At 42.8% G+C, this 61,549-nt stretch overlaps 4 protein-coding genes across 6 annotated transcripts in view; all 4 read right to left on the reverse strand.

Moving 5' to 3' along the window:
* Positions 1-7,174: 7,174 nt before the first annotated feature.
* Positions 7,175-30,759, reverse strand: LOC116374612 (neurotrophin receptor-interacting factor homolog). 2 transcript variants are annotated; one of them, XM_031828167.1, is made up of 7 exons: positions 30,241-30,745; positions 26,586-26,716; positions 26,214-26,399; positions 19,485-19,625; positions 18,997-19,108; positions 11,215-12,178; positions 7,175-7,488 (listed from the first exon to the last, which is right to left on the reverse strand). In XM_031828167.1, the coding sequence occupies exons 1-6, from the start codon at positions 30,533-30,535 to the stop codon at positions 11,223-11,225; spliced, it is 1,821 nt and encodes a 606-aa protein (XP_031684027.1). In that variant the 5' UTR covers positions 30,536-30,745; the 3' UTR covers positions 7,175-7,488; positions 11,215-11,222. The 2 variants fall into 2 exon arrangements, with proteins under 2 accessions (XP_031684027.1, XP_031684028.1); XM_031828168.1 differs by lacking the exon at positions 7,175-7,488 and having other exon boundaries at positions 9,726-12,178; positions 30,241-30,759.
* Positions 30,760-34,634: 3,875 nt separating this feature from the next.
* Positions 34,635-42,649, reverse strand: LOC116374613 (transcriptional regulator CRZ1-like). 2 transcript variants are annotated; one of them, XM_031828174.1, is made up of 4 exons: positions 42,159-42,633; positions 41,274-41,398; positions 40,904-41,086; positions 34,635-35,044 (listed from the first exon to the last, which is right to left on the reverse strand). In XM_031828174.1, exons 1-4 carry the CDS (start codon positions 42,415-42,417, stop codon positions 34,997-34,999), a joined length of 615 nt encoding a protein of 204 aa, XP_031684034.1. In that variant the 5' UTR covers positions 42,418-42,633; the 3' UTR covers positions 34,635-34,996. The 2 variants fall into 2 exon arrangements, with proteins under 2 accessions (XP_031684034.1, XP_031684033.1); XM_031828173.1 differs by lacking the exon at positions 34,635-35,044 and having other exon boundaries at positions 39,468-41,086; positions 42,159-42,649.
* Positions 42,650-47,138: 4,489 nt separating this feature from the next.
* Positions 47,139-50,173, reverse strand: LOC109894040 (oocyte zinc finger protein XlCOF29-like). Its single transcript, XM_020487257.2, has 3 exons — positions 49,653-50,173; positions 49,361-49,491; positions 47,139-49,169 (listed from the first exon to the last, which is right to left on the reverse strand). Exons 1-3 carry the CDS (start codon positions 49,927-49,929, stop codon positions 47,994-47,996), a joined length of 1,584 nt encoding a protein of 527 aa, XP_020342846.2. The 5' UTR covers positions 49,930-50,173; the 3' UTR covers positions 47,139-47,993.
* A 3,784-nt stretch (positions 50,174-53,957) lies between these two features.
* Positions 53,958-61,549, reverse strand: part of LOC109894750 (uncharacterized) — a 10,915-nt gene continuing 3,323 nt past the window's right edge. The window contains exons 4-7 of the mRNA XM_031828116.1: positions 61,057-61,206; positions 60,525-60,636; positions 60,026-60,153; positions 53,958-55,903 (exon numbers count right to left, since the gene is read on the reverse strand). Coding sequence (XP_031683976.1) covers positions 54,905-55,903; positions 60,026-60,153; positions 60,525-60,636; positions 61,057-61,206 — 1,389 coding nt within the window. The 3' untranslated portion in view covers positions 53,958-54,904. The remainder of the gene's footprint in view (positions 55,904-60,025; positions 60,154-60,524; positions 60,637-61,056; positions 61,207-61,549) is intronic.

The raw sequence follows: 61,549 nt of genomic DNA on the forward strand, positions 1-61,549 counted from the left end.
ATGCTTCAGCATGATAATGCACGGCCCTATGTCACAAGGAACTGTGGACAATTCCTGGAAGCTGAAAATGTCCCAGATCTTCCATGGCCTGCATACTCACCATACATGTCACCTATTGAGCATATTTGGGATGCTCTGGGTCAACGTGTAGGACAGCGTGTTCCAGTTCCCGCCAATATCCAGCAACTTCACACAGCCATTGAAGAGGAGTGAGACAATATTGCGCAGGCCACAATCAACAGCCTGAACAACTCTATGCGAAGGAGATGTCGCACTGCATGAGGCAATGGTGGTTATACCAGATAGTAACTGGTTTTCTGATCCATGCCCCTAATTTTTTTTAGAGGTATATGTGACCATCTCTATTTCCATTAATGTGAAAGCCTAATTGATTTATTTAAATTGACTGATTTCCTTATAATGAACTGTAACTATATTTTTGTTCAGTGTAGATAACCTATCTTGGTAAATATTTTGTCTACATACTCAAATTTAGCCGAGCAAAACCTGGACACTTCCTTAATATTAGATTGCCTACCAGCTGTTGTTAATAAAGCACAATGATGCCGAAACCCAAAAAATCACCCACTGTGCAATTCTCTTTATTTATAAAAAGAGACAATCTCCACCCCCAATCTTACCGGAAGCTGCTGTTCTGTCTTGCCAATGCACGGAAAATCCAGTTAACTGTATATTATCCATGTCCTTGTTCAGCTATGACTTTGTGATACATAGGATATTATAGTTTTTAATGTCCTGTTGATAGTAGTCTCAAACGGAGATCATCCAGTTTATTCTCCAGTGATTTAACGTTCTCCAGTATAACAGAGGGTAAAGGCGGATTATCCACTCATCGACGCAGTCTCACCAGACATCCGGCTCGCCAACCCCTGGAACCCCTCCTCTTCTTACGAATTATGTGGATTTTGGCCTGGTCCAGGAAGAACAGCATTTGTGAACCACATACAGCGCCTTCATACAGTATTCAGACCCCTTGACTTTTTCCACATTTTGGTACATTACAGCCTTATTCTAAAATTGCTTAAATTGTATTTTTCCCTCATCAATCTACGCACAATACCCCATAATGACAAAGCAAAAATCGTGTTTTATACATTTTTGCTAAGAACCTGTGGCAGCGATTACATTGTCGAGTCTTCTTGGGTATGATGCTACAAGCTTAGAACACCTGTATTTGGGGATTTTCTCCCATTCTTCTCTGCAGACCCTCTCAAGCTCTGTCAGGTTGGATGGGGAGCGTTGCTGCACAGCTATTTTCAGGTCTCTGCAGAGATGTTTGATCGGGTTTAAGTCCGGGCTCTGGCTGGACCACTCAAGGACATTCAGAGACTTGTCCCAAAGCCAATCCTGCATTGTTGTTTGTTGTTCGGTTGGAAGATGAACCTTCGCCCCAGTCTGAGGTTCTGAGCACTCTGGAGCAGGTTTTCATCAAGGATCTCTCTGTACTTTGCTCCGTTCATCTTTCCCTCGATCCAGACTAGACTCCCAGACTCTAGGAAGAGTCTTGGTGGTTCCAAACTTTTTCTATTTAAGAATGATGGAGGCCGCTGTGTTCTTGAGGATCTTCAACACTGCAGACTTTTTTTGATACCCTTCCACAGATCTGTACCTCGACACAATCTTGGCTTGGTTTTCAACCTCAAGACTTGGTTTTTGCTCTGACATGCACTGTCAACTGTGGGACCTTATATAGAAAGGTGTGTCCCTTTCCAAATCATGTCCAACCAATTGAATTTTCCACTGGTAGACTCCAATCAAGTTGTAGAAACAGTATACACCTGAGCTCAATTTCAAGTCTCACAGCAAAGGGTCTGAATACTTATGTAAATAAGGTATTTCTGTTTTTTATTTGTAATACATTTGCAAAAATGTCTAAACACCTGTTGTCATTATGGGGTATTGTGTGTAGATTGCTGAGGATTTGTTTTATTGTTTTATCCATATTAGAATAAGGCAGTAATGCAACTAAATGTGGGAAAAGTAAAGGGGTCTGAGTACTTTCCGAAGGCACCGTAGCCTACATTGTACAAACACAGTATGTAACAGACATCTTAGGCCTTATATATCACAGAATGCCTGGATGCAATATTCTACCCAGGAATATTTAACACGGAAATGTGTTACTCTCGTTATTCCAAATGAATCTGTGGATCCATTCTGCTGACAACAATGAAAATGAATCATTGTCTTTAATGCAGGGTTTGCTCTAAATGTCAGAAGTTATCGAATGGAATAGTTACTTTCTACACTATGGAGTAGAATGTTTTTTCTGCTGGTGTATTCTGAGGTAGCTCCTCTCTGAGAACCTCTTCCCGCAGTGCGTGCAGGCGAATGGCCTCTCTCCCGTATGGACCTTCAAGTGCCTCTTCAGATGGTGCTGGTGGGAGAACCTCTTCTCACACTGGGGGCAGCTGAAGGGTTTCTCCCCTGTGTGGACCCATTGGTGCCTCTTTAGGGTGCCAGCCTCTGCAAAGCGCATGTGACACTGTGTGGCAGCTGAAGCCTTTGTTATAGAACATGCAGAGGAACCGTTTCTCTGTACTACTGTCTGATGTGGCTCCCCCTCCCTGAGCCTGGGCTCTAGCCCTGTCGTTTGAGTTCAATACCTGATCAAAAAGGATGTGGCCATGTGGTTTGGAAGGCCCCATCGACGTGGACAATGAGTTGCGATCCCTGAACATGTGTAAAGGGGAGTGGGTCGCAACATTTGGATATGTCTCCAAGCTTTCCCTGTAGTCTAAGAAATCTCTGCCCTGTGAGTGTCCGTCTCCCAGGTGATTATCTGCATTCCATGTGGGAGGAACGTCGCCCTCTACTTTCACAGTCATTTAATCGACGACCAGACCCTCCCCTTTCTTATCTAGGCACCCTTCAAAGTATACACTATTACTATACCGGTTCCAGTCCCCTCTAGACAGATCAGTCTGTCTCTCTAAACCCAAGGGCATGTTGACAGGGTCCATCTCTGTAGCGTAAGAACAAGACAGATCATCAACACCAGTGTCTAACGTATCCCCATCCCCATCCCCATGGGAATGAACAGGCCTCTGGCTCTGGTGAAATTCTGTGCGTAAAAGCCTTTGTTACAGTTAAAGTCTCGGTGTCTGTCTCTGACTTGAGGACGGACGTTCCACTGACCTCTGTAATGCTGCGTCTGGTCCTGGCCTGGGGCGCTGTGGTGAGGAGAAATAAATGGATTTCATTTCAAAACAGAGTTTTCTAAATTCCAAATAACCACCTTTAACTAGACCTGGATGTTTAGAAGACATGGGTTGTCTTCCAAGTCGGGAATCAAGGAAGTATCGCCAAGTAAAGGTTTGTCGCAAATTCCCCTGCTATGCTTTACACTTGGATACATGTCTTCTCAGCAGACCTGACTTGTTATAAAGGTGTTATTAAAAAAAAGGAGGGTCTATTTTATGAATAGGCTGTAGGCAAAACTACATTCAGAGGGGAAATATAGTGTTACAATTCAATAAAATTAGTGCCAGCACACCAAACATGTATATCATGTGAGAATGTGAGCATATCCAGATGCTCAACTGAGGGACGTAGTAATAATGAAAAAAAACTCTTACCCCCAGGACACTTCAAAGAATGTTATCGCAGGTGCAGCGAAATGCAAGCCACGCTACTACAATTTTCCCCTTTTGTGGACACCCCTGTGTCTGATAAGTTTACTCAGGAAGGAGAAGCTCTTGTAACACAGCTTACAGCTTACTTTGACTAAACCCTTCCAAAAAATAATTTTCATGTAGACCTGATTGTGTGTTTTGGATCATTATCTCACAGACGAATGGCCTGACATTATCCTTATTCTGTAGAATTCTATGATACAGAGCAGAATTCATGGTTCCTTCTAATTAAGGCAAGTTGTCCAGGTCCTGAAGCAGCAAAGCATCCCCAAACCATCACACTAGAATGCATGACCTTTGGTTTAAGGTTCTTAATGTGGAATGCAGTGTTGTTGTTTTAAAAAAATCATCTGTCCAGAGAATATTCTTCCAAGAGTCTTAATGATCATCCATGTTAACCCATGTTGGCCCATGTTAACTCCAATGCTTCCCACAGTTGTGTCAAGTTGGCTGGATGTCCTTTTGGTGGTGGACCATTCTTGATACACACGGAAAACTGTTGAGCATGAAAAACCCAATAGCATTGTAGTTATTGACACAAACCGGTGCGCCTGGCACCCACTATCTCAATTGTCTCAAGGCTTAAAAATTCTTAGGTTTTGTACACTCAATGTATATAGATAATGGTGTGTGTACAATGCATTCAGAAAGTATTCAGACCCCTTCCATTTTCCACATTTTGTTACGTTACAGCCTTACTCTAAAATTGATTAAATACCATTTTTACCTCAATCTACACACAATACATAATGACAAAGTAAAAACAGGTTTTTAGAAATGTTTGTCAATTTATTACAAATAAAAAACAGATACCTAATAAGTATTCAGACTCTTTGCTATAAGACTCAAAAATGGAGCTTAGTTGCATACTGTTTCCCTTGATCATCCTTGAGATGTTTCTACAACTTGGAGTCCACCTGTGGTAAATTCAGTTGATTGGACATGATTTGGAAAGGCACACACGTCTATACAGTTGAAGTCGGAAGTTTACATACACCTTAGCCAAATACATTTAAACTCAGTTTTTCACAATTCCTGACATTTAATCCAAATAAAGTTTCCCTGTCTAAGTCAGTTAGGATCACCACTTTATTTTAAGAATGTGAAATGTCAGAATAATAGTAGAGAATTATTTCTTTCAGCTTTTATTTCTTTCATCACATTCCCAGTGGAAAGCTTCCCAGTCAGAAGTTTACATACACTCACTTAGTATTTGGTAGCATTGCCTTTAAATTGTTTAACTTGAGTCAAATGTTTTTGGGTAGCCTTCCACAAGCTTCCCACAATATGTTGGGTGAATTTTGGCCCATTCCTCCTGACAGAGCTGGTGTAATTGAGTCAGGTTTGTAGGCATCGTTGCTCGCACACGCCGTTTCAGTTCTGCCCACAAATGTTCTATAGGATTGAGGGGTCAGGGCTTTGATGGCTACTCCAATACCTTGACTTTGTTGTCCTTAAGCCATTTTGCCACAACTTTGGAAGTATGCTTGGGGTCATTGTCCATTTGGAAGACCCATTTGCGACCATGCTTTAAGTTCCTGACTGATGTCTTGAGATGTTGCTTCAATATATCCACATAATTTTTCTGCCTCATGATGCTATCTATTTTGTGAAGTGCAGTAGTCCCTCCTGCAGCAAAACACCCCCACAACATGATGCTGCCACCCCCGTGCTTCACTGTTGAGATGGTGTTCTTCAGCTTGCAAGCCTCCCCCTTTTTCCTCCAAACATAATGATGGTCATTATGGCCAAACAGTTCTATTTTTGTTTCATCAGACCAGAGGACATTTCTACAAAAAGTATGATCTTTGTCCCCATGTGCAGTTGCAAACTAGTCTGCCTTTTTTATAGCGGTTTTGGAGCAGTGGCTTCTTCCTTGCTGAGCGGCCTTTCAGGTTATGTCGACATAGGACTCGTTTTACTATGGATATAGATACTTTTGTACCGGTTTCCACCAGCATCTTCACAAGGTCCTTGCTGTTGTTCTGGGATTGATTTGCACTTTTCACACCAAAGTACATTCATCTCTAGGAGACAGAACGTGTCTCCTTCCTGAGCGGTATGACAGCTGAGTGGTCCCATGGTGTTTATACTTGCATACTATTGTTTGTACAGGTGAATGTGGTACCTTCAGCCATTTGGAAATTGCTCCCAGAGATAAACCAGACTTGTAGAGGTCTACAATTTCTTTCTGCGGTCTTGGGTTATTTCTTTTGATTTTCCCATGATGTCAAGCAAAGAGGCACTGTGTTTGAAGGTAGGCCTTGAAATACATCCACAGGTACACCTCCAATTGACTCAAATGATGTCAATTAGCCTATCAGAAGCTTCTAAAGCCATGACATCATTTTCTGGAATTTGCCAAGCTGTTTAAAGGCACAGTCAACTTAGTGTATGTAAACCTCTGACCCACTGGAATTGTGATACAGCGAATTATAAGTGAAATAATCTGTCTGTAAACAATTGTTGGAAAAATTACTTGTGTCATGCACAAAGTAGATGTCCTAACCGACTTGCCAAAACTATAGTTTGTTAACAAGAAATTTGTGGAATGGTTGAAAAATGAGTTTTAATGACTCCAACCTAAGTGTAAACTTCCGACTTAAACTGTATAAAGGTCCAACATTTGACAATGCATGTCAGAGCAAAAACCAAGCCATGAGGTCGAAGGAATTGTCCATACAGCCCCGAGGAATGTGTCGAGGCACAGATCTGGGGAAGGGTACAAAAACATTTCTTGAAGCTTTGAAGATCCCCAAGAACACTGTGACCTCCATCATTCATAAATAGAAGAAGTTTGGAATCACCAAGACTCTTTATAGAGCTGGCCGCCCGGCCTACTGAGCAATCGGAGGAGAAGGCCTTGGGTCAGAGAGGTAACCAAAAACCCGATTGTCACTCTGACAGAGCTCCAGAATTCCTCTGTAGAGATGGGAGAACCTTCCAGAAGGACAACCATCTCTACACCACTCCACCAATCAGGCCTTTATGGTAAAGTGGCCAGATGGAAGCCACTCCTTAGTGAAAGGAAAATGACAGCTAGGGATGTTGCGGTGACAGTTTTACCGCCACACCGGTCAAGTTATGAAGGCCATCAAATTATATCGTGACTGTTGAGTCACGGTAATTAAGCTTCTCCATGTTCTGATGCTGCTGCTGGTTAGTAGCCTACCAAACTTGCTAATTGCCTGGTACTCCGCACTCTATGGTCCCTCTAATCCCTCTGACATCAATACAAATGTAATCAATCAATCAAATTTATTTATGAAGCACATTTTATATCAGCGGATGTCACAAACTGCTAATCAGAAACCCAGCCTAAAACCATAAACAGCAAGCAATGCAGATGTAGAAGCACGGTGGCTAGGAAAACCCCCCTAGAAAGGCAGAAAACTAGGGAGAAACCTAGAGAGGAACCAGGCTCTGAGGGTTGACTAGTCCTCTTCTGGCTGTGCCAGGTGGAGATTATAAGAGAACATGGCCATTAAGGCCAGAGTGTTCTTCAAGATGTTCAAATGTTCAAGATGACCAGCAGGGTCAAATAATAATCACAGTGGTTGTAGAGGGTGCAACAACAACAGGTCAGGAGTAGATGTCAGTTATGTTTTCATATCGGCGCGTTCTGAGGTTGAGACAGCAGGTGCGGTAAAGAGAGGGAGAGAGTCGAAAATAGCAGGTCCGGGACAAGGTAGCACGTCCGGTGAACAGGTCAGGGTTCCCTAGCCACGGGCAGAACAGTTGAAACAGGAGCAGCAGCACGACCAGGTGGACTGGGGACAGTCAGGAGTCATCAGGCCAAGTATTCCTAAGGCATGATCATAGGGCTCAGGACCTTCGGGAGGGGAGAGAAAGAGGGAGAGAGAGAATTAGAGGGAGCATACTTAAATTCATACAGGACACAAGATAAGTTAGGAGAATTACGGCAGATATAAAAGACTGACCCTAGCCCCCCGGCACAAAGACTATTGCAGAATAGATACTGGAGACTGAGACAAGGGTGGGTCGGAGGACACTGTGGCCCGGTCCGACAATACCCTTGGACAGGGCCAATCAGGCAGGACATAACCCCACCCACTTTGCCAAAGCACTTCCCCCACACCACTAGAGGGATATCAACAGACCACCAACTTACTACCCTGAGACTTGGCTGAGTATAACCCATGAAGATCTCCTCCACTGCACGAGCCCGAGGGTGCGCAATCAAACACTTCATGATTCATATATTATCACTGGTGAATGATGCCCAGCATAAGAAACAATGCCTTTTTTCCCGACTTTTTAAAAATCCTATTCACACACCTCATCTAGCCTAGCCCATAGGCCTACAGTATATGTTTTTTATTTTACTTAACCAGGTAGGCCAGTTGAGAACAAGTTCTCAACTGCGACCTGGCCAAGATAAAGCAAAGCAGTGCGACAAAAACAACAACACAGAGTTACACATGGGATAAACAAACGTACAGTCAATAACACAATAGAAAAATATATGTGCAAATGAGGTAAGATTAGGAAGGTAAGGCAATAAATAGGCCATAGTGGCGAAATAATTACAATTTAGCATTAACACTGGAGGGATAGATGTGCAGATGATGATGTGCCAGTAGAGATACTGGGGTGCAAAAGAGCAAAAAAACTAAAAACAATATGGGGATGAGGTAGTTGCATGGGCTATTTTCAGATGGACTGTGTACAGGTGCAGTGATCAGTAAGCTGCTCTGACAGCTGATGCTTAAAGTTAGTGAGGGAGATATAAGTCTCTAGCTTCAGTGATTTTTGCAATTTGTTCCAGTCATTGGCAGCAGAGAAATGGAAGGAAAGGCAGCCAAAGGAGGTGTTGGCTTTGGGGGTGACCAGTGAAATATAACTGTTGGAGCATATGCTACGGGTGACCAGTGACCGGGGCTTTACCTAGAAAATACTTATAGATGACCTGGAGCCAGTGGGTTTGGCGACGAATATGTAGCAAGGGCCAGCCAACGAAAGCATACAGGTCGCAGGCCGAGCATACAGGTCGCCCAGCTTTTCAAGGACATCCCTGACAGCCAAACCTTCCCCTAACCCAGACAACACTGGGCCAAATGTGTGCCACCCCATAGGTCTCCCGGTCACGGCCGGCTGCGACAGAGCCCGGACTCAAACCAGGATCTCTAGTGGCACATCTAGCACTGTGATGCAGTGCCTTAGACCACTGCACGGGAGGCCCTAGGCCTTTATGTTTTGATAAGGTTTGTATTACAACTGAAGCGGCCAAATAACTTCTTAAAATTAAGCACATTAATTCACTTTACAAGGGGTGTAGCGCCTAACTGGCATACATAAGCAGCGTGTGAGTTTCAAGTTTGGGAAAGAATTTTCACCATAAAAATGCACCTTTATAATAAAAGCATTACATACATAATTGCATTATGGTCACTTTTGATAATGGTGTTTTCCGCTAATGGAACATTTGCGCTTGTAGCCTCCTACCATGTGCGCATTGCTGCACGTATAATGTGAAGAAATAACCTAACCTAGTTTATCAACATTTTAAGCTAAATGTTCTGATCTGTTGCGTAAGCCACATCGTGTTGATAGTGGTTGTATTATTTTGGAATCTATCGCATTCCACAACTGTCCCAGACTGTTAGGAATATTTATTTCCCACAGAGTAGAATAGGTCGACTTTTGTACTATGGGGGATAGTAGACTGACATACGCAAGAGCTTTTGCTGTTTGTTAGGGCTACTCATCTTGCTGGCGAAAAGTAAATGTGGGCAGCTCTTCCAATATATTCAATATGCACCTCGCAGTTGCATCCCTGATGTGTCGATCTTCACTTGTAGCCTGTGAGAAAGATCTGATCATGTGATGGTGAAACATGAGAGTGGTGATTCGGAGCACACAGCACTCAGGGAGAAGGGCATAATGGCCAAAGGATGCAAAAGGCATGGAATTTTTTAGGTGCATTACGGCCACACAAAGGGGAAGCCGCCCTTAAAATTCTATGCATTATCAAGTGCTTATCAAAAAACAAAGCAGAGCTCATGCCTTTCAAGTTACTTTTTTAAAATCATCATTAGAGTCACATCATGCAGCCTTACAATTTATTACAAATCAAAACATATAGCCCAACATTTGCAGGACGACTAAAGTTACATTAATAACTCAAAATTAAGCATATAGGACTACCTATTTCTTTGTTAAGTGCTCAACACAGAATAACTGCATGTGCGCACCCCCTCAAATCATTGAGAAAATATCCTTAATTTTTTTCAGCTTTGTTCAATTGTATTCTTAATACTATAAAATAATGCCACGGTATTCTAAGCAAATCTTGTCTGATAAATGAAATAGTGTAGCCCACACCCAATTGGCATAGCCAGATCAGGACCTAACATAAGGACAACTCCGTGTATGCTATTCTGTTCTTGTGAAATAGACTACATTTTCTTCATATCATGCTTCTTTAGACCTGTCTAAAATAAATATATTTATTGTGAAGGTGTAGGCTTTATTACATGGATTTATTATGCTTTTTAAAATGTAGATGTTCCTAAGGTCTGCATCATTGGCTTGTAGGCTATGTGTGGAAGCCAGGAGATGCTAAACGTGTCTATGTTAATTAACGGTCAATTACCGTGAGACAGAGAGTTATTTGCTTGACAATCACCAGCTGACGAAAATTGGTGACCGCCACAGCCCTAATGACAGCCTACTTGGAGTTTGCCAAAAGGCACCTGAAGGACTCTCAGACCACGAGAAATAAGATTCTCTGGTCTGATGAAACCAAGATGTAACTATTTAGCCTGAATGCCAAGCATCATGTCTGGAGGAAACCTGCCACCATCCCTACAGTGAAGCATGGTGGTGGCAGCATCATGCTGTGAGGATGTTTTTCAGCGAGCAGGGACTGGGAGACTAATCAGAATTGAGGGAAAGATGTACGGAGCAAAGTACAGAGAGAACCTTGATGAAAACCTGCTCCAGAGCGCTCAGGACCTCCAACTGAGGCAAATGTTCAACTTCCAACAAATACTTTTGTAAATGTGATATTTCAGTTAAGAAATATTTTATGAAATGTGCTAAAATTTCAAAAAACCTGTTTTTGCATTGTGTGTAGATTGATGAGGGGAAAAAAACAATTGAATCCATTTTTAGAATAAGATTATAATTTAACAAAATGTGGAAAAAGTCAAGGGGTTTGAATACTTTCCGAATGCACTGTATGAATACTAATCAGGATACAGTATATTAGTGTTTTATGTTTCATAAATGTTTTACAAATGTTAGAATTCTTCTTACACTTTGACATTAAAGAGTATTTTGTGTAGATTGTTAACATAAAAAGTACAATTAAATCCATTTTAATCCCACTTTGTAACATAACACAATGTGAAAAAAGTAAATGGGTGTGAATACTTTCTGAAGGCACTGTACAAGTCTAGATGAAAATCTGAAATCTATTACTCTTGTTATTCCAAATGCATTTGTGGATCTTTTCTGCTGACAACAAAACATGCATTTGTCTTTAATGCATGGTCTGATCTAAACATCAGAAGCTATCGAGTGGAATAGTTACTTTCTATGTTATAGATGGGAATGGTTTTTCTGCTGGTGTATCCTGAGGTAGCTCCTGTCTGAGAACCTCTTCCCACAGTTAGTGCAGGCGAACGGCCTCTCTCCCGTATGGACCTTCAAATGCCTCTTCAGATGGTGCTGGTGGGAGAACCTCTTCTCACAGTGGGGGCAGGTGTAGGGTTTCTCCCCTGTGTGGACCCTCTGGTGCCTCTTCAGGGTGAACGAGTGTGAGAAACTTGCTCGGCATAGGTGACAACCGAAAGGTTTCTCCCCTGTGTGCATCCTCTGGTGGATCTCCAGCTGTTTGCGGAAATTGAAGGCTTTCCCACAAAATGAACATGGGAAGCGCTTCTCTTTGCCACCGGATCTGATGATAGTGTCACCACTACTGTCATTTGTCAATGGGCATATGTAGCCATTTAGTGTTGAGGCACTGGCATTGTCTGAGGTCTGGTTTAACATAAGGAGAGTGTGAGGAGGATGAAGGCCAGGGAGTGTCTGTGTTTTTGCAGGGTCCATGTTCCAGTTGATAGATCCTATAGAAGGCAGGCTGAAGGCTGCACCTTTTAGGGGGTTAACCTGAGGCGCCATCAGTCTCTCTGAATCACAACTATAGGAGCAGGACGGAGCATCGCTAGCCGAGTCTGTGTCTGTTCTCTCCCGCTGCATACGGACACGCCCCCGTCCTTGCAGACCAAATCTACCCCTCTCCCTGGTCTCAGACAGTCTGTCGTCATAGAGACTAAGTTCAGCTGTTGCTTTGTGTTCGAATGTCTGTTTCTGGTTAACAGTGTTGTTCCCAAGTCCAGAGTTGAAGACGCTGTCCCATCCACTGACCTCCACCATGTCGCCTCTGGTTCTGCCCTGCTCAATGATGTTGTCCCCTGGGCCCTTGGCTACACCAGTCTGGGTCTGGGAATTCAAAAGGGCTGCCCAGTCCCCTCTGTTAGCCTCCAGCCAATCACCTGCAGGGAGAGGTTAGAAAATAGACTTTTACAAACATGGTTGTTTTATTTCTCAATTACCTGGTTAAATTCATACATTATTAGGGATTCATAACCCTTTCCTTATTACACATTTTGTTGTTACAGCCTGAATTCAAAATGGTTTAAAAATAAATAAAAAATCTCACCCATCCACACACAATATCGCATAATGACAAAGTGAAAACATGTTTAAAAAATGTTTTAGCAGATTTATTGAAAATGAAATACAGAAACAGCTCATTTATATAATTATTAACCCCCGAGTCAATACTTTGTAGAAGCACCTTTGGCAGCGATTACGGCTGTGAGTCTTTCTGGGTAAGTCTCTTGTTAAGAGTTTTCCACACCTTGGATTGTGCAACATATTTGCAAAATTCCTCAAGCTCTATCAAATTGGTTGTTGATCATTGCTAGACAACCATTTTCAAGTATTGCCATCGATTTTAAAGTACGCTGAAGTCAAAACTAACTCGGCCACTTAGGAACATTCACTGTCTTCTTGGTAAGAAAATCCAGTGTAGATTTAGCCTGTTTTAGGTCATTGTCCTGCTGAAAGGCAAATTAATCTCCCATTGTCTGATGGAAAGCAGACTAAACCAGGTTTCCTCTAGGGTTTTGCCTGGGCTAAGCTCCATTATGTTTATTTTTTATCCCGAAACACTACAGTCCTTAACGATAACCCATGCCCATAACATGATGCAGCCATCATTATGCTTAAAAATATGGAGAATGGTACTCAGTAATGTGTTGTATTGGATTTGCCCCAAACATAACACTTTGTATACAGGACAAAAAGTTAATTGCCTTGCCAATTGTTTTGCAGTATTACTTCAGTAACTTGTTGCACATAGGATGCATGTTTTGGAATATTTTATTCTGTACAGACTTCCTTCTTTTCACTCAGGTTAGTATTGTGGAGTAACTACAATGTTGTTGATCCATCCTCAGGTTTCTTTCCTCTCCGCAACTTTGTAGTGACTGGTGTAATTAATAACTTCCGCATGCTCAAAGGAATATTCAATGACTACTTCTTTGCGAGGCATTGGAAAACCTCCCTGGTTGAATCTGTGTTTGAAATTCACTTCTCGACGGAGGGTTACAGATAATTCTGTGTGTGGGGTACATAGATGAGGTAGTCAGTAAAAAAATCATGTTAAACACTATTGTTGCACACAGAGTTAGTCAATGCAACTTATGTGACATGTTAAGCAAATGTTTACTCCTGAACTTATTTAGGCTTGGCATAACAAAGGGGTTGAATACTTATTGACTCAAGACATTTCAGCTTTTCATTTTTTATTCATTTGTAAACATTTTGAAAAACAATCTCACTATGACATTATGGGGTATTGTGTGTAGGCCAGTGACACAAAAAAAGAAATTCAGGCAACAAAACGTGGAAAAGGTCAAGGGGTGTGAATCAAGGGAGGCTCCTCAGAGGAGGAAGGGGAGGACCGACCTCCTCAGTGAATTTCATAAAAATAAAGTTCCTTATTAGATGAAACTATACTAAATATATTAATAAAATAAAATGTTATTTGTCACATGTGCTGTATACAACAGGTAGACCTTACAGTGAAATGCTTACTTACAAGCCCTTAGCCAACAATGCAGTTTTAAGAAAATACTCCAAAAAAGTAAGATCAAAATAACAAATAATTCAAGAGCAGCAGTAAAATAACAATAGTGGGGCTATATACAGGGTGTACTGGTACAGAGTCAATGTGCGGGGGGGGCCCCTCCGATGTCGAGGTAATTGAGGTAATATGTACATGTAGGTAGAGTTAAAGTGACTATGCATAGATAATAACAGAGAGAGTAGCAGCAGCGGGGGGGCCCCCCCCCGCACATGGAGTCTTATGGCTTAGGGGTAGAAGCTGTTTAGAACCCTATTGGACATAGACTTGGCGCTCTGGTACCGCTTGCTATGCGGTAGCAGAGAGAACAGTCTATGACTAGGGTGACTAGAGTCTTTGACAATTTGTGGGGCCTTCCTCTGACACCGCCTGGTATAAAAGTCCTGGATGGCAGGAAGCTTGACCCCGGTGATGTACTGGGCCGTACGCACTACCCTCTGTAGTGCCTTGTGGTCGGAGGCCGAGCAGTTGCCATACCAGGCTGTGATGCAACCCGTCAGGATGCTCTCGATGGTGCAGCTGTAAAACATTTTGAGGATCTGAGGACACATGCCAAATCTTTCCAGTCTCCTGATTGTCTTGGTGTGCTTGGACAATGTTAGTTTGTTGGTGATGTGGACGCCAAGGAACTTGAAGCTCTCAACCTGCGCCACTACGGCCCCGTCGATGAGAATGGGGGCGTGCTTGGTCCTCGTTTTTCCTGTAGTCCACAATCATCTCCTTTGTCTTGATCACATTGAGGGAGAGGTTGTTGTCCTGGCACCACGCGGTCAGGTCTCTGACCTCCTCCCTATAGGCTGTCTCATCGCTGTCGGTGATCAGGCCTACCACTGTTGTGTCATCGGCAAACTTAATGATGGTGTTGGAGTCGTGCCTGGCCGTGCAGTCATGAGTGAACAGGGAGTTTTTTTAATTTACATTTTTTATTTTACTAGGCAAGTCAGTTAAGAACAAATTCCTATTTTCAATGACGGCCTAGGAACAGTGGGTTAACTGCCTGTTCAGGGGCAGAACGACAGATTTTGTACCTTGTCAGCTCGGGGATTTTAACTTGCAACCTTTCGGTTACTAGTCCAATGCTCTAACCACTAGGCTACCCTACCGCAGGGGGGGACTGAGCTCGCACCCCTGAGGGGCCCCAGTGTTGAGGATCAGTGTGGCGGATGTGTTTTTACCTACCCTTACCACCTGGGGGTGGCCCATCAGGAAGTCCAGGATTCAAGTACAGAGGGAGGTGTTTAGTCCTAGGGTCTATAGCTTAGTGGTGAGCTTTGTGGGCACTATGGTGTTGAATTCTGAGCTGTAGTCAATGAATAGCATTCTCACATAGGTGTTCCTTTTGTCCAGGTGGGAAAGGGCAGCATGGAGTGCAATAGAGATTGCATCATCTATGGATCTGTTGGGGCGGTATGCAAATTGGAGTGGGTCTAGGGTTTCTGGGATAATGGTGTTGATGTAAGTCATGACCAGAATTTCAAAGCATTTCATGGCTACAGACGTAAGTACTAAGGGTCGGTAGTCATTTAAACAGGTTACCTTAGTGTTCTCGGGCACAGGGACTATGGTGGTCTGCTTGAAACATGTTGGTAATACAGACTCAGACAGGGAGAGGTTGAAAATGTCAGTGAAGACACTTGCCAGTGGGTCAGCACATGCTCGGAGTAAGGTCCTGGTAATCCGTCTGGCCCCGCAGCCTTGTGTATATTGACCTGTTTAAAGGTATTACTCACATCGGCTGCGGAGAGCGTGATCACACAGTCGTCTGGAACATCTGATGCTCTCGTGCATGTTTCAGTGTTACTTGCCTCGAAGCGAGCATAGAAGTTACTTAGCTAGTCTGGCAGGCTCGTGTAACTGGGCAGCTCTCGTCTGTTCCCTTTGTAGGCTGTAGGCTGTAATAGTTTGCAAGACCTGCCACATCCGACCAGTGTCAGAGCCGGTGTAGTACGATTCGATCTTAGTCCTGTATTGACGGTTCGTCGGAAGGCATAGCGGGATTTCTTATAAGCTTCCGGGTTAGTCCGCAGCTCTACCCTGTAGCTCAGTGCAAATGTTGTCTGTAATCCATGGCTTCTGGTTGGGGTATGTACACTAACCTTCAAAAATGTGTTGTTTTTGAAAGAAAAGCACATTTTATGTCCATTAAAATAACATTGTATTGATAAGAAATAGTGTTAAACACTTTTCAGCTGTGCTAACATAATTACAAAAGGGTTTTCTAATGATCAATTAGCCTTTTATATTGATAAACTTGGATTAGCTAACACAACGTGCCATTGGAACACAGGACTGATGGTTGCTGATAATGGGCCTCTGTACGCCTATGTACAGTTGAAGTCGGAACTCCGTTTTTCACAATTCCTGACATTTAATCCAAGTAACAATTCCCTGTCTTAGGTCAGTTAGGATCACCACTTTATTTTAAAAATGTGAAATGTCAGAATAATAGTAGAGAGAATGATTTATTTCAGATTTGATTTCTTTCATCACATTCCCAGTGGGTCAGAAGTTTATATACACTCAATTAGTATTTGGTAGCATTGCCTTTAAATTGTTTAATTTGGGTCAAATGTTTTGGGTAGCCTTCTACAATCTTCCCACAATAAGTTGGGTGAATTTTGGCCCATTCCTCCTGACAGAGCTGGTGTAACTGAGTCAGGTTTTGTAGGCCTCCTTGCGCGCACACACTTTCAGTTCTGCCCACACATTTTCTATAGGATTGAGGTCAGGGCTTTGTGATGGACACTCCAATACCTTGACTTTGTTGTCCTTAAGCCATTTTGTCACAACTTTGGAAGTATGCTTGGGGTCATTGTCCATTTGGAAGACCCATTTGGGGCCAAGCTTTAACTTCCTGACTGATGTCTTGAGATGTTGCTTCAATATATCCTCATGATACCATCTATTTTGTGAAGTGCACCAAGCCCTCCTGCAGCAAAGCACCCCCACAACATCATGCTGCCATCCCCGTGCTTCATGGTTGGGATGGTGTTCTTTGGCTTGCAAGGCTCCCCCTTTTTCCTCCAAACATAACAATGGTCATTATGGCCAAACAGTTCTATTTTTGTTTTATCAGACCAGAGGACATTTCTCCAAAAAGTACGATCTTTGTCCCCATGTGCAGTTTCAAACCATAGTCTGGCTTTTTTATGGCGGTTTTGGAGCAGTGGCTTCTTCCTTGCTGAGCGGCCTTTCAGGTTATGTCGATATAGGACTCGTTTTACTGTGGATATAGATACTTTTGTACCTGTTTCCTCCAACATCTTCACAAGGTCCTTTGCTGTTGTTCTGGGATTTGCACTTTTCGCAAATCTCTCGGAGACAAAACCCGTCTCCTTCCTGAGCGGTATGACGGCTCTCCTTCCTGAGTGGTATGACGGCTGCGTGGTCCCATAATGTTTATACTTGCGTACTATTGTTTGTACAGATGAACGTGGTACCTTCAGGCATTTGGAAATTGGCCTTGAAATACATCGACAGGTACACCTCCAATTGACTCAAATTATGTCAATTAGCTTGTCAGAAGCTTCTAAAGCCATGACATCATTTTCTGGAATTTCCCAAGCTGTTTAAAGGCACAGTCAACTTAGTGTATGTAAACATCTGACCCACTGGAATTGTGATACAGTGAACTATAAGTGAAATAATCTGTCTGTAAACAGTTGTTGAAAAAAGTACTTGTGTCATGCACAAAGGAGATGTACTAACCAACTTGCCAAAACTATAGTTTGTTAACAAGACATTTGTGGAGTGGTTGAAAAACTAGTTTTAATGACTCCAACCTAAGTGTATGTAAACTTCCCTTTAACTGTAGATATTCCATTTAAAAAAATCTGCCGTTTCCAGCAACAATAGTAATTTACAACATTAACAATGTCTACACTGTATTTCTGATAAAAATGTATGTCATTTTAATGGACAAAAAAAATTGCTCTTCTTTCAAAAACAAGGACATTTCTAAGTGACCCCAAACTTTTGAACGGTGTATATATTTATTGTAACATAGCACATCTAACACTGGAGCACTTCCAAGTCAAGGTTTTATGAATTTATTACCACCGGTGTAAATACTAAACCGCTTGCTGAAAACGAATGTTTGTTGCTGATTTATTAATGCTAGTAGCTATATATGTTGACTATGACGTTAGGTGACAACGATGTAGGCTGTGTGTAGCGGTTAACAGTTATGGAATGAAGGTTTGGCCTGGAATTTTTTTTGTTGCCTGTATTGTGCACTGACGTCCAGGAGGAGAGCGCATAGATGCGAGAACGAATTATACAATGAGCAAATTATCATTATTTTTGTATGTGGCTGCTATGAAAGTCAACTGTGTTTGTGGTGATCAGGAGTGTATTCATTCAGCTGATTCTGTTGAAAAATATTTCTTAAAACGGAAGCAAACGGAACAAAACAGGGATAAACATACCTACATTTGTCCAATAGAAACTCTCATTTGCAACTGTTGGACTAATGACTACACCCTAGATCAGCTAGATGCAGGCAAGACTGTGCAAGGCGGTATTGAATGTGTTAACTGTCTGGATTACTCTCATTTTTCTCTTGACCTTTTGTAGCAACCTCATGATGAGTATAGGGAAAATTTGTGTATCGTGTAGTATCCTAAACCTGTCGATTGTTACATTGAGCTGGACAAATAAAATACGAATGACAGTCATTCAATATGCTGTAATAGAAAAGGCCATGCTCATAAAAAAAAAAATCCTCCCTCATCTTAAATGGCACCGACCGCCACTGGTGTGAATACCTACCGAAGGCACTGTATCTACCTCAACACTCCAGTATCGGTGCACATGGTACATTTGGTACTGGCACTGACCCTGTATATAGCTTCCTCTCTTATTTCTCCTTTTCAATAGATTTTTTATTAGTTATACTATTTGATATTGAATACTGTACTTCTGGGTTGGGCTTTCAAGTTAAGAATTTCACTGTATTTGTTGTGCATGCGACAAATAAAACTTGAAACTTCTGAAGGTAAACATAACTTATTTTGATTAGATTTTTAGAATGAAGCAAAAACAAGAGCCAGGAGTATCACTCTTCCCATTGAAGATATATTACTGTATGGAGGCTATATGTATTACTTTTCCCATTGAAGATCTATTACTGTATGTAGACTATATGTATTTCTCCCTTACCTTGCTCCCCCATCTTTATTCCACTCAGCAGGTCAATGCTCTCTGGTTCATCTTCTATTGTCTCCTCTTTGACCAGCAGCAGATCAGGCTTCCCATCCTCCATGTCTACTGACTGTAAGAGATACAGAGTGAGAGGGTGTTGGATCAAGACATCTGATATCAGCACCCTGCTATGGAGCATCTTCTGATTGGCCAATGAGGGATTGCTATGTAGTGTAAATGTAATGCTATTACACTCTTTAATTGGTTGATAATTGAAAGGAATGGCCCCACACTTAAGATAAAATTAATCAAGACCTGGGCCCGTATCCACAGAGTCTCAGAATAGAATTGCTGACCGAGGATCAGGTCCCCCACCTGTCTATGAAGTCTTATTCAGTATGATCGAAAAGGCTAATCTGATCCTAGATCAGCACTCATACTCTGAGGCTTTGAGGATATGGGCCCTGACCTAATACCATACAGACAGTAGTTCACAGTGGGCTCACCTCAGTGAGACTGTGTGTGGTCCTGTGCTGCTCAGCTGGTTCCTCTGTGGGTTCAGGAGGAGGTGTAGTCTGGTTGTCCTCCCCCTCAGGGTTCCCCAGACCCTCGTCCTTCACCAGCAGCACCTCTGGACCCCCCTCCTCCTGAAAGAGAGGTGATACAGATTACACAGACATACACTTCCTCAGGTACATACACACAAATAAACACACTTTCAAAATGGAGTCTTTACCCATCCCCAATATGTTTGAGTCCTATACTGTAGTTACAGAATGACTTCATTGTTGTTAAACCCATCATGGTGGACATAAATATGATGTTGTGGGTAAGAATTAGTCAGCTATGATAAGTCAAAAGTCAGACAAAACTAACTCACCTATTTTGACATTCAGTAGGTGTTTGTGTGGGTATATTGGTAATAAAGCACTGTTGGGTTTATGCCAAATATGGTGAGATCAGATGTGATGTATACTAAAGAGAATCAATGAAAGTGTTAGAATGAAAAGTCCCATTTTGTGTTTATTAAACAAGTTTTAAATACATATTGCAAGATTGTTATAACATTGTTAATGCATCAAATGGTTGTTTTATGCAACAGAATAGGGGGTTCTTAGAACACGTTCATCTGTGTGTTCTACTGAGGATGGGCCTCTGGGAGATTTAACACTGACAGATGATTTCCGATGTTTTTGGGTGATACTGCATTCCAGTGCATGAGTTAATGTTTCTGTACTGGGGTACCAGGGGGAGATGGCTCCAGTATGGAGCTGGGGTCCAGACTCTGGTTTCTACACAATGAGATCAGTCTTTACAGCAGATACTGTTTGCTGTGAATTATTAGTATCTTTCATACGAATCCTAACCTTGTGACCCATTCTATACATCTTTGATTTGTCATGAACATCCAGGAGGATGGACTTCACTATAAAATGCTGTGGCTTAGTCCTGCTGGTTGGGCTCTCAAAGAATCACGGGGGCTCGTTGAGAAGCTCCATTACTGCTGTTATTAAATAACAAAGTTTACTTGTTTTGAAGAAATTTAAAAGTCTCTCCTTTTGATGACAATAAGTCCACGACATACACCATATGAAAATCACACACATCAACAAAAAATCTGCATGAATTTGATCAACTGCATTCATTTTCTCATTAAAGGTGTCTTGGGAAAGAAATAAAGTAATTGAATGAAATAGGCATGTGAACATATAGCCTACACAGTACAAACACAATATGTAACAGACATTTTAGGATTATATACACTGAACAAAAATATTAATGCAACATGCAGCAGTTCATATACAGTGGCAAGAAAAAGTATGTGAACCCTTTAGAATTACCTGGATTTCTGCATAAATTGGTCATAAAATGTAAATCACAACAATAGACAAAGATAATGTGCTTAATCTAATAACACACACACCCTTTTTTGTCTATATTGAATACATAATTTACACATTTACAGTGTAGTTTGAGAAAAGTATGTGAACCCCTATGCTAATGACTTCTCCAAAAGCTAATTGGAGTCAGGAGTCAGCTAACCTAGAGTCCAAACAATGAGATGAGATTGGAGATGTTGTTTAGAGCTGCCTTGCCCTATAAAAAAATACTCACAAAATTTGAGGTTGCTATTCACAAGAAGCATTGCCTGATGTGAACCATGCCTCAAACAAAAGAGATCTGACAAGACCTAAGATTAAGAATTGTTAACTTGCATGAAGCTGGAAAGGGTTACAAAAGTATCTCTAAAAGCATTGATGTTCATCAGTCCACAGTAAGACAAATTGTTTATAAATGGAGAAAGTTCAGCAATGTTGCTACTCTCTCTAGGAGTGGCCTTATGGGAAAGAATACTGCAAGAGCACAGTGTAGAATGCTCAATGAGGTTAAGAATATTTCTAGAGTGTCAGCTAAAGTCTTCCAGAAATCTCTGGAACATGTTAACATCTCTGCTGACGAGTTTACGATACGTAAAACACTAAACAAGAATTGTGTTCATGGGAGGACACCACGGAAGAAGCCGCTGCTGTCCAAAAAAAACATTGCTGCACCTCTGAAGTTTGCAAAAGTGCACCTGGATGTTCCACAGCGGTACTGGCAAAATATTCTGTGGACAGATGAAACTACAGTTGGGTTCTTTGCAAGGAACACAACACACTATGTGTGGAGAAAAAAAAGGTACAGCACACCAACATCAAAAACTTATTCCAACTGTAAAGTATGGTGGAGGAAGCATCATGGTTTGGGGCTGCTTTGCTGCCTCAGTACTTGGACAGCTTGCTATCAGAAGGAAAATATGAATTCCCAAGTTTATCAATATATTTTGCAGGAGAATGTAAGGCTGTCTGCCAATTGAAGCTCAACAGAAGTTGGGTGATGCAACAGGACAACAACCCTAAACTAAATCAACAACAAAATGGCTTCAACAGAAGAAAAAAAAAAAAAAAAAGAGTCTTCTGGAGTGGTCCAGTCAGATTCCTGACCTCAACCCGATTGAGATGCTGTGGCATGACATCAAGAGAGCAGTTAACACCAGACATCCCAAGAATATTGCTGAACTGAAACAAAGAATGGTCCAAAATTCCTCCTGACCATTGTGCAGGTCTGATCCGCAACTACAGAAAATGTTTGGTTGAGGTTATTGCTGCCAAAGGAGGGTCAACCAGTAATTAAATCCAAGGGTTCACATACTTTTTCCACCCTGCACTGTGAATGTCTACATGGTGTGCTCAATAAAGACATGAAAAAGTATAATTGTTTGTGTGTTATTAGTTTAAACAGACTGTGTTTGTCTATTGTTGTGACTTAGATGAGGATCAGATCAAATTTTATGACCAATTTATGCAGAAATCCAGGTAATTCCAAAGGGTTCACATACTTTTTCTTGCCACTGTAAGGAAATCAGTCAAATGAAATAAATTCATTAGGCCCTAATCTATGGATTTCACATGACTGAGAACACAGATATTCATCTGTTGGTCACAGATATCTTCAAAAAAAAGCAGAAGCGTGGATCAGAAAACCAGTCAGCATCTAGTGTGACCACCATTCGCCTCATGCAGCGCGACACATCTCCTTCGCAAAGCGTTGATCAGGCTGTTAATTGTGGCCCGTTGAATGTTGTCCCTCTCCTCTTCAATGGCTGTGCGAAGTTGCTGGATATTGTCAGGAACTGGAACACTGTCGTACACGTCGATCCAGAACATCCCAAACATGCTCATTGGCTGACATTTCTGAGTATGCAGGCCATGGAAGAACTGGGAAATGTTCAGCTTCCAGGAATTGTGTATAGATGCTTGAGACATGGGGCAGTGCATTATCATGCTGAAATATGAGACGATGGCGGCAGATGAATGGCAAGACAATGGGCCTCAGGTTCTAGTCATGCTATCTCTGTATTCAAATAGCTAAGAATAAAATGCATTTGTGTTCGTTGTCCGTAGCTTATGCTTGCCCATATCATCAGCCCACCGCCACCATGGAGCATTCTGTTCACAACGTTGACATCAGCAAACCGCTGAGGCGGCTTATGGTAGAGAAGGGAACATTCAATTCTCTGGTAACAGCTCAGGTGGACATTCCTGCAGTCAGCATGCCAATTGCACGCTCCCTCAAAGGCGGGGCATGTTTCGGAGGACGCATAACTCCACCTTCGCCTTCCGAGCCCGTTGGGGAGTTCCAGCGATGAGACAATATTGAAATTGGTGAGAAATAGGGAGGTAGAAAAACTTGGGTGACAAAACTGCACATTTTAGAGTGGCCTTTTATTGTGCCCAGTACAAGGTGCACCTGTGTAATGATCATGCTGTTTAATCAGTTTCTTGAAATGCCACACCTGTCAGGTGGATGGACTATCTTGTCAGAGGAGAAACTCATTAACAGGAATGTAAACAAATTAGTACACATAATTTGAGAGAAATAACCTTTTTGTTCTGTGATCTTTTATTTCAGCTCATGAAACATGGGACCAACACTTCACATTTATGTTTTTTGTTCATTGTATATAATGCTTATAAACGTGCATTCGGAAACTATTGAGACCACTTGACTTTATCCACATTTTGTTATGTTATAGCCTTATTTTAAAATAGATTAAATAATTATTTTTCCTCATCATTTTCCTCAATTGACATAAAATAACCCATAATGACAAAGCGAAAACAGGTTTTTAGAAATGTTTGCAAATTCAGACCCTTTGCTATGAGACTCGAAATTGAGCTCAGGTGCATCCTGTTTCCATTGATCATCATTTCTACAACTTGGAGTTCACCTGTGGTAAATTCAATTGATTGGACATGATTTGGAAAGGCACACACCTGTCTATATAAAGGTCCCACAGTCGACAGTGCATGTTAGCGCAAAAACCAAGCCATGAGGTCGAAGGAATTGTCCGTAGAGCTCTGAGACATGTCCCTAAGAAAACAGTGGCCTCCATCATTCTTAAATGGAGGAAGTTTGGAACATCCAAGACTCTTCCTAGAGCTGGCCGCCCAGCGAAACTGGCCAGGGAGGTGACCAAAAAAAAAAATTGATTGTCACTCTGACAGAGCTCCAGAGTTCCTCTGTGGAGATGGGAGAACCTTCCAGAAGGACAACCATCTCTGCAGCACTTCACCAATCAGGCTTTTAGGGTAGAGTGGCCAGACTGAAGCCAATCCTCAGTAAAAGGCACGACAGCCCACTTTGAGTTTGCCAAAAGGCACCGAAAAACTCTCAGACCATGAGAAACAAGATTCACTGGTCTGACAAAACCAAGATTGAACTCTTCGGCCTGAATGCCAAGCATCACGTCTGGAGGAAACCTGGCACCATCCCTACGGTGAAGCACGGTGGTGGCAGCATATGTTTTTCAGCGTCAGGGACTGGGAGACTAGTCAGGATCGAGGGACAGATGAACAGAGCAAAGTACAGAGAGATTCTTGATGAAAACCTGCTCCAGAGCGCTCAGGACCTCAGACTGGGGTGAAGGTTCACCTTCCAACGGGTCAATGACCCTAAGCACACAGCCAAGAGTGACTTCGGGGCAAGTCTCTGAATGTCCTTGAGTGGCCCAGCCAGAGCCCGAACTTGAACCCGATCTAACATCTCTGGAGAGACCTGAAAATTGCTGTGCAGCGACACTCCCCATCCAACCTGACAGAGCTTGAGAGGATCTGCAGAGAAGAATGGGAGAATCTCCCCAAATACAGGTATGCCAAGCTTGTAGCGTCATACCCAAGAAGACTCAAGGATGTAATTGAGGCCAAAGGTGCTTCAACAAAGTGCTGAGTAAAGGGTCTGAATACTTACGTAAACATCATACTTCAGTTATTTTTTTTATAAATTTGCAAAAATAAAAAAATAAAACTTTTTGATTTGTCATTATGGGGTATTGTCTGTAGGTTGATGAAGAAAATATATAAAATCAATATTAGAATAAGGATGTAAAGTAACAAAATGTTGAAAAATACTTCCTGAATGCTTTGTACCACACAATGTCTGGGTGCAATATTTACACAGGAATATTCAACACTGAAATCAGTTACATTCGTTACTTCAAATGCATCTGCTGACTACAATGTACATTAATCTGTCTTTAATGCAGGGTTAGATCTAAGTGTCAGAAGCTATTGAGTGGAATGGTTTCTTTATTATAAAATGGAATGTTTTTTCTGCTGGTGTATCCTGAGGCATCTCCTCTCTGAGAACCTCTTCCCGCAGTGAGGACAGGCAAATGGCCTTTCTCCCGTGTGGACCTTCAGGTGCATCTTTAGGTTGCCAGCCTGGGCGAAGCGCATGTGACACTGGGTACAGCTGAAGGGTTTCTCCCCTGTGTGGACCCTCTGGTGCCTCTTCAGGTCACCCGTCCGGGCGAAGTGCATGTGACACTGGACACAGCTGAAGGGTTTCTCCCCTGTGTGGACCCTCTGGTGCCTCTTCAGGTTGCCAGCCTCAGCAAAGTGCATATGACACTGGGTACAGCTGAAGGGTTTCACCCCTATGTGGACCCTCTGATGGATCTCTACCTTCTGGGGGCAATTGAAGCCTTCATTACAGAACCGCTTCTCTTTACTATTGCCTGATGTTGCTCCCCCTCCCCGAGCCTTGGCCCTTTGATCCTTTGAGTTCAATACCTGATCGAAAAAGTCCCGGCTCTGTGAATCGGAAGGCCCCATCGACGTGGACACTGGGTTGAGATCCCTGAGCGTGTGTAAAGGGGAATGGGAAGCAACATTTGGATTAGTCTCTAAGCTTTCTCTGTAATCTAAGAAATCTCTGCCTTGTGAGTGTCCTACTACTAAGTGAGTCTCATCTACATTCCATGTCAGAGGAGCTTCGCCCTTCACAGTCCTCTCATCTATGACTATAACCTCCCCTTTCTTATCCAGGCACCCTTCAGAGTATACGCTACTACTGTACTGTTTCCAGTCCCCTCTAGACAGATCAGTCTGTGTCTCTAAACCCAAGGGCATGTTGACAGGGTCCATCTCTGTTGTGTAAGAACAAGACGGATCATTGCCAGTCTCCAACACGTCACCTGAGTCCCCATGGGAATGAACCGTCCTCAGGCTCGGGTTACCGTAAAGTAAATACTCTGAGCCAGGAGCAGGAGCAGGAGGACAGCCCAGTGGTCCCAACTCCAGTCTCTCTGGGTCTGACATTTGGTCAGGTCCTGTGTGTAAGAACCTTTGTGTTACAGCTAAAGTCTCTGTGTCTTTCTCTGACTTCAGGACGGCATTCGGCGTTCCACTGACCTCCGTGATGCTGCATTGGGCCCTAGGATGGGGCGCGGAGGCGAAGTCCTCCGTGGCTACAGGGGGCGCCACTCCAACCGCTCCAATCTGAATGGCTCTGCTGTGTCGTGGGTCCTCCTCTCCTTCAGTCCTCTCCTGTTTGACCAGAGACGATCCTCCAGGACTAGCAGCCTCTGCATCTGCAGACTGACACAAGAAGAGAGGAGGTTATTATTGGTACATGAGTTGAATTGGATAACAATGTCATAGAGAAGTCTCACAAGCGCCCCTATGGCAGATAAATAAGGATGTCCATTTAAGCAAGTGTATAGCTGAGGGGAGTCTTTCTGAAATAAACGGGACACATTTGATGTACTGTCATGTTACACAAACCTCTATCAGGATAACATGCTGGTTTGAGGTTCCACTCCCCTCATCTATAGCTATGGGTTGGTCATCTCTCCATGTTTTGTGTCCCGTTGGTTTCACAAAGCTCCTGTGGCCTCCAGTGAGATGTCCTTCACCTAAGAGAGTTATTGGGGGAAAACGGGTGGTTAAATTAGGTACGGTCAATGCTCAACACTATATTGTACACTAATGACACTGTCTACAATTGGCAAAGCTGTAAGCAGGGCTGGACTACCACATCTGGGGCCCAGGGGCATCTACAGTGGGGTCCGAAATTATTGACACCCTTAATAATAAAAATGAACAAAAATGACTGTATAAAATGAACCCTTAAAATACTGAACTTTATTGTATGCTCCAAAAAAAGAGGGAATTATAATAATACAATTGCCCTGAGAAATCGATTTTGTTTAACAAGTAATAAATACAATTCTCAAAAAGGGTAGGGGTCCAAATTATTGACACTACTGTTTTCAATACCTCACCTTATGAGGATAATGGCAGGGAGCCTTTTCCTAATGTTTTTTGAGTTGGAGAACACATTGAAAAGGATGTAAAGCCTTGTTCACACTGAAGGCCTTGACGCTCAAATCAGTCATTTTCTGACATGGCTACGCTAGTTGTCATAACAACGGCAGGTGTGTGCACAGTTGTGTAGGCTGATTGGTGGTGGTGCACCTGCTTCCTATCACTCAGAAGTTATGTAGCAAGCTAAGGTGACAACAATGCCTGCTATGAACGCTTTTAAAGATCCAACTTTCAAAATGAGTCCTTTTTGGCTAGTCACAGCAGTCAACTAGCTGGCTGGGAAGCCATTTAGCTTTCTAGCATATTCACTCATTTGTTTGTAAACGATGAACAAGCTAGTTAGCTACCACATAATCTTGTCAAAACTGTCAGCAGAGTAGCTAGCAAGCAACAAGATATGCCAAATAAGTCTTAAAAACCACTCGAGGGCAAATAAATCAGATTTGACTGTTCAGACAAGTCGCATGGCCAGGAATCAGATTTGTATGGCTTGAAATATCTGATTCGATGTGCTTTTTGGCTGTCAGAATGTAGGTAAAAGATCAGATTCAAATCAGATACGCAAGGGGAAAAAATGTAGTCACTTCAAACTGCCAATGTGAACAAGGCTATAGACCATTCCTCCATACAGAATCCTTCCAGATTATTGATACCTTTCGTCTGCGCTTATGGACTACTTCCACTGGTCCTTGGGCCATAACATCAAACATCAAAATAGGGCCATAACATCAAACATCAAAATAGAGCCATAACATCAAAGACCCACCACCATATATTACAGTAGGTATGGGGTTATTTTCTGCTCATGCATCCTCATTTCAACACCAAGCCCACCACTGGTGTGCGTGGCCAAAGGGCTCTATTTTAATGTCATCCAAAAAAGGAAAACACCTAGGTTTGCTAAACAGCATTGTCACTTGGATTAGAAGCAGTGCTTTAGTCAGATGACATGACCATCAGTGGTGGTGAAAATAATATACACCCTCCCCCCCCAAAAAAGTCGTACAATATAGTTCAGTATTTGAATAATATATTTTACAGTCATTTTTTCTCATCTTTATCAAAGGTGTCAATAATATCGGACCCCACTGTACCTCCAGGGCAAATGTGCAGTTTTATAGATAATCTCATGCTATTTTACACATTTAGCTCATTTCGCCATGAGGAAGAGAGAAAAATGTACCGTTTTATAGCTAATCTCATGATATTGTACACATTTTGCCATGAGGCTGAGAGAAACTTGAGTTTTTAACCGAATTACCTGCAATTCTACACATTTGCTAGTTTATGACCTGATCGTACTCTATCTGGGGGGGCCTGACCTCCAGGTGACCCACAACCAACCCACAACCACCTCCTCCAAGACTGCTGCTCTGGGCATGTGGCAGCAGTGTATAGGAGGGAGGTTCCTAGGTGTGAGAAGTGTGCAGAACGGCATGAGACAAAGGAATGTATAGCATTAGGGAAAGTAGTGGTATGTGTTAATTGTAGGGGTGCCCATGGGACTGGGGATGAGAAATATCCCGTTCGAGAGACTCAGGCTGAGGTTTCCAGGGTTAGAGTAGTGCAGAAGTTGTCATATGCTGAGGCAAGTGAAAAAAGTAGAGGAAGATGGGTCAAGGTGGATGGATCCTGATAGGAGTGGTGTGAGTAGTAGATTTGCACCAATACAGAGGGATAGGCCAACAAGTGATATATGTTTCAGTAAGACTAGATTTTTAGCATTTATGGTCATCAACTGTCCTGCAGGGATGAAAACTGCAGAGAGATATTTGGGTGTGCGAGACTTCACATGGGGCGGCAGGGTAGCCTAGTGGTTAGAGCGTTGGACTAGTAACCGGAAGGTTGCAAGTTCAAATCCCCGAGCTGACAAGGTACAAATCTGCCATTCTGCCCCTGAACAGGCAGTTAACCCACTGTTCCTAGGCCGTCATTGAAAATAAGAATTTGTTCTTAACGGACTTGCCTAGTAAAATAAAAAAACATCAAAAGAGTTACAGGTTGTTGGCCTGAGGTAGCACTAAATAGTGGTGATCTTTTTTTCTTCTTTTGTGTATTGTTAGATGGTAGGGTATTTATTTATTTATTTAAGCAAAAGTATAAGGGTGTTGTACTTCAGTCTAGTAGGTGGCGGTAATGCAACATTTATTGGATGCCAACTGCCGTTAAACCTCATCGAAGGACTGCTGCTCAGAAGAAATCCCTTTAGTTTGCAGAGTACAACTCACAACGTTCAAGTTTCCCAAACAAAATTTGAGGCAACATTAGTCATGCGGTGTTGCATTATTCTTTTTAATTTTTTTTTTTTAAAGATTTGCTGTTCACTTGCGCTATATGAGATGGGAGTTCCATGCAATCCTGGCTCTGTATAATACTATACATTTCCTTGAATTTGTTCTGGACCTGGGGACTGTGAAAATACCCCTGGTGACATGTCTGGTGGGTTAAGTGTGTGTGTCAGTGTTATGTGTAAGTTGACAATGAAAACAATTAGGAATTTTCAACAAATTGTTTCTGATAAAAACGAGAAGCAATGTAGTCGGTCTCTCCTCAACTTTTAGCCAAGAAAGACTGGCATACATAGTATTGAAATTAGCCCTCTGACTACAGTGAAGACCAAAACGTGCTGCTCTGTTCTTGGCCAGCTGCATGTTAAGGGAACCTTGCCCACAACTGGTGCTTTCATATGCTATCTGGGGGAGCCCGACCTCCCCCAGCAAAATATTGGTGGGGGGCCCCGGGAGGTTAAGACACATGCAATGCGTGCCGTTTGGTAATATAGCCCTGGATGTAATGTAACACTTATAATAAATTCTTGACATTTATTGATTTTGTTCCATCCATCACATTATTTTAATTGAGCATAACAATAGTAAATATAGTAAATCAAAAATCTGGTTTGAATAGTCTTTGTGCAATAAGTATTTCTTTTTAATTAACCTGCCAGGTAAAAAAGGTAACATGGGGGAAAAAAATGCGCGATAGGGGAAGTATGGCATACTATCCAAAAACTGACCAAGACCAAACTCTGGGTAAGACATCGGAGCACATGCGCAGAGGGGAACGGGACAACAGGCCCCGCAGCCTCGGTCTTCTGCAAAGTGGAGCCTACCTCTTGTCATTCCTCTGTATCGGTCGAGGATCTTGACACTACTGGGACGACTGGCGAAGACGCGCTCTCGCGTTGTCCTCTCGGCGCGCTCCCGTGCCACCTTCAGTTCAATTAGCTGTAGTTTCCTCCGCAATGCCCTGTTTTCTTTCTGGCTTTGAGTTATTTCCAAACGAAACACTGCATAGTCGTCGTCTACGAGTTTACAGATCTCTGCAACGGCCGCATTCGCTAGTACCTCCATGACGGAGGCTATTTGAGTGTGAAAAATCATAACGTTTGAGTTACAGGTAGCCATTGTTAGCTAACGTTAGCAGCTAACTATCATGAACTATATCACCTATATCAACCAAGTACTGTCTTCAACGCAAATTAAACACTACCAGGGATACATAAATTATGCTGTGCAGTTAAATTAATCCTATTTTGAGTTCCAGGGTGTTAATAAATGTCTAAATAACAAAAAACCGCTAACGTGGAAATTGTTCTTGATCAATGTTCACTTCCGTTTGCTACTTCTTCGTGTAGTTTTCCGGCCGGGTAGACGCTTTGTTGCGTATTGCTGCTGTTCACTGTTCGGAAAGTGCATTGCACATTTGTTCACAAAAAAAGGGAAACATCATCTGATATTTTGGTTAAAAGACTGAAGTCACACATTGTTTTGTGAAATTTAGTAATATACCACGTTACTTCTTACTAATACAATTGTATTAGAAACATTACAAAGTATGGTCATCTGTAAAAAAAAAAAATATTGTATGTAATTATGGCCCAAAAATAATTTGACTGATAAAAAAAATCTGAGTGTCTGGTAGATTTTTTCCTGTACCTGCCAGTGGCTGGTGGACCAAAAAGTTTATTTTAGGCCTTGATGTTAGCTGATTAAGATTGTCATAGAACAAAACGTTTAAGATCTAAGCCAGTGGTTTGTATCCAAATACCCATACTACATCCTAAATAGAAAGACTGATTGAGTATGTGATTTTTGTTTTGTTTTATAGTATGTGAAAATGTTGTACGCTTTAAATGCCTGGATGTCATAGTCATTTCGGCTTCTCATGTAGTATGAATGAATTGTAAACTTTTTGGACATTTCACACCCACAATGCATTCAAACTGGACATTGAGATATCATAGTTCTCTGGAAGTAAAACCATTTTTTTTTTTAGGTTGGCAAAGAAGACGAGCAAAGAGTCTATGTTAAAATGTAATGTGTGTTTTGTTGTCCTTAAAATTATCATGACCATTGAATTGAACATATTTGAAAACAGATTTATAAATAGGGATGATATTTGGATTTAGAACTGTGTATCCAGAGATTTTTGAGGATTCACTTTCTGGTTTATATCTGCGAAGCCATATCAAAGGAGTATGCCTCGGCTGTGGCATAACGCATACTTTTTACTAAACATTGTCATAAATAGTATGAGACAATTTGTTTTATACCTTTATTTAACTAGGCAAGTCTGTTAAGAACAAATTCTTATTTACAATGATGGCCTAACCCAGACGACGCTGGGCCAATTGTGCGCCGCCCTTTGGGACTCCCAATCACGGCTGGTTGTGATACAGCCTGGAATCGAACCAGGGTCTGTAGTGACGCCTCTAGCACTGAGATGAGTACATACCATGCAGTTTAAGTATATAGTACACTGGTATAGGTATTCAGACACAACCTGTGTTTACCACAGACCTTATTTCCGGCATTTATCCAAAAACCCTAGAAAAACTCCATTAATTTCCCTATAGGCTTTTTACAACAAACCATGGAGGGTGTTAGTGCCTATGAAAAGACACCATTAAAATTGCTCTCTATATAGCATTATCTCCCAACACACTCCACCACCCCTTCACACTACTTTGGCCCTAACAGGTCCTACATCAACACCATCAGTCTGGGAGGCTGGAACCCCTTCTCTCAAAACCCCCGTAGTTCCTTCTACATTCAAATATGACACCCAAAAACTTCTCTGCTGCTACTACCAATTCAATCTTCTGGGATTTCCATTCCATCTGTATAGTACAATTTAAAGGGATACTTCAGGATACTACTTCCCCAGGCAGATGAACTAGTGGACACCATTTTTATGTCCAGTATGGAAGTTAGAGCTAGTTTCGCAAGCCAATGCTAACTAGCTATATCACAATGTATCTGTTAGCATGCTCCTCAAGAATTGTACTCCCACTGGGCCCAAGTCATCTCTAGTATTTTCCTGGTGATTCGGTTGAGGCTTGGAAGCCTTCACCTCACCTCTCAGCGCAGGATCTTACAAATAATTTTTCTCTGGTTCAATTTCTGAGAGTTCACCATCTCTCGACTGCTCAGGGTTTTCAGGAGAGGAAAATCGAATCAAACTTTGTCACATGCGCCAAATACAACAAGTTACCTTGAAATGCTTACTTACAAGCCCTTAACCAACAGTGCATTTCAAGAAGAGTTAAGAAAATATTTACAAGGGCCTCCCGGGTGGCGCAGTGGTCTAGCTGTGCCACTAGAGAACCTGGGTTAGAGCCCAGGCTCTGTTGCAGCTGGCCGCGACACAATTGGCCTAGCGTCGTCCGGGTTAGGGAGGGTTTGGCCAGCAGGGATATCCTTGTCTCATCACGCACTAGCGACTCCTGTGGCGGGCCAGGCACAGTGCACGCTGACCAGGTCGCCAGGTGTACAGTGTTTCCTCCGACACATTGGTGCGACTGGCTTCCGGGTTGGATGTGCGTTGTGTCAAGAAGCAGTGCGGCTAGGTTGGGTTTCGGGGGATGCTTGGCTCGCGACCTTCAACTCTCCCGAGTCCATACAGGAGTTGCCGCGATGAGACAAGACTGTAACTACTACCAATTGGATACCACAAAATTGAGGAGAAAAAAGGAGTAAAAAAGTTTAAAAAACTAAAGAAAAAAAACATTTACCAAACAAACTAAAGTAAAAAATAAGTAACACAATAACATAACAATAACAAGGCTATATACAAGGGGTAGCGGTACAGAGTCAGTGTGCGGGGGTACAGGTTAGAGGCAATTTGTACATGTAGGTAGGGGTGAAGTGACTATGCATAGATAATAAACAGCAAGTAGCAATAAAACAAATGGAGGAGGGGGTGGGGGTGTCAATGTAATAATCCCGTGGCTGTTTGATTAATTGTTCAGCAGTCTTATGGCTTGGGGGTAGAAGCTGTTGAGGAGCCTTTTGGTCCTAGGCTTGGCGCTCCGGTACCTCTTGCCGTTCTGTAGCAAAGAAAACAGTCAATGACTTGGGTGACTGGAGTCTCTGACCATTTTATGGGCTTTCCTCTGAAACCACCTATTATATAGGTCCTGGATTGCAGGAAGCTTGGCCCCAGTGATGTACTGGGCCGTACGCACTACCCTCTGTAGCGCCTTACGGTCAGATGCCATACCAGGCGGTGATGCTACCGGTCAGGATGATCTCGATGGTGCAGCTGTAGAACTTTTTGAAGATCTGGGGACTCATACCAAATCTTTTCAGTCTCCCGAGGGGGAAAAGGTTTTGTCATGCCCTCTTCACGACTGTCTTGGTGTGTTAGGACCATGATAGATCATTGGTGATTTGGACACCAAGGAACTTGAAACTCTTGAACCGCTCCACTACAGTCCCGTTGATGTTAACGGGAGCCTGTTCGGCCCAAATTTTCCTGTAGTCCACGATCAGCTCCTTTGTCTTGCTCGCATTGAGGGAGAGGTTGTTGTCCTGGCACCACACTGACAGTTCTCTGACCTCGTCCCTATAGGCTGTCTCATTGTTGTCGGTGATCAGGCCTTCCACTGTTGTGTCATCAGCAAACTTAATGATGGTGTTTGGCCACGCAGTCGTGGGTGAACAGGGAGTACAGGAGGGGACTAAGTACACACGACTGAGGGGCCCCAGTGTTGAGGATCAACGCGGCAGACGTGTTGTTGCCTACCCTTACCACCTGGGGGCGGCCCGTCAGGAAGTCCAGGATCCAGTTGCAGAGGGAGGTGTTTAGTCCCAGGGTCCTTAGCTTAGTGATGAGCTTCGTGGGCACAATGAGTCAATGAATAGCATTCTCACGTAGGTCTTCCTTTTGTCCAGGTGGGAAAGTGCGAAGTACGATTGAGATTGCATCGTCTGTGGATCTTTTGGGGCCGTATGCGAATTGGAGTGGGTCTAGGGTATCCGTGATGATGCTGTTGATGGGAGCCATGACCAGCCTTTCAAAGCACATCATGGCTACCGACGTGATTGTTACGGGGCGGTAATCATTTAGGCAGGTTACCTTTACTTCCTTGGGCACAGGAACCATGGTGGTCTACTTGAAACATGTAGGTATTACAGACTCAGTCAGGGAGAGATTGAAAATGTCAGTGAAGATACTTGCCAGTTGGTCTGCGCATGCTTTGAGTACACATCCTGGTAATCCATCTGGCCCTGTGTCTTTGTGAACGTTGACCTGTTTAAAGATCTTGCTCACATCAGCTACAGAGAGCATTATCACAGTCATCCAGAACAGCTGGTAATCTCGTGCATGCTTATGTATTGCTTGCCTTGAAGCGAGCATAAAAGGCATTTAGCTCATCTGGTAGGCTCGCGTCACTGGGCAGCTCGCAGCTGGGTTTCCCTTTGTAATCCGTAATAGTTTCCAAGCCCTGCCACAGCCGACGAGCGTCAAAGAAGGTGTAGTACGATTCAATCTAAATCCTGTATTGACACTTTGCTTGTTTGATGGTTCGTCTGAGGGCATAGCTGGATTTCTTATAGGGGTCCAGATTAGTGTCCCGCTCCTCAAGTGCCAGCAACACCGGATATCAGCAGGTCCTCATGGACTGCAGACTGTAAAGACAAATTGAACAGAAAAGCATGAAGGTTTATATAAGAAACTCTTTGCTGTACACACAGAAACATGACATGATAAAATGTTAACCACAGTCAAACACATCTCTAACACTGATTCAAGTACCAAACAATATGGAGTCATTGGAGATTCTAAAAAAGAATGGCAATGTGTTGACTCAAATTAAGTTTGTTTTGGTTCAACTGAGATAAGGAAAACCTTAATTTCAACAAAATAGTCATACGCTCACAACATGAAGTACCGTACTTTTATTGCACAAAACGATACGTGACTAGTAGAATAACCATTCTCACTATGGTAACACTTGACCTTTTCTATAAATCTGGTACCCTCGCTTTTGATCAAATTCATATTTAACACTGTCATTACATTACACACTACTTAATGTCAAGTAAACATAGGCACTCAATTCCTCATTATAAAACATGACCATCAAACAGGACAAGGTTGTCACTCTTCATCAGTGAAGCATTTTTACAGACACCATCACACCAACCATCACAATCATCTACTCTGTCTCATCATACTCATTCTTTCCTCAGTTAATCTCATCCAGTTCCCTACTACATCCTAAACCAACAGAATTAACTACAAACAAACTAACTAGTACTACGTTACGTCACTATACATGGACTGTGTGCATTTTCTGCTGGTGTATCCTGAGGTAGCTCCTCTCTGAGAACCTCTTCCAGCAGTGTGTACAGGCAAATGGTCTCTCTCCCTTATGGACTTACAGGTGCATCTTCAGCTGGTGCTGGTGGGAGAACATATTCTCACACAGGCCAAAAGATTTTTCCCCATGTGCATCCTCTGGTGGATCTCCACCTGTTTGGGGAAACAGAAGGCTTTCCCACACAACAAACACAGGAAGTGCTTATCATGGCCACCGGATCTACTGATAGCATTACTACTACTGTCACTTGTCAATGGGCTTGTGTAGCCATTTAGCGTTGAGGCACTGGCATTGTCTGAGGTCTGGTTTAACATAAGGAGAGTGTGAGGAGGATGAAGGCTAGGTAGTGTCAATTGTCACAGGGTTCATGTTCCAGTTGATAGATCCTATAGAAGGCAGGCAAAAGGCAGCATCGGTAAGGGGGTCAACCTCAGGCGCCATCAGTCTCTCTGAATCAGAACTATAGGGGCAGGACCAGAGAATCGCTAGCCGAGGACAAGTACATTAGAGTGTCTAGTTTGAGAAACAGACGCCTCACAAGTCCTCAACTGGCAGCTTCATTAAATAGTACCCACAAAACACCAGTCTCAACGTCAACAGTGAGGAGGCGACTCGGGGAACACAGACACTGGACAGAGGAACTCTGCCTAGAAGGCCAGCATACTGGAGTTGCCTCTTCACTGTTGACGTTGAGACTCGTGTTTTGCGGGTACTATTTAATGAAGACGCCAGTTGAGGACTTGTGAGGCGTCTGTTTCTCAAACTAGTCACTCTAATGTACTTGTCCTCTTGCTCAGTCGTGAACCGGGGCCTCCCACTCTTTCTATTCTGGTTAGGGCCTGTTTGCGCTGTTCTGTGAAGGGAGTAGTACACAGCGTTGTACGAGATCTTTAGTTTCTTGCCAATTTCTCACACGGAATTGCCTTCATTTCTTAGAAGAAGAATAGACTGACGAGTTTCAGAAGAAAGTGCTTTGATTCTAGCCATTTTGAGCCAGTAACCGAACCCACAAATGCTGATGCTCCAGATACTAAACTATTTATTTATTTATTTATTTATTTATTTTACCTTTATTTAACCAGGTAGGCAAGTTGAGAACAAGTTCTCATTTACAATTGCGACCTGGCCAAGATAAAGCAAAGCAGTTCGACAGATAAAATGACACAGAGTTACACATGGAGTAAAAACAAACATACAGTCAATAATGCAGTATAAACAAGTCTATATACAATGTGAGCAAATGAGGTGAGAAGGGAGGTAAAGGCAAAAAAGGCCATGATGGCAAAGTAAGTACAATATAGCAAGTAAAATACTGGAATGGTAGTTTTGCAATGGAAGAATGTGCAAAGTAGAAATAAAAAATAATGGGGTGCAAAGCAGCAAAATAAATAAATAAAAATTAAATACAGTTGGGAAAGAGGTAGTTGTTTGGGCTAAATTATAGGTGGGCTATGTACAGGTCTAAAGGCAGCTAGTTTTATTGCTTCTTTAATCAACAAAACAGATTTCAGCTGTGCTAACAATTGCAAAAGTGTTTTCTAATGATTAATTAGCCTTTTAAATTATACACTTGGATTAGCTAACACAACGTGCCATTGGAACACAGGACTGATGGTTGCTGATAATGGACCTCTGTACACCTACGTAGATATTCCATTAAATCAGTTTCCAGCTACAATATTCAATTACAACATTAACTATGTCTACACTGTATTTCTGATCAATTTGATGTTATTTCAGTGGACAAAAAAAGTGCTTTTTTCCCCAAAACATTTGTAAGTGACCAACAACTTTTGAATTGTAGTGTATATTTAGTAAGTGTATATTGGTTCAAAAACGCTGTCGGTGTTTGCAGAATAGGGTGAGATCAGATGTGACGTGAAAGTCTTAGAATGAAAAGTCCCATTTTGTGTTTATTAAAGATGAACAAGTTTTAAATACACCATATGAAAACCACATACAGTATACACATGCCTCAAATAAAAATTATCATGAACTTGATAAACTGCATAAATGAAATAATTTTCTCATTAAAAGTGTCTTGGGAAAAAGTTGTAGAAGTTGAATGGAAGTAATTAAATAGTTATATAACCTACGCAGTACAAACACAATATGTAACAGACATTTTAGGCTTATACAGTGAGGAAAAAAGTATTTGATCCCCTGCTGATTTTGTACGTTTGCCCACTGACAAAGAAATGATCCGTCTATAATTTTAATGGGAGGTTTATTTGAACAGTGAGAGACAGAATAACAACAACAAAAATCCAGAAAAAAACGCATGTCAAAAATGATATAAATTGATTTTCATTTTAATGAGAGAAAAAAGTATTTGACCCCCTTTCAATCAGAAAGATTTCTGGCTCCCAGGTGCCTTTTATACAGGTAACGAGCTGAGATTAGGAGCACACTCTTAAATATAAAAGTATAAAAGACACCTGTCCACAGAAGCAATCAATCCGATTCCAAACTCTACATCATGGCCAAGACCAAAGAGCTCTCCAAGGATGTCAGGGACAAGATTGTAGACCTACACAAGGCTGGAATGGGCTACAAGACCATCGCCAAGCAGCTTGGTGAGAAGGTGACAACGGTTGGTGCGATTATTCGCAAATGGAAGAAACACAAAAGAACTGTCAATCTCCCTCGACCTGGGGCTCCATGCAAGATCTCACCTCATGGAGTTGCAATAATCATGAGAACGGTGAGGAATCAGCCCAGAACTACACAGGAGGATCTTGTCAATGATCTCAAGGCAGCTGCGACCATAGTCACCAAGAAAACAATTGGTAACACACTACGCCGTGAAGGACTGAAATCCTGCAGCGCTCGCAAGGTCCCCCTGCTCAAGAAAGCACATATACATGGTCGTCTGAAGTTTGCCAATGAACATCTGAATGATTCAGAGGACAACTGGGTGAAAGTGTTGTGATCAGATGAAACCAAAATGGAGCTCTTTGGCATCAACTCAACTCACCGTGTTTTGAGGAGGGATGCTGCCTATGACCCCAAGAACACCATCGCCACCGTCAGACATGGAGGTGGAAACATTATGCTTTGGGGGTGTTTTTCTGATAAGGGGACAGGACAACTTCACCGCATCAAAGGGACGATGGACAGGGCAATGTACCGTCAAATCTTGGGTGAGAACCTCCTTCCCTCAGCCAGGGCATTGAAAATAGGTTGTGGATGGATATTTCAGCATGACAATGACCCAAAACACACGGCCAAGGCAACAAAGGACTGGCTCAAGAAGAAGCACATTAAGGTCCTGGAGTGGCCTAGCCAGTCTTCAGACCTTAATCCCATAGAAAATCTGTGGAGGGAGCTGAAGGTTCGAGTTGCCAAACGTCAGCCTCGAAACCTTAATAACTTGGAGAAGATCTGCAAAGAGGAGTGGGACAAAATCCCTCCTGAGATGTGTGCAAACCTGGTGGCCAACTACAAGAAACGTCTGACCTCTGTGATTGCCAACAAGGGTTTTGCCACCAAGTACTAAGTCATGTTTTGCAGAGGGGTCAAATACTTATTTCTCTCATTAAAATGCAAATCAATTTATATCATTTTTGACATGCGTTTTTCTGGATTTTTGTTGTTGTTATTCTGTCTCTCACTGTTCAAATAAACCTACCATTAAAATTATAGACTGATCATTTCTTTGTCGGTGTGCAAACATACAAAATCAGCAGGGGATCAAATACTTCTTTCCCTCACTGTATATGAAACAATGTCTGGATGCAATATTCTACCCAGGAATATTCAACACTGAAATCTTACTCTCGTTATTCCAAATTCATCTGTGGATCTTTTCTGCTGACAACAATTAAAATTATTTTTTGTCTTTAATGCAGGATTTGATCTAAACATCAGAAGCTATTGAGTGGAATGGTTACTTTCTATGTTATAGAGTGGGATGGTTTTTCTGCTGGTGTGTCCTGAGGTAGCTCCTCTCTGAGAACTTCTTCCCACAGTGCGTACAGGTGAACGGCCTCTCTCCAGTGTGGACTCTCTGGTGCCTCTTCAGGTCACCAGTCTGAGCGAAGCACATATGACACTGGGCACAGCTGAAAGGTTTCTCCCCTGTGTGGACCCTCTGGTGCCTCTTCAGGTTGCCAGCATGGGTGAAGCACATGTGACACTGGGTACAGCTGAAGGGTTTCTCCCCTGTGTGGACCCTCTGGTGGATCTCAACCTTCTGGGAGCAGCTGAAGCCTTTGTTACAGAACATGCAGAGGAACCGCTTCTCTTTTCCGCCCATTGTTGCTCCCCCTCTCCGCGCCTTGGCCCTCTGGTCGTTTGAGTTCAATACCTGATTGGAAAAAACATGGCCGTGCAAATCGGAAGGTTCCATCGACATGGACACTGTGTGTAACGGCGAGTGGGTTGCGACATTTAGATTTGTCTCTAAACTTTCCCTGTAGTCTAAGAAGTCACTAGTGTTGCCCTGCGAGTGTCCTTCTCCTAAGTGAGTCTCGTCTGCATTCCAGTTAGCCAGTTTCTCTTTCCCGACCGTTGTTGCTCCCCCTCCATGAGCCTGGGCTACAGCCCTATCGTTTAAATGTAATACCTGATCAAAAATCACATGGCTGTGTGAATCGGAAGGTGCCATTGATGTGGACACTGGGTCGCGATCCCTGAACGTGTGTAAAGGGGAGTGGGTGGCGACATTTAGATTTCCCCTGTAATCTAAGAAATCTCTGTCCTGTGAGTGTTCATCTCCTAGGTGACTATTTGCATTCCATGTGGGAGGAGCGTCGCCCTCTACTTTCACAGTCACCTCATCTACCACTATAACATCCCCTTTCTCATCTAAGCACCCTTCAGAGTATACACTACTACTGTACCGGTTCCAGTCCCCTCTAGACAGATCAGTCTGGGTCTCTAAAACCAAGGGCATGTTGCCAGGGTCCATCTCTGTAGCGTAAGAACAAGACAGATCATCAACGCCAGTGTCTAATGTATCACCATCTCCACGGGAATTAACTGTCCCCTGCCTCTGGTGAAATACCATTAAATGCTCTGAGTGTGGAGCAGGAAGACAGTCCAGTCTCTCGGGGTCTGATTTGTGGTTAGATCCTGTGTGTAATAGCCTTTGTGTTACAATTAAAGTCTCTGTTTCTGTCTCCGTCTCTGCCTTGAGGACGGCGTTCGGCGTTCCACTGACCTCCGTGATGCTGCATCGGGTCCTGGTCTGGGGCGCAGCAGTAGTGGTGAGGTCCTCGGTGGCTACAGGGAGCGCCACTCCATGAGCTGCTCCAGTCTGGATGTCTCTGCTGTGCAGCGGGTCCTCATCTCCTTCAGATCTCTCCAGCTTGACCCCAGAACCTGCAGCCTCTGCATTTGCAGACTGACACAAGAAGAGGGGAGGTTGTTACCAGTAAATGAGTAGAATTGGATATTAATGTCATAGGGAAGTCTCTCAAGCTCCCATATGGCAGATAAATGAGGATGTACAAGCAAGCAAGCAAATATCTGAGGAGTTTTTCTGAAATAAACTGGCCACATTTGATGTACTGTAATACTATTACATTAACCTCTATCACGATAACATTCTTGGTTGAGGTTCCACTCCCCTCATCAACAGTGATTGGTTGGTCATCTCTCCATGTGTTGTGTCCCGCTGGCTTCACAAAGCTCCTGTGGCCTCCAGTGAGATTTCCTTCACCAGAAAGAGTGATTGGGAGGAAGAGGTGGTTAGGTTATCTGCTGTCAATGCTTAATACTTATACTACACTATTGACCATTTCGACAGTGTGTAGAATTGGCAAGAATGTAAGGTAACGCTTCGCATAACTTCTTGATATACCATTTATAGATTGATTTATTATGTTCCATGCATCATATTGCTTTTTAATGCAGTAAATGTTTTCTGATTATGATATGATAGTGGGTCTTTCTGCAAGTGAACTAAAGGAGAATTATTGCATACTAACAAAAAAATGACCAAGACCCAATTCCGGTTAACTTAGCCTGGAAACTATGTCGAATTACATTGAATTCTACTAAAGGCACAATTGAGCGTTTGGATAAGGAAAGTTTATCACGACCTTTACAAGCCAGTATGTTGAATACAGTTATTTTATGTTACTTTACCGCTATGGGTGATAAATGTGCTGGAAGTGCATTCATATTTTAAAAAGTTGACAATCATAATTTATTTTGATATATTGTCTAACATTCCTACCTGCAAAAGGACCAACTGCACAGACATCAGGCAAAATAAATAAAAGTATTTTATTCAGCATTCTGGCTTGTCGAGGTCCTGAGAGAGAACATTCCTGATTCAAACGCTAATTTGGCGTAGTCTCCAATGTCATGAAATTTAACATCAGGTTTCTGGACAATGGTTAACACATCTAAAGTCAAACATGTGCAGATGTGAACTGGGCGACAGGCCCCTCAACCTCGGCAAACTGTACCTCTTGCCATTCCTCTGTATCGGTCAAGGATTTTGACACTACCGGGGCGAGTGGCGAGGATGCGCTCCCGTACCATCTTCAGTTCGAGTAGCTGTACTTTCCTTCGCAATGCGCTGTTTTCTTTCTGGCTTTGAGTTATTTCCAAACGAAACACTGCATAGTCATCGTCTACCAGTTTACAGACCTCTGCCACAGCTGCATTCGCTAACACCTCCATGATGGAGGCTATTTGAGTGTGAAAAACCATACAGTTAGCCATTGTTAGCTAACATTAGCAGCTAGATAGTTAGCGTTACCTAGATAACAGATCGATCAACCAAGGCCCGTCTACAACGCGAATTAAAGACTACCTGGGATAAGTTTATGATACTCTGCAGTTAAATGGCTCATATTCTGAGTTTCATGGTGTAATACATGTCTAAATAACAATATAAATGCTAACGTGGAAATTTGTCTTGGTCACTGTTCACTTCCGTTTACACTTCTTCAGTGGTTTTTAAATGGCGGTTGGCAACCAACTTTAGTGATGCATTACCGCCACCGACTGGAGTGTGGAACAGAGACAGGGTAGTTCTAAAGTTGAACCATACCTAATTAAACTGTTCATCGTGGATACAATTTGCAAATAATTTGCTTTACTATTTTACGGGACTGATAGTACTCATGGTGCTTTCAAGACAACTGGGAACTAGAGATGAAATCATGACTTCAGTGACCTTCAGGTCTTAAAGTCAGAGCTCTAGAAAGATGCCCGAGTTTCTGGATTGGAAATCCTAGTTGGATGACTGTTCAAAACGATTTTCCCTAGTCGGATCTAGTTTTTTTCAGTTCCTAGTTGTATAGAATGCACTGAAGTCAGAGGGATTTCCGAGTTCCTAGTTGTTTTGAACAAGGCATTAGTCTCAGCGAAGGGAGGGAGAGAGCAGCAGAGGGTCCGCCTCTTGCGGTTCCAGCTCTCTCCTTCTGTTCCAGCTCTCTCCTTCTGTTCCAGCTCTCTCCTTCTGTTCCAGCTCTCTCCTTCTGTTCCAGCTCTCTCTTTCTGTTCCTCCTGTGAGAGAGAGGGGACACTGTATTCCAATTGATGCCGAAACCTGAGTCGCACCGCATCTACCTCGTGCCCATATGTATATTCTTCCTAAGACCAGAGAAAGTGAAATATTCCTTGATATTAAAATAAACATGACTAGCTGTTGCTAATAATAAAAATGCTATCGATACACTTCGCTACTGATTCATTGCAGCGTGAGTGTAAGTAGGGAGAAGCACGATTTGTGTTTCTGAATAAAATCTTAGACATGAACACACATAAAAACAGCAGCTCTTTGCTATATTCTTTGACAGTCTCTCTCTGGTAATGGTTTTAAAAGTGATTAATTCTCTAGTATCAGCTTTGCTCTGGCTGGGTCATGATTTGAGCTATTCGATTGGTAATTTGAGCTATTTCATTGGTCATCGCAGTAGGCGCACTAGATTTAGCCACATACAGGTGAAGTCGGAAGTTTACATACACCTTTGCCAAATACATTTACACTCAGTTTTTCACAATTCCTGACATTTAATCATAGTCAAAATTCCCTGTCTTAGGTCAGTTAGGATCACCAGTTTATTTTAAGAATGTGAAATGTCAGAATAATAGTAGAGATAATCATTTATTTCAGATTTGATTTCTTTCATCACATTCCCAGTGGTCAGAAGTTTACATACACTCAATTAGTATTTGGTAGCATTGCTTTTAAATTGTTTAACTTGGGTCAAACGTTTTGGATAGCCATCCACACTAAGTTGGGTGAATTTTGGCCCATTCCTCCTGACAGAGCTGGTGTAACTAAGTCAGGTTTGTAGGCCTTGTTGCTCACACACACTTTTTCAGTTCTGCCCACACATTTTTTATAGGATTGAGGTCAGGGCTTTGTGATGGCCACTCCAATACTTTGTTGACCTTAAGCCATTTTGCCACAACTTTGGATGTATGCTTGGGGTCATTGTCCATTTGGAAGATCCATTTGTGACCAAGCTTTAACTTCCTGACTGATGTCTTGAGATGTTGCTTCACATAATTTTCCTGCTTCATGATGTCATCTATTTTGTGAAGTGCACCAGGCCCTCCTGCAGCAAAGCAACCCCACAACATCATGCTGCCACCCCCCGTGCTTCTTCGGCTTGCAAGCCTCCCCCTTCTTCCTCCAAACATAACAATGGTCATTATGGCCAAACAGTTCCAATTTTTTTTCCATCAGACCAGAGGACATTTCTCCAAAAAGTACGATCTTTTTCCCCATGTGCAGTTGCAAACCGTAGTCTGGCTTTTTTATGGCAGTTTTGGAGCAGTGACTTCTTCCTTGCTGAGCGGCCTTTCAGGTTATGTCGATATAGGACTCGTTTTACTATGGATATAGATACTTTTGTACCTGTTTCCTCCAGCATCTTCATAAGGTCTTTTGTTGTTGTTCTGGAATTGATTTGCACTTTTCGCACCAAAGTACGTTCATCTCTAGGAGACAGAACGCGTCTCCTTCCAGAGCGGTATGACGGATGCGTGGTCCCATGGTTTTTATACTTGCGTACTATTGTTTGTACAGATGAACGAGGTACCTTCAGGCATTTGGAAATTGCTCCCAAGGATGTACCAGACTTGTGGAGGTCTACAATTTTTTTCTGAGGTCTTGGCTCATTTCTTTTGATTTTCCCATGATGTCACGCAAAGAGGCACCGAGTTTGAAGTTTTTTTTTTCTTACCTTTATTTTAAGGTAAGTCAGTTAAGAACAAATTCTTATTTTCAATGACGGCCTAGGAACAGTGGGTTAACTGCCTGTTCAGGGGCAGAACAACAGATTTGTACCTTGTCAGCTTCCGGTTACTAGTCCAACGCTCTAACCACCAGGCTACCCTGCTGCCCCAGGGTAGCATGGTGGGCCTTGAAATTCATCCACAAGTACACCTCCAATGGAATCATGTCAATTAGCCCACCAGAAGCTTCTAAACTTCACATTCATCTTCTGCATATCTACATCTATCACTCCAGTGTTAATTGCTAAATTGTAATTATTCCTCCACTACGGCCTATTTATTGCCTTACCTCCCTAATCTTACCTCATTTGCACACACTGTATATAGATTTTTTTCTATTGTGTTATTGACTGTACGTTTGTTTATTTCATTTGTAACTGTGTTGTTGTTTGTGTCGCACTTCTTTTCTTTATCTTGGCTAGGTTGCAGTTGTAAATGAGAACTTGTTCTCAACTGGCCTATCTGGTTAAATAAAGGTGAAATAAATGTTTTTTAAAAAGGCACTGTATTTTCAGATAACCAATTTGGCATGTAGTTAGCTAGCTAAGCAAACAACATGCGTAATTTAGCTTGACATCGTCAAATCCTCATCCTGGTAAGGATGTGAGTCGGACTACTGTCATCACCATTATAGATGGCCCGCAAATCAAACATGATTTGGATATAGCCATCTAGTTAATTATTTGAAAGTTGGCTTGTTAACCAGCCATATTGACGTGATCTGTTATTTGCTATCTAGCTAGCTAGCCAATTTAACCTGGTTCATCAATCAATATAGCCTATCATGTCTGTCAGCAGCAATCGTGATTATACACTGAAAAACTTGCAAAGTAAACATTATCTGCTAACATTGCAACGGCAAGTGCGCCCTTCTGCCACTTGACTGGCAGAGCCCACAAAGGATGGGATATTAATCTAAACCACTCATACTTGTCAGATATAGTTCACTTTTATATCATGCAATTATCAAATGAATAGTGGCCACTACTGAGAGATGTCGTGGGCTAACATCAAATATCTGAAATAACATGATCAATTGATGTTTACTGATAATTAAAAGCATGCTGTATATTGGCTGTATAACTTTGATGTAGCTAAATCTGCACAATTGTTTTGCATGGAAAGGTATAGTTCTGACGAGGTGATGATATTACAACCAAATAGTTAACTTCTTTGGGATAGGGGGCAGCATTTTCACTTTTGGATGAAAAGCGTGCCCAGAGTAAACTGCCTCCTACTCAGTCCCAGATGCTAATATATGCATATCATTATTAGTATTGGATAGATAATACTCGGACGTTTCTAAAACTGTTTGAATGATGTCTGTGAGTATAACAGAACTCATATGGCAGGCAAAATATGGCAAAAACCTAAGAAAAAATACAAACAGGAAGTGGGAAATCTGAGGTTTGTAGTTTTTGAACTCAGCCCCTATCGAATACATAGTGGGATATGGGTCATTTTGCACTTCCTAAGGCTTCCACTAGATGTCAACGGTCTTTAGAACGTTGTTTCAGGCTTCTACTGTGAAGGGGGGCCAAATGAGAGGGGATAGAGTCAGAGGTCCGGCAGCAGCCTCGATCTCAGTCACGCGCATTCACACGAGAGGTAGCTCACGTTCCATTGCTTTTCCGCTAGCAGAACCCCAGTCCTAGACAGGTTAACATTTATTTAACAATCCCTTGAAAACGTCACGCAGTTGTCAATGGTTTTAGAGGAGCTGGGGTCTCCTTGCCCCTCAAGCAGGCAAATCGAACACTCTGCATCTTATTGTGACGTTTTATTGATAACGACCTATTGACCAGTGAGCGGCTTTGAAGCCACCGGTAAGCCATATTGGCACTCCCCAGAAGGAGCATGTCCTCCATAGGAAGGAATGGAGTTCTACAGTTTTTCAATTAAAATGTTTCAAGGACAAAATTACATGTATTTAAAGCTGCACTATGCAGAAATCGCTCCCCCATTTCCTGGTTGTTCAAATTAAATTATAAACTGGGTGGTTCGAGCCCTGAATGCTGATTGGCTGACAGCCATGCTATTTCAGACCCTATACCACGGGTATGACAAAACATGTATTTTTACTGCTCTAATTACGTTGGTAACCAGTTTATAATAGCAATAAGGCACCTCGGGGGTTTGTGATATATGGCCAATATACCATGGCTAAGGACTGTGTCCAGGCACTCCGCATTGCACATATGAACAGCCCTTAGCCATGGTATATTTGCCATATACCACACCTCCTCTGCCCTTATTGCTTAATTTCCATTTGTGACAAAACAAGTAAGTATAGTGCAGAGAATCAATCTACCATCTAAACCACTGTGAAATCTATTTTCCATGACCAAAAATATTATACTTTCAGTTGTTTGAAGCCGGTGTACAAAACGGAAAGTAAAAGACGCAAAAATGATCGCTTCTTAGACTTGATTTCAATCAGAATGACTGAATTCTATGTGAATTTGGTCAGGTCACCAAAAAGTTACATATTGCAGCTTTAAGTATTTATTTTCCTAGTAGGGACAGTAATATTAGAACCTTAACATTTTCCTTAAGTATATTTTTTTTTTCATTTTCCTTTCAAAAAAATTGTTTAGCTTACATAATATAATTTAAAGTATGCATTAAGATGTCTGTAATATAATAAACATGGCAAAAACAAATGTAGACATTAATAAATGCATTTCTGGAGCTTCCAAAATATTTTTTACATCGGTGGGGGAGTGCCAAGATGGAGGCGCGGTTTCAAAACAGAGCCCCTTAACAGTCATCTAGTGTAATATATAAATCGACACTCTGGATTCTCCTCCTGGAAGAGAGGTGATACAGAGGACACAGACATATATGAACACAGAGATAATAAACACACTATCAACATGGAGAGTTTACCCATCCCCATTACATTTGAGTCCTATACTGAAAAAAGGCAGCTATGATAAGTCAAAAGTAATCAGTGGATCTATTCTGCTGACAAATTCATCTTTGTCTTTAATGCAGGGTTTAATCTAAACGTCAGAAGCTATCGAGTGGAATGGTTACTTTCTATATCATAGAATGGCATGGTTTTTCTGCTGGTGTATCCTGAGGTATCTCCTCTCTGAGAACCTCTTCCCGCAGTGCGTACAGGCGAATGGCCTTTCTCCCGTGTGGACCTTCAAGTGCATCTTCAGGTTGCCTGCCAGGGCGAAGCGCATGTGACACTGGGTACAGCTGAAGGGTTTCTCCCCTGTGTGAACCCTCTGGTGCATCTTTAGGTTGTCCTGGCGGGAGAACCTCTTCTCACACTGGGTACAGCTGAATGGTTTCTCCCCTGTGTGGACCCTCTGGTGCCTCTCCACCTTCTGGGGACAGCTGAAGCCTTTGTGACAGAACATGCAGAGGAATCTTTTCTCTTTACTATTGCCTGATGTGGCTCCCTCCCCCTGAGCCTGGGCTCTAGCCGTGTTGTTTGAGTTCAATAACTGATCGAAAAGGACGTCGCTATGTGAATCGGAAGGTGCCATCGACGTGAACACTGGGTCACGACCCCTGAACGCATGTAAAGAGGAGTGGGTGGCGACATTTAGATTTGTCTCTAAGCTTCCCCTGTAATTTAAGAAATCTCTGCCCTGTGAGTGTCTGTCTCCTAGGTGACTATCTGCATTCCATGTGGGAGGAGCGTCGCCCTCCACTTTCACCTCATCTACCATTATAACCTCCCCTTTCTTATCTAGGCACCCTTCAGAGTATAACCTATTACTGTACAGGTTCCAGTCACCTCTAGACAGATCAGTCTGTGTCTCTAAACCCAAGGGCATTTTGCCAGGATCTATTTCTGTAGTGTAAGAACAAGATGGATCATCACTGCCAGTGTCTAATGCATCATCCTCAACATCCCCACAGGAATTAACCGTCCTCTGGCTCTGGTGAAATACTGGTAAATATTCTGAGCCGGGAGCAGGAGGACAGGCCAGTGGCCCTAGTCTCTCTGGGTCTGATCTGTGGTCAGATCCTGTGTGTAAGAACCTGTGTGTTACAGTTAAAGTCTCGGTGCCGGACTCTGACTTGAGGACAGCGTTCTGCAGTCCACTGATGCTGTGTCGGGTCCTGGGCTGTGCTGGGGCGGGGTCCTCTGTGGCTACAGGGGGTGCTCCAGCCTGGATGTCTCTGCTGTGCTGTAGGTCTTCCTCTCCTTCAGACCTCTCCTGTTTGACCCCAGGACCTGTAGCCTCTGCATCCGCAGACTGACAAGAAGAGAGGAGGTTATTACTGGTACATGAGCTGAACAGGATAACAATGTCCTAGGGAAGTCTCACAAGCTCCCCATTGGCAGATAAATGATGATGTACATAGCTGAGGGTACCCTTTCTGAAATAAACCGGCCACATTTAATTTACCAAGTAACACATTTTTTATGCAACACTATTACACAAACCTCTATCACGATAACATGTTGGGTTGAAGTTTCACTCCTCTCATCAACAGTGATTTGTTGGTCGTCTTTCCATGTGTTGTGCCCTGCTGGCTTCACAAAGCTCCTGTGGCCTCCAGTGAGATGTCCTTCACCTGAGAGAGTGATTGGGGGGAAATAGGTGGTTAGGTTAGGCACTGTCAATGCTCAACACTATAGTGTACAATATTGACATTGTCTACAATTGGCAAGGATGTAAGGTAACACCTCTAACTTCCTGATATACTACCCAGTCTCGGCCTTCTGCAAAATGTACCTCTTGCCATTCCTCTGTATCGGTCGAGGATCTTGACACTACTGGGTCGACTGGCGAGGACGCGCTCTCGCACTGTCCTCTCTGCGCGCTCCCGAGCCACCTTCAGTTCCAGTAGTTTCCTCCGCAATGCCCTGTTTTCTTTCTGGCTTTGAGTTATTTCCAAACGAAACACTGCATAGTCGTCGTCTACGAGTTTACAGATCTCTGCCACAGCTGCATTCGCTAGAACCTCCATGATGGAGGCTAATTGAGTGTGAAAAACCATACAGTTAGCCATGGTTAGCTGACGTTAGCAGATAGCTAGGTAGCGTTACCTAGATAACATCTATCAACCAAGTCCTGTCTCCAACGCCAATTAAACACTACATATGGTAAGTATGTGATGCTGTGCAGTTAGATGCATCATATTTTAAGTTCCAGGGTGTTTATAAACGTCGAAATAACAACAATAAAAACGCTATCGTGGAAATTGTTCTTGTTGACTTCCGTGTACTTCTTTGTGTGAGTTTCCGGCAGACTATACAAGTATTGCTGCCTTTCACAGGTCGGAGGATGAATTGCACATTGTCACACAAAAAGGGGAATTAATCTCACCACCATCTAATCCAGGGATGGGAACTGATTGGTGTAACACTTTTTCCCCAGCTAACAAACATGACTCCAATAATCAACTAATTATGACCTTCAGTTTAGACTGCAATTAGTTTAATCAGCTGTGTTTGGGATGGAGAAAAAGTGTGACACCACTCTGGTCCCTAAAGACTGGAGTTGCCTGTTCCTGATAACCCTACACATATACACCACTATACCTCATAAACTCACCACCCCCAATCCCACTACTTTAGCCCTACCAGATCATACTCCAGGCCAACTGACCAGGAGCATGGAACCCCTACTCTTCGAAACCCCGTGTAGATCTCTTGCACCCACAAATGTCTCTGCTACTTCCACTACCACATGTATTTTCTGGGATTCACGCTTCATCAGTGCAGTACAATTAACCATAGCAATAAACACAAGAAATCCTACCTTACTAAAACTCATCCTCTCTGGATCTCTCTCTTATTCACAGGGGGGCTCCCAGTCTAATCACTCACCCTTGGGCTATCCTATACTCTCTTCACTGCCTCAGAATAGGACACTTTCTACCCCACTCTAACTCTGGCAATCTCAACCTGTCTCTCCTTCAAAGGGCACTTCGGATCCCCAGTTGCATGGGTGCCCCCACAGTGGAGACTGCTTTCTTTATCCCAACTTTACACCATCCCCGGCTATGCCCTCCTGTACATTTCCCACATCGCGGGATCTCCTTTCTACACACTGCTGCAATATGTCCGAGTCCTTAGCACAAAGCACCGTAGAGGGTTCGGAACAGATGCCATCACAGTTTAGCAAATATAACCTAACCTGACCGTATCAGGTACGGTCAGGTCAAAGCTCAACGAGACAGACCGTATTCTCAGTCTTGCCATTGCCACCGGGTCTACGTCTCACCAAACAGCGGGTGTCACAAACACCAGGAATATTATTTTTCATTTGATCCACCTCTACACTCAATGATACCCCATTGATCACTCTTTTGAGTGGCACCCTGCTCTGGAGAACAAAGCACTACACATGTCGATCCCAGAGGCACGTGACACAGTTTCCCCGCTGCCTCTGTGCCGGAGGTTGCACAAAAAAGCAAAACAATTCCACTTCTCAAAACTTTGACAGATGTACAGTTCCCAGTTTGTCCTTTACTCCGCTTGAAACAATGTACGGGTTGGCCAAAAAAACAGAATCCACCTCTCAGGGCAAACGTTGGAAGTCTCTACCACACCTGTCACCTCAGGTACTTCATCCTGGTCTGGCTCACTTCCAAACACCATGTCACACCCTCGTTGGTGACTTGTAACAGGAGACAGGATGTCACACTCAGTAGTTGATTTGTACTCTTTAACACCATTATTGGGTATATATTCAGGAGACGTAGGTTTGAGCCTGGCGCCTTTCTTCCCATTCTTCCACGTCTGCGTTATAAGAGTTATCTGTGCCATTATAGCTTCAGTGATTGCCTCAATGGCACTGCTCATGCTATCTCCATTTTGAATTTGTACATTTTCTTATTCATGATTGGCTGATCCCTCCTGATGTCCCGGTTGGACATGACTCCAACAGGGTTACCAGGAAGTCCCATGTTGACTACATTAAAATGGTGGAAGCCCTCAATGGCGCTGCCCATGCTAATATGGCCTTTTGGTCACTAGATGTTTAAATCATTCTCTATGAGCCAAATCAAGACACCCCACTTCCATTTACACTGAGAAAGGATCTTATTGGTTGGGGTCATAGTTCAAAGGGTTTGGTTAACGTTCCTGTTGTGTTTGTTTCATGTTAATTAATTCTGTGTTCCTGGTCCAAAATGACCGCTCCATTATAGATGATTATAAATCCTTGATAATGCATATATTATTACCTAATGTTGTGTTAGATATTTTTAGCAACTTAAGTCCACAGAGATTAACTGATATCATTCCGACAGATAAGATCTAACCCATGCAAGAACTAAACCATGTTTACCAATTAGGATTTCCAATCTCTACAAAAGAATGTGGTGATTGGTATCAAAAGTGGCACTAAGGTCTAGGAGCACGAGAACAGATGCAGAGCCTTGGTCTGACGCCATTAAAAGGTAATTTACCCCCTTCACAAGTGCAGTCTCAGTACTATGATGGTGTCGAAAATTAGACTGGAGCGTTTTGTATACATTATTTGTATGAGTCAATGTGCAACAGCTTTTCTTTTGAGAGAGGAATGGGATATTCAATATAGGCTGATAGTTTTTTACATTTTCGAGTCAAGGTTTGGATTTTTCAGGTTTGGCTTTATTACTGCCACTTCCAGTGAGTTTGGTACACATCTGGAGTATAGGGAGCTGTTTATTATGTTCAACATATGAGGGCCAAGCACAGGAAGTAGCTCTCTCAGTAGTTTAGTTGGCAGCTAGAAGGTTTTAAGGTAGGCAGCTAGAATGTTTAGAGGCAGCTAGAAGGTTTAGAGGCTATGACTATTTTCGTTAATGAGTCGAGAGATACAGGATTAAGTAGTTCTGGACAACTGAGTTTGAGAAATCTATTTTGCATTTTTTTATGATCATGAATTCATCACTGCTGAAGTGAAGGCCATCCTTTCTTGGGGAATGCTGCTTTTTAGTTAGCTTTGCGACAGTATCAAAAATAAAATATGGATTGTTTTTATTCCCCTCAATTAGGTTGGAAAAGTAGGGTGATCGAGCAGCAGTGAGGACTCTTCGATACTGCACGGTAATGTCTTTCCAAGTTAGTCGGAAGACTTCCAGTTTGGTGGAGCGCCAATTCCGTTCCAATTTTCTGGAAGTTTGTTTCAGGGCTTGTGTATTTAGTGTATACCAGGGAGCTGATTTCTTGTGACACATGTTTTTAGTTTTAAGAGGTGCGACTCCATCTATTCAATGTTAAATCCTCGGTTAGGTGGTTAAGTGATTTTTGTACTCTGACATCCTTGAGTAGGTGGAGCGGGTCTGGAAGGGCATCTAGGAATCTTTGGGTTGTCCGAGAATTTATAGAGCAACTTTTGATAATCCTTGGTTGTGGTCTGAGCAGATTATCTGTTGCGATTGCAAACATAATACGATTTTGGTCCGATAGTCCAGGATTATGAGGAAAAATATTTACATCCACCAGTGGACTGAACAACCTCTGTACCTTAGATTAGGTTACATTACATTGGCCTACATAAATCCGGGACACTCAAATTAGTATATGTTACTCTTAGTATGACAGTAGGTTACTTAAAGCAAAAAATGAAAAGAGGGTGGTTGGTCAGGGGGGGATGGGTGGGTGGATAAAGCAAACTTCTAGCAACCCAATGGTTGCATGTTTTCATGGACAAATATAGCATTTTAGCTAATTTGCAACTACTTGCTACTTTAACTACTCAGCATGTTAGCTAACCCTTCCCCTAAACCTAACCCTAATCTAAAGTAACATATCATGCTAAATGGAGTGGCATGGATTTTAGTAAAACATAATGTTTTTCTCTGAGACCAGGCTGACTATGTTTGAGTCCTATACTGTAGTTACAGAATTACTTCATTGTTGTTAAACCCATCATGGTGGACATAAATATGGGTAAAATATAAGTAATAATAAATCAAAATTCATCAGACAAACCTGACTAAATTATTTGTACAATAGGTGTTTTTGTAGGTATATTTAGTAAGTGCATATAAGCTGTCGGTATGTAGAATATGGTGAGATCAGATGTGATGTATACTAGAGAGAGTCTCAATATAAGTTTGTGTTTATTAAACATTGAAAAAAATGAAATAAACCATATGAAAACCACACATACAAGTCTCAACAAAATAATCTGCATTAACTTGATGAACTGCATTTATTATCATTAAAAGTGTCTTGGTAAAAAATAAAGTAGTTAAATGGATGTAATGAAATAGGGATTGGTGAACATCATATATCCTACACAGTGCAAACACTATGTAATATACCTTTTAGACTTATATATGCGTTATACTGTTTATATCACACAATGTCTGGATGCAGTATTCTATTCAGGAATATTCAACACTGTCCCTATCGTTATTCCAAATGCATCTGTGGATCTTTTCTGTTGACAGTAATGAAAATGAATCTTTGTCTTGAGAGAAGATTACGAAGCATCCCGATTGGCTCTATGGATCTGGTCCACCTGACCGAGCCTATCCAGAGCTTTGCTGCGTGGCTTGGGGGTGGGCCCAATGGGGGCTTCCACACGGTGACAGTAGGAAGATAAGAGGGTAGATAAAGATGAGAAAGGAATCATGTTCTGTACACACAAATAAAAGGAACTCAGAAAAAGAGACACCCTCAAAGAGTACATGCATGGTTAGGTGGGCAAAAGGAGAGAACTATTAAATGTGAGGTAGAAATATTTAAGGGTTAGCTTGGAGGAAGAGAAGCTCAAAAACACAAATAGGGAATGAGAGGTTAGAGGGCAGGACTAAAGCTAATGAGAGAAAGTGAAGGTCGGCAGTATGTCACCGCACTAACACCAATGATGGGAAGACAATGTGCTATTGGGTGGCCCTAAGGAACTAGGGGGTTACAGTAGTGATTCCTGTACCCTGAGGAGGGAATGGTTACCTTTTATGTTATGAAGTGTAATGGTTTTTCTGCTGGTGTGTCCTGAGGTAGCTCCTCTCTGAGAACCTCAGAGAAGGCGAATGGCCTTTCTCATGTGTGGACCTTCAGGTGCCTCTTCAGATGGTGCTGGTGGGAGAACCTTTTCTCACACTGAGGGCAGCTGTAGGGTTTCTCCCCTGTGTGGACCCTCTGGTGCCTCTTCAGGGTGCCAGCCTCTGAGAAGCGCATGTGACACTGGGTACAGCTGAAAGGTTTCTCCCCTGTGTGGACCCTCTGGTGGATCTTCACATAGTTCGCCTCAGCAAAGCACTTCCCACATGTGGGGCAGGCGTATGGCTTGTTAGTGTCGGTCTTAATGTTTGGCCTCCCACGTTTTGACCAAATAACACCAGAGGAGGTAGAAGCAGGAGCCACCACCCTCATCTGGTTAGTCTTTGAGCTCCCTCCTTGACCTCTAGCCATTGTTTCGGTGTTGTTGTGATTGTGTGCCGTGTTATCAGCTAGATACTTCTTGTGGTGAACACCCATCCTGACCCTGTCTGTATTGGTGGGGTAACCATGAGGTAGTTGAGGAAGGCTAGACCCAGGTCCAGGCTTTCTATGAACCCAATCATCAGGCGTTAGATGAGATCCTGAAGGAGAAGACAGACTTCCTGTTCGACTCCCACCAGGGGGGTCTCCCATTACTCTCGGTGAAGACTGAAGCCCAGGGTGACCTGCTCTGTTCATCATGGATACTGTGGTGTTTGTATCATAGGAACAGGAGGGTCTATCTCTATCAGCCCCAGGCCCTGCTTCATCCCTGCACCGAGAATGCGAAGAGGGTCTGGGCTGCAGACTGGAGCCTCTGTCTCTCTGATGACCACCAGGACTGAGGTTGTTCAGTCCACCTGTCCACTGGTTGTCTTCTGTGTGGTGGTGGAGTCTCTGTCCCTCATGGTTCAGTCTTGGTTCTGACTCAGGAAGGAAGAGTGACGGCTCCTGATCCAGGGTCCTGATCTGGGGCCAGGGTTTGTGACCGGCCGCATCAGAGGTCCAGTCTCTCCCGCCAGCAACACCGGATATCAACAGTTCCTCATGGACTGCAGACTGTAAACACAAATTGGCCAGAAAAGCATAAAGGTTTATATAAGAAATTATTTTCTGTACACACAGAAACATGAAAATTAATAACCACAGTCAAGCCCATCCCCAACACTGTGATTCAAGTACCCAACAATGTGGATCCATTGGAGTTCATTATAAAAAATGTCCATATGTGTTGATTCAAGAACTAAGTATAAAGTTTAGGTTTGACTGAGAGAAGGGAAACTCAGTCCCTGTAATGATACAAAAATAACCAAGTCAGACAGTCAATTTTTGTATTGAATTTCAACAAAATGGTATATATACACTCACATAACGTGAAGTACAGTACTTTCATTGCACAAAACGATGCGTGACAAGAAGAATAACTTTCTCACTTTGGTGACACTACCTTTTTCTGTAAATCTGGTGCCCTCGCTTTGTTAAAATACATTTTAGAAAATGTTGTACAAGGTTAAACATTACATTACAAAGACCTTCAATACTTTGTGTCAAGTAAACATGAATTAAGGCAATATCCTCAACTCACTATTAAAAAAACTGTATCATCCTAAAGGAACATATACTGAACAAAATCATAAACGCAACATGCAACATTTTAAAAGATTTACAGAGTTACAGTTCATATATGAAAAGCAGTCAAATGTAAATACACAAATTAGGCCCTACTCTATGGATTTCACATGACTGCGAATGACTGGCTCAGGGGAGCGAAGGTGAATGGCAAGGCACTGGAGTGACGAACTGCCTTTGCTCTCTCCACTGGGATCCTCTGCCTCTGACCCTATTACGGGGGCTGAGTCACTGGTTTACTAGTGCTCTTCCATGCCACCCCAAGGAGGGGTTCGTCACTTGAGTGGGTTGAGTCACTGACCCGTAGCACTCACGTCCGTAGCCATGAAGTGCTTTGAAAGGCTGGTAATGCCTCACATCAACACCATTTTCCCAGAAACCCTAGACCCACTCCAATTTGCATACCGCCCAAACAGATCCACAGATGATGCAGTCTCTATTGCACTCCACACTGCCCTTTCCCATCTGGACAAAAGGAACACTTATGTGAGAATGCTATTCATTGACTATAGCTCAGCGTTCAACACCATAGTACCCTCAAAGCTCATCATTAAGCTAAGGATCCTGGAACTAAACACCTCCCTCTGCAACTGGATCCTGGACTTCCTGATGGGCCGCCCCCAGGTGGTAAGGGTAGGTAGCAACACATCTGCCACGCTGATCCTCAACACTGGAGCCCCCCAGGGGTGCGTGCTCAGTTCCCACCTGTACTCCCTGTTCACCCACAACTGCATGGCCAGGCACGACTCCAACACCATTAAGTTTGCAGACGACACAACAGTGGTAGGCCTGATCACCGACAACAACGAGACATAGTTTTCACTGTCTTTTTACTGTTGTTTTTATTTCTTTACTTGAAGAACGATCTGGCCTTAATGGCCGTGTACTCTTATCTCCACCTGGCACAGCCTGAAGAGGACTGCCTACTCCTCAGGCCATGGTTCCTCTCTAGGTTTCTTCCTAAGTTCCTGGCTTTTATTTAAAATTAAATAAAATTATTTTTTATTTAATCTTTATTTAACTAAGCGAGTCAGTTAAGAACAAATTCTTATTTACAATGACGACCTACCAAAACGCAAAAAGGCCTCCTGCGGGGACGGGCCTGGGATTAAAAATAAATAGAATATAAATATACGACAAAACACACATCACAACAAGAGAAACAACACTACATAAACAGAGACCTAAGACAACACCATAGCAAGGCAGCAACACATGACAACACAGCATGGTAGAAACAAAACATGGTAGCAACACTGTGGCGAAATCTGCACGGAGCCTTCACCGTGCACTGCCACTTTAAGAGCGCATGAGCAGTAAGGAAGGAGGAAATAAAGAGAGCTCATTCAGCTCTTTAGGGAGGGGCTCTTGGGTGGCGCGACAGTTTGATTGTGTGTGCTGTGCTGCAGAAGTTTTGTTTGTTTTCAGCGTTTGTAGTTTATAAAGTATTTAACTCAATCATCGGTGTGATCGCTTTAGATCGTGGTTTTAACATACAAACCATCGGAGAGTCAGACAGTACACCGGCAGGCCTGAAGACCACAGCAAAGATGTCTCTTTTTCTCTCTCTTTCTCTTCCCTCTCGTTCCAGTGCTTTACCCTGCAACAGACTCTCTATTTTTCAAATGCACTTCCCATTGAAGTTCATTAGAGCTGGACTATTATTGCCCTGCCAGAAGTATTTTGATGGACATTTTAGTTAGAAGGGAGGTTGCTTGCAAGTTGTGTATTGTTATGTGAACTGTATTGAGGTGAGGTGTACTAATGACATGTGGCCGAGAAGAATGGACATTTTTAAGGCCTTTGTTGTGTCGATGAACACCCCCCCCACATTCATACCCTCTGCACTCATCCACTAGAAAATAATACAGATTATTGCAAATCCTCTGTTGATGTCTGGGTTCGTTCTTGTATGAAGTTGCTGTTGAATTGCTCTGCCATTATTAGTATTATTGTTTGGGTTACCCCTGTGCTGTGATGTGGGTTTTATGTGGTGTGTATTCACTTTTCTCTCCACTGGCTATCTGGTAAACAGGCTACACTCTAGACAGTCTCTTCTGCTGATGTGTGTGGGTCTGGTAGTGGTACTCTCTCTATTCTACTCTTTTCCTTTCGGCATGGTTAATGCCTGCCTGGCACAGACAACAGCACAAAGGGCAAGAAGGTAAAGACAACAATACACCACACAAAGCAGCCACAACTGTCAGTAAGAGTGTCCATTGAGTCTTTGAATGAAGAGATTGATATAAAACTGTCCCGTTTGAGTGTTTGTTGCAGCTCGTTCCAGACGCTAGCTGCAGCGAACTGAAAAGAGGAGTGACCCTGGGATGTGTGCTTTGAGGACCTTTAACAGAATGGCTGGCAGAACGGGTGTTGTATGTGGAGGATGAGGGCTGCAGTAGATACCTCAGATAGGGGGGCGTGAGGCCTAAGAGGGTTTTAAAAATAAGCATCAACCAGTGGGTCTTGTGACGGGTAAACAGAGATGACCAGTTTACAGAGGAATATAGAGTGCAGTGATGTGTCCTATAAGGAGCATTAGTGGCAAATCTGATGGTCGACTGGTAAAGAACATCTAGCCGCTCGAGAGCACCCTTACCTGCCGATCTATAAATTACGTCTCCGTAATCTAGCATGGGTAGGATGGTCATTTGAATCAGGGTTAGTTTGGCAGCTGGGGTGAAAAAAATAGTGATTACGATAAAGGAAACCAAGTCTATATTTAACTTTAGTCTGCAGCTTTGATATGTGCTGAGAGGAGGACAGTGCACCGTCTAGCCATACTACCAAGTACTTGTATGAGGTGACTACCTCAAGCTCTAAACCCTGGGGTTTTAGGCTGAGTTTCTGTATAAGTACTTAGTCACATCTGCTAATGTAAAAAGGGTTTCATAAATACATTTGATTTGATTCTCACACTGGGGGCAGCTGTAGGATTTCTCCCCTGTGTGGACCCTCTGGTGCCTCTACAGGCTGGATGAGTGGGAGGAACTGGCCCGGCACAAGTGGCAGCTGAACGGTTTCTCCTCCGTGTGTATCCTCTGGTGGATATCCACCTGTTCCGTCTCAACTACTCTCATTTGTCAATGGGCTTGTGTAGCCATTTAGTGTTGAGGCCCTGGCATTGTCTGAGGTCTGGTTTAACATTAGGAAGGTGTGACGAGGACGAAGGCCAGGGAGTGTCTGTCGCAGGGACCACGTTCCAGTTGATAGATCCTATAGAAGGCAGGCTGAAGGCAGCACCTGTTAGGGGGTTAACCTGAGGTGCCATCAGTCTCTCTGAATCACAACTATAGGAGCAGGACGGAGCATCGCTAAACAAGTCTGTGTCTGTTCTCTCCCGCCACATAGGGACACCTCCCCGACCCTGCAGACCAATTCTACGCCTCGCCCTGGTCTCAGCCAGACAATGGAACACAAAACAACATCCTAATTTAGTCTCCATGACAGACTAAATTAGGATGTTGTTTTGTGTTCCATTGTCTGTTTCTGGTTGTGGTTAACAGTTGTATTCCCCAGCCCAGAGTTGAGGATGTGGTCCCAGCCACTGACCTCAGCCATGTCGCCTCTGGTCCTGGCCTGCTCAATGTTTTTGTCCCCGGGGCCCTTGGCTGCACCCGTCTGAGTCTGGGAATCCAAGATGGCCACCCAGTCTCCTCTGTTAGCCTCCAGCCAACCACCTGCAGGAAGAGGTTACAAAATAGACTTTATAAACATGGCAGAGAACTCTACATATGGATTTTCTTTCATCAATTACCAGGTCCAGTTCATACATTGTGTGTTTTTGTATGTAAACACAAGTTGTATTGATATCATTTTATGAATGAAGGAAAATAAGAACACATAGCCAGGTGCATCACTATCCTCATTGAAGATGTATTACTGTATGGAGGCTATATGTATTACTATTGCCATTGAAGATCTATTCTGTATGTAGGCTATATGTATTACTATTCCCATTGAAGATCTATTACTGTATGGAGGCTATATGTATTACTATCCACATTGAAGATCTATTTCTGTATGTAGGCTATATGTATTTCTCCCTTACCTTGCTCTCCCATCTTTAATCCACTCAGCAGGTCAATGCTCTCTGGTTCGTCTTCTATTGTCTCCTCTTTGACCAGCATTAGATCAGGCTTCCCATCCTCCATGTCTACTGACTGTAAGAGATACAGAGTGAGAGGATGTTGGATCAAGAAATCTGATATCAGCACCCTGCTTTGGAGCATGGGTAGGATGGTCATCTGAATCAGGGTTAGTTTGGCAGCTAGGGTGAAAGAAGAGTGATTACGATTGGGCAGTAATGGATTGCTTTGAGAACTACAGTATGCAAACATGTTAGTTAATTTGATTACTTGACACTCTTTAATAGTTTTATAATTCAAAGGTATGGTCAAGACCTGGGCCCGTAACCACAAAGATTCTCAGAGTAGGAGTGCAGATCTAGGATCTTTACATATGTTATTCAGTATGATCTAAAAGGCTAAACTGATCCTAGATCAGCACTCCTACTCTGAGAGGCTTTGTGGATATGGGCCCTGACCTAATACCATTCAGCCAGTAGTTCACAGTGGTCTCACCTCAGTGAGACTGTGTGTGGTCCTGTGCTGCTCAGCTGGTTCCTCTGTGGGTTCAGAAGGAGGTGTAGTCTGGTTGTCCTCCATGACCATGTTCCCCAGAACCTCCTCACACCCCTCCTCCTTCACCAGCAGCACCTCTGGACCCTTCTCCTGGAAGATAAAGGTGATACAGATTACACAGAAAAACACTCCCTCAGGTACGTACACACACAGATAATAAACACTTTAAACATGGAGTATTTACCCATCCCCACTATGTTTGAGTCCTATACTGTAGTTACAGAATTACTTAATTGATGTTAAACCCGTCATGGTGGACATAAATATGATGTTTTGGGTAAAAAGTCAGCAATGATAAGTCAAGTAATCATCAGACAAACCTGACTAGTGTATAGTGTATGGGTATTTGTAGGTATATTTGGTGAGTGTTCACTGAGTGTACAAACCATTAGGAACACCTTCCAAATACAATTCATCGGGGCATGGACTCTAC

The sequence above is a fragment of the Oncorhynchus kisutch genome, linkage group LG7, assembly GCF_002021735.2.
Source record: "Oncorhynchus kisutch isolate 150728-3 linkage group LG7, Okis_V2, whole genome shotgun sequence".
Classification (NCBI taxonomy): Eukaryota; Metazoa; Chordata; class Actinopteri; order Salmoniformes; family Salmonidae; genus Oncorhynchus; species Oncorhynchus kisutch.

Excerpts from the sequence above, each read along its gene's own strand:
- LOC116374612 (XM_031828167.1), bottom strand. The coding sequence starts at position 30,535 with ATGGCTACCTGTAACTCAAACGTTATGATTTTTCACACTCAAATAGCC. Across the intron at positions 26,717-30,240 it reads ATACAGAGGAATGACAAGAG|GTGAAGGACATCTCACTGGA; the intron begins GTAGGCTCCACT and ends TAACTCTCTTAG. Across the intron at positions 26,400-26,585 it reads AGCATGTTATCCTGATAGAG|TCTGCAGATGCAGAGGCTGC; the intron begins GTTTGTGTAACA and ends TTCTTGTGTCAG.
- LOC116374613 (XM_031828173.1), bottom strand. The coding sequence starts at position 42,417 with ATGGCTAACTGTATGGTTTTTCACACTCAAATAGCCTCCATCATGGAG. Across the intron at positions 41,399-42,158 it reads ATACAGAGGAATGGCAAGAG|GAAATCTCACTGGAGGCCAC; the intron begins GTACAGTTTGCC and ends TTTCTGGTGAAG. Across the intron at positions 41,087-41,273 it reads AGAATGTTATCGTGATAGAG|TCTGCAAATGCAGAGGCTGC; the intron begins GTTAATGTAATA and ends TTCTTGTGTCAG.
- LOC109894040 (XM_020487257.2), bottom strand. The coding sequence starts at position 49,929 with ATGGCTAACTGTATGGTTTTTCACACTCAATTAGCCTCCATCATGGAG. Across the intron at positions 49,492-49,652 it reads ATACAGAGGAATGGCAAGAG|GTGAAGGACATCTCACTGGA; the intron begins GTACATTTTGCA and ends TCACTCTCTCAG. Across the intron at positions 49,170-49,360 it reads AACATGTTATCGTGATAGAG|TCTGCGGATGCAGAGGCTAC; the intron begins GTTTGTGTAATA and ends TCTTCTTGTCAG.